This window comes from Homalodisca vitripennis, chromosome 2, assembly GCF_021130785.1.
Source record: "Homalodisca vitripennis isolate AUS2020 chromosome 2, UT_GWSS_2.1, whole genome shotgun sequence".
Taxonomy (NCBI): Eukaryota; Metazoa; Arthropoda; class Insecta; order Hemiptera; family Cicadellidae; genus Homalodisca; species Homalodisca vitripennis.
Genome location: NC_060208.1, coordinates 82,214,628 through 82,286,716, shown reverse-complemented (window position 1 = coordinate 82,286,716; position 72,089 = coordinate 82,214,628). Strand labels below are relative to the sequence as shown.

General features: G+C 33.8%; 2 protein-coding genes across 2 annotated transcripts; both read left to right on the top strand.

Moving 5' to 3' along the window:
* Positions 1-34,922: 34,922 nt before the first annotated feature.
* On the top strand, positions 34,923-35,648 carry LOC124355703. Its single transcript, XM_046806861.1, has one exon. It carries the CDS (start codon positions 34,923-34,925, stop codon positions 35,646-35,648), a length of 726 nt encoding a protein of 241 aa, XP_046662817.1.
* A 271-nt stretch (positions 35,649-35,919) lies between these two features.
* LOC124355702 lies at positions 35,920-36,777 on the top strand. The gene has a single exon (XM_046806860.1). The coding sequence runs from the start codon at positions 35,920-35,922 to the stop codon at positions 36,775-36,777; it is 858 nt and encodes a 285-aa protein (XP_046662816.1).
* The last annotated feature ends 35,312 nt before the right edge of the window (positions 36,778-72,089 follow it).

The following is a 72,089-nucleotide window of genomic DNA, read 5'->3' as shown; positions in this document are numbered from 1 at the left end:
AACTAGTCGTATTGAAATACTTCACTTGAAACTTGAGTTAACAAATATGATAGAATTCACTACCACGAGTAACATGATGAAGTGATGGGACGGGGGTTACATCACTTACTATTTTATTACCTGTAAATATGCATTGTTTCACAAATAACTGCATTTCAGTTATTCAGAAACTTTTATTCCATTGACATACTATTTTGACAGTAATTTACCGTTATGAACTTTTCCTTTATGGTTCGTAATAAGCGTATATACTCTGTGGGACAAAAAAGTGGGACAAGCTTTTAAATTGTTTTTAAACTGTGTAATATTTTATTTAAAAACAAATATTTCTACATTTCTCTTATCTGTAGCTGATTCCTCACATGTTTGCTTCAAATCTTCCCTGAAACATCTTGCTTACATTATTAATATTGCTAATCTTATCATGAGTCTAAAATTATGTCTTCCTTATCAGCTCAGAAGTGAACTTTCAACCCCTTTGTGATCATTGCCTGCCTCAGGCTGTGTGTCTATACATTACTGCAGGTCATTCCCAGGTTAGACAACAACAGAAAATACCTCTGTCACCAACAGATTGTGCCAGAGCAGTTGCTCTAGTTGATAGTGGCTTAACATTGCGAGAAGTAGAAAACATCACAGGGTTCCCTAGATCCAGCATAAGCAGAGCTGTGATTCGCTTTAGATTGACAGGAAGTTATGAAAGGAAGCAGGGATCAGGCCGTAACAGAACAACAAGTGCCAGAGATGATCGTTTTGTTGTGTCAGTAAGTTTGCAAAATCGGTTCTGAACTTCTGTTGAAGTTCGTAATGAGCTTATGAGAGCCCGTGGAATGAATTTTTCCACACGAACAATTAAAAAAAGGTTACAGGAGGTGGGACTTGGGGCTTATCGCCCAGCTACAGGTCCTAGGCTGCTCCCGCGCCACCGAAGAGTTCGTTTGGAGTTTGCTCGAACTCACGTAAATTGGACCGCAGACCAGTGGAGCCCATTGCTGTGGACCGATGAGTCTCGGTTCTCCCTGAGATCACCAGACGGTCGTGAAAGAGTGTGGAGAAGGGCTAGAGTGAGGTTTGCTCAATGTGCAATATCGCCAAGAGACAGTTTTGATGGTGGGTCCATAATGGTTTGGGGAGGAATTTCAAGAGAGGCTCACACTGAGCTTGTAATTGTTAATAGAGGAACATTAAATGCTGAAATGTATGTGGAAGAGGTTTTGTCAGAACATGTAGTGGTTTTTGCGGGATTTGTGGGTCCTAGATTCATGCTGATGCAAGATAATGCTCGTCCACACACCGCAAGGGTGGTGGTGCAAAATTACTTACGTGAAGTTGGAATCGAAGTAATGGAATGGCCCGCACACAGCCCGGATCTTAATCCATTAGAACACATCTGGGATGTCATGGGAAGAGCAATTAGAAATCGCCTAGGTGAGTTACACTCTTTGCAACAGCTTGGCCAGGCCCTGCAGGAGGAGTGGAATAACTTGGACCAGGAAGATCACGGGGCTTGATTGACAGCATCGGTCGCAGACTACAGGCAGTAATCAGAGCCCGAGGTGGGAACGCAAGATACTAAAAACGCCTTTGGACTACTCCAAGTTCAAGAAAAAATTATTCTAACCATTTAATTTCTTTCTCATTTAGAAAATTTTAATTATTTTTAGGAATTAACTTGTAATTACGAATAAATCTTTGTACATTGTTTTTCAATTTGTTGCAGAAATGTGTAAAGAACAACTTTCAATTTGGTTTTTGGTTTTACAACAATTGTAACATTAAAAGATATTGAGTGTCACACTTTTTTTGTCCCTCAGTATATGTCATCAATAATTATCCAGCTTCCAAATATTCAAGAAAGTTGAAATGTAAAACACGTATGCTTCATTTCTTAAATGGAAAAAACTTTTCCGTGAAGATCAAACATTCATAAGGGTTAAAATGTGGTTCCAACCCCTAGGAGAGCTAAATTTTGTTTTTAAACTTCTAGAAGTAATAGAAGTTGAAATTTGACACACAATTTTCGTATGTTATCAGGTAAGAAATAAAATATTGTATATAAATATCATCCACATATAATTTTTAAATGAGGTTGCAAGTCCGAGAAGAACTATTATTTTATCCTTCAACTTTTCGATGTCCTACAACATTGAAATTTCAAATACACGTGCTTTCGATAGACAGAAAAAAGTATTTTCTTCAAGATCAATCACTGACAGGGGCTGAAAAGTGTTGCAACACCTATATCTAAATTTGTTGTACTGATCATTGTCTTAGAAAGGTGAAATTTGACACATATATGTCTTACACTCTCAATATACTTCCAGCACCAGAAATAATTTAGACTGAAAATAGACATTTTTGGTCAAAGTAAATTTTTTAGACCCGCTCATTTACATATTTTGTTATTAACGGAAGAAGGCAAACTGTATTAAGGCACCGGAAATAACTTAGCCGAATGTAGATTACAGTGGGCACAATAGACACATTTTCATAGATCAAGACTTTTCAAGATATATACTTTATATAAATGTATGTATGTATATATCTAGTATTTTTTTTATGGGGGCAAAAATTAAAACGCTACTAAGCCACAGAGAATAATTTAGACCAGAAGTAGAGTAGAATGGCTGAATGTAGACTTTTTCAGCCTAAGCAGACTTTTTAGACCCATCTATTTATTATTTCCTTGATGAAAATAATGCAAATGCTACTATAGCACCGAGCATATCTTAGTACAATATAAAACTACAAGAGCTGAGAGTAGACACTTTTTACAAAATTAAGCTGCCTAGACTGAGTTTTAAGTTTATTTTTTATAGTGGCAAAAAGGCAAATTTTAATTTATAGTATGGAAATTTATTCGAACCAGAAATGCTGGTATATGCCCCAGATCTGAAAACAAACCCAGAAGCAATTATGTTTGACTTTTGAAACTCTTAATAATGAATTTTGAAGCAATAAATGCCTTAAAGATTTCTACTTCCAATTTAAAATTATATTACATCGTAAGTGCTCTCGTTAACACTTAGTATTCCTCCACTAAGGCCTAATGTGTCACTGAAATCGCTCGAGCTAGTCATTCAAATAGCATGGAATTTCGCAGTGAAATTTGTGTATTTTATTGGTACTAATGAAAACTATTTCATTCTACGACTTTAGGACCCCAAAAAATCGCTATTTAAGCTTTGATCAATTAATTGCAAAAGAATGGGTCTATGAGGTATATTTTATTTGATAGGAAATCGCATGCGAAGAAGCGGGTAGCTGCTAGTAATTAGGCAATTTGACTAGTTTACATGTAATAACTTTAATATTAAATTATTGCTTAATTAAATATTTAATATCACGTTAAATAAATCATGTAATAAAAATTGCTTGTAAGAAAAAACTCAATATTTACAGACTAAAATGTTAACGATTTGTATTAACATTATGCCGATTCAAAAATACTATAAAGATTTTCGTGAAATAGAATAAGTTTTTAACCGGTTCTTTTGATTTTTAATGTACAGCAGTACTTAATATTGATATTGTTTTCTTTTTACTTGTGGATGAAACGCCGTTTTTTGCTCGATGGTCGTAACGTTTATTATTGTATACATGTATACGTTATTCCCATATTACAATAGTACTGATCAACAAACAGGCTTTCTTGTGTAATTGGTTGTCTTTATTTGTTTTACTTTCGAGAAGTTGGTAATTTCGAGTTGTTAGTATTAATCATATTTTTTTTATTTTGACTGCAGTAAGCACAATCATTTTTTACTTTTAAATTATAGGATGAATTTGACAATTTAGTAAAATTACTTTTTATTCCAGATTTGTTTTTAATAAAGTATTATAATATTTTTTTAATATTTAAAACAATTTTGATAAATATAAATTGATTAAATCCATGAAGTGTTTGGAAATTGACTTTCATAATTTAGTAAGTTTTTATTACTGTTTAGTGATATTTTTCATTCTTTCATTTTAAGAGCTTTCTGTTTATTTCATATATTTGTTCTGTATACCTTACCAATAATTTTAGGAGTTTTAAATGTTTATGAAACGTTGTGTTTGATTTTAAAATTCTTTTCTGTGTGTAATATACAGAGTTCTTCATTAATTTTTGATGGCTCATAAAAAGTCATTTACATTTGCTAATTTTATAGTTTTTTATGGAATTTTACACAGTACATTTAAATTAATTGTGAATAGCTCCGTAAGTAAACTAACGGTGACAATATATTATCTACTTATTACATTTCAATAAAGACTGATTCATAAAGGTACTTGTTCCACCTGAACTCGAAACATGAATTTCTTACTTGCCCAGCAAATATTCTTCCACTACACTACAGGATTCTTACAGTTTACTCGTACAATCCAATTATTTAGTATTTGCAATTTCTGTCACATAAATGTTTAAATAATCAAAATAATATATCATCGGAGATCTAAATTCCTAACAAACCATATTCAACATTGAATCCTCAATATTTAACGTACACTAATTTAGTTTAAATAAAATTAATTTACCAGATTTGTTTAATTTTTGACCATGTTTTGATATTTATAAATAATTAATTGGTTGGTTGGTTATTGAATTGTTGTTTTAGTTTATTAAGTTTGCTTATTGATTTAGCTTATTGTTGTTTGACGTGATTGCAACATGTTATTGTTTTGTTCTTTATTGATACCTTTGTATTGTTTTTCTATAATTTGTATTGCCATCTTAATATCCTTATCTGTAAAATGGTGTATTACCGTTGATAAATAAATAATAATAATAATAATAAAGGATAATAACAAATATTTTTGAATCCAATTTTCGGTAAAATCAATTACACATAGAAAATACATATGTGGTAATAGTGATAATATTTGTACAACAATCTTACATAATAATTTATGTTATCATTATACTTTACTTGTTTACACTTGCAATACAATCATTTTATTGGTTGTTGTTTACAACTCCATTTTAAGTAAGGGCGTTTTAGATCACATGTTTTCCTGGTGGATCAAAGTATTTAAATATAAAATTCTTCGTCAAATGTTTTTTTGTAGAAACGAGTCAATAAACGCGTCCATATGAAAATAAATTCAATCTGTTACTGAGATACATTTGAATGATTTCTTTATACGTGAGATATTCCTTTGAAAATAAATCCAGGAGAGATGGTTGATTGATAAAGGTTAAAGGGTGTGGCGATTGGTCGAGGCCAATAGAGAATTTATTTTTACAGTGGGACGTTGACGATCCTGTTAACGATGTTTACTTTAATGATACCTCTTATTTATTTTCGGTCCAAAACATCTTTTCATACTGTATTCAATATTTCTTAGATGCCGTTAACAAAATAATAATGTAATGGTTGAGACTTTTGTTATAGAAATAAAGAAATTGTTTATGTACGAAAATATATACGGTGATGTCCGAAATTATATCGATCCACATATTATACTCGGGTAACTTGATTTTATGATAAATATTTAGGTTTAAACATGAAACATCAAATGTTTAAATTTTATGGATAAAAGTAAGGGAGAATAAGTCTCAAATTTAATTTAATCTTTCATATTTCAGTTTTTATTGACTCACAGGATACCATTTAATTATATACTCCTTGCTTTGTTATATAGAAGTAGATCAACGCCAAAGTTGAAACTAATTCTATAGTAGAATACAAGGGTGTACTAGTAATTAGCAATACAGTTTATACAGTAAAAGTTTGTGAAGTTACTTTGTCCCCGTCACGAACTGAACACAACAAACCGTTGATTGTTTGATCTCCCGCGGTGATGTTTGCTGACCAGAAAACTTTGCTTGCCTTTAATTAAGTGTAATTTGTCTCTACTAAACTAACCAACATTGTATAATTTAACGTGACAATAGCCACATAATTGTGGTAATGGACTGGAGTTTTTAAAATATGGAATTAATGGTCCCCATCATTTTTTATATTAATAAATATCGTTAAAAAGTTTTAAGGCCTTGTGAAAACAGTTTTATATGACTGAACTCACCTTCGGCTCGCTGAGGCTACGCCCCCGTAAGCCCCTAAAATAAGGTCTTGGCCAAAATCGGGGATAACCGGAACTAGCGATTGAAATTACAGTTAATCGGGTGTAATTAAGAAGGAAATTTTTCTTATAAATACGCTCTGCTTTTATAAGAGTACATTTATACCATATCAGATGCGTCATTAAACTATTTTTATACTCTTAGTAATTCAAAATAAATGTTATTGAAGTGACATTATCATTGTGTTTCTTATAGTTGTTGTCATAAATAATACATTTTATATTTTCTCTTGAAAAATTCATTTCAAATATAATATAAATAGATTTGTTACCAGTTATAAAACATATAGGTAAAACAGTTTTGCCACTGTTAAAGCCTTAATTTAGAAAATTGAAAAGTCAATTTTAAATGTTACAACCAACTTGACTGGGATACCCTCTTATAACTTCCTTCTTCGTAAATTTATTTGCCAAAGACCCTCTAGATGTAGTGTTTGATATCAGATTTGAAAGCTAAATTATAGTGCTTACGACAATTACGTTTATTTGATCGTAAGAGACAATATCATATGGAATATATCGTTATTTCGTGAATTTAACTATGTTGCAATCCATGATGTATTAACAAATAGTTATAACAATCTACTAACGACCGGAAGAAACTTTCCTGGTATTCGCGTATCGTGAGCAAGACAACAATGTTATTGGTCCAATTAATATGCAACACGAGCGTCAATATCAGCGAGATGACACTATTACTGGGGCATGCGGCGCTTGTTTTATTGTACATATAAAAACTCGTAAGAAATATAAATATATAAATCCTGACAGTTTCTCCGTTTCTTCATGGGATATACATATATACTGTATATACAGGTTGACCCATGAAGAAACGGAGAAACTGTCAGGACTTGTTCTTACGGTGAAAATAATGAAAAAAGTTCATATACACATAGGTCCAGAAACGCTTAGTTAGCGAGCTATACAGGGTGAAAGATTTCGCCCAGATTTCAGTGCCACCGTTAAAATGGAGCCTTATTAAATTATTTTGGGCGTTACCCAGGACGTAAAATTTAATGTATATTATGCAAATTGAACTGAAAAATTGAATAAAATTGGTACCAGACCTCTAGCTGCAGTAATTTTTAAGATATCTGAAGAAATATGCAAAATTCGGTGTCCAAAAACAAGTTTCATTTAGGTTTCAAGTAGATTAACTTTGTTAAATGTGTAACAAACACGTAAAATTCTTTAACAAAACTTGTAAAAGATTAATTTCTTAAGATAATGATGTAAAATGTATATATATTCATGACATACAGGGCGTTTCAATATTGTCACTACAAACTATACAATATTATTACTTAGACGAGCGAAACACTAAATGCGAGCAGTTGTATATCTATTTTAGCTTGCCGTCTGTGTGTATCTGGTTCTGTTAAAAATATTATTTTTGAAACTAATAAATCTACTTTAACCAAACTTTAAAAACCTTTTCATCTAGGCAGGACCTATCAACAAAAGATTGGCAGGAATATCAAATGAATTTCTAATTGCTGCACATTTAAAGTTATAAATTTAAATAATCTAACAATAATACTAGTTTTTTAAAAAGGTAACAAAATAAATTAATACTCAATATATTGGTAATAATGAAATGAAACTAATGTTGAAATTGGATAAAAACTGTCTTATTGAGATTGTTTTACTAATAACTTTAACGAAACTCCAATTATCTATTTATGTAGAGGGAACATATCCACAAAATATTTGGTTGCGTTTTCAATTAAAAAAATGGCACCCTTTTAAAATATTTAAATAAACATATCTAAAAATAATACTAACTTTACAAGAAGGTAACAAAATTAAATTAATGACTAACAATTTTACTAAAATTTAAATGATATCCTAATGGTAAAATTGCATAAAAAACTGATTTATTGCAAGTTTAGTCCAGTCATATATCTCCAGTCTCCCGTTCTCTACATTATGAAACAGTTCAAAAATTAATAATATATTGTTCACAGACAGAGTGGTTTTCTAACAGTCTTCTCAAGTAGACAACTCGTGAGAGTCTCCTGTAGACATTGTCTATCTGCTCATTCCACAGCAGCCTTGAGACCAAATGAAAGTCAGAAAGCATAACAGCCTCCACATTCGGTAGCTTGCTTCAGTTTAGACCACAAATCTCATCTGTGTCTTGTCAGAATTAAGGGTCAGTCCATTCGCCCGATACTACTACCCCTTGGCTCTCATAAAGATCACGTTTGGCCTTACCGCTGCATCCTCTTCAACAGTGTCGTCGACAAAAAATAGGATCTAGCAGACTGATATCATTTACTGTTATTATGAACAGCATAGAGCCTATTAACGAGCCCTGTTGGATAGCTAACTTGCTGCCGTTTCTCGTTTATTTTGTAGTGACATGTTCAAATATTGTACATTTAATTGCAATTTTCGTATTCCAATCACTCTCATTAAATTTCTAGGAAAATATCCAAACAACTTCCTTATCTCCTCCGAACATGATTCATATACTAAAAGATTCGTAGTTTAAAAACATACAAAAAACTATAAATACCTTAATTTATAGCAGAGTAAAACCAATTCTATAATATATGAGCTCTAGCCACCCTCATTCAATAAGAATTTGAACAATTTTACATGATGGTTGGAATTCGTGATATATATTGACCATTGTTCTTAAACAATGTCGACAATTTATAAAAGATTGTAAGAAACTATAAGAAAGTAAAGACAAATTTGACTTAAAAATATGTTTATATACTATTTTGTATTATTATATATATTATAATATATTAGAGTGAAATTTATGCATATTTTCCAAAATTATTTGTGTCATGGTTTTACGTGTCAAGTTTGAAAGGTACTAGTGGCCACATTACATTTTAAAAAGTAAAACACTAACATATGACAAAATTTGTGTTTTAATACTTTAATCACCATATTTAATACTTTTACCAACTTTAATCATCTTCATATTTCTTGAAAGGAAATAAATAATTAGGATAATAGTTTCAAACACAAGTCGAAACCTGTAATGGTAAAGGAAGATTCTTTAGAACCGAAGACGCATCTGTTTACAGCAAACAAAACACTTTGTCTCAAAAAAGGCGCTGTGATTTGTGGTTTTTTCCGATGGAAGATGATTGGAACTACTGAATTCGTACTACTGGTGATCGACAAATAAAAGTAGGCCATTATTACTACTATATTAGTAACTTAATACAAGTGTTTGTTTATTAATACACGTACACGCAGGGTTGTGTATGGGATAAAATGTACAGGCGATAAAAAGTCAACATTTAACTGTGGTTATATGTGGTAACAAATAGAGCATAAACTGGGAATTCTTTTAAAATAAGAAATTAATTAACCTTAGAAGTATTCCCAAATTAAACCCAACTCAATATTTATAAGTAGTAGCCAGTATTTTAAAATAGATTGCCCGAAATGCCGCAAATCAGTGCTTGTAGAAATCTGAATTTTAATCTTTAGTTTAAGTAGGATTTAATATAAAAAATCATAATTAATACGGTACCAAATAATAAATTTATAATTAATATAATTTTAAATATTACATAAATATACTAATTTTCATATATTATCTTGTTGATAAAGAATAAAATATTAATTTAGACATTATCTTAAAACGTTATCCTAAATTAAATATTGTATTAGAATAGACTGCCTACATTTCCACTTTTAAGATACAAGTCAGAAACTGGTCAACTGTTTTTAATGAAACAATAGGAATATGGCCATATTTTTACACAATTAATAGTTAAAATCGTATACTTATTTTTACTTAAAAGCAATATATTGTGCTAAATGTTGGGTTATATTTAACATTATATAAAGATTTACCATTTGATATAAAACCAAAAAATAAAGAGTAAAAGGATTACGAGAAATCGAGAACTATAGGTAAACAGCTAACAAAAAAACCTTGGTTGATTTGAGTTCACGCAGGGTGGGGTAAATACCCCTGCAAGTATCCCCATCACTGCTCGGCGCTTACTCTATATGATCAGCTGACTAATCCAGCTCAGTCGGTATCGTTCACTGATGCGACCCGTTCAGTTGAACCGGTCAGTACAGAGTTACTAAGCCTTCCCGCTAGAGCGTGTTTTACCGGTCATCGTGTTCAACAAAATGAACGACTGAACTGAATGACCAAGTGAACGAAAGTATCCGCTTGCAAAAAATAGAGGAAATAAACAACATATCTTACAGTGAATATATAGATATATAACAATAAATGTATTGTTTCAGGAATCTAGTAAATGTAAATATATATTATTATTACAACTGGTTAAAACAAATTAATTGTATGTTACTATATACATTACTAAATATTTTAAATGTTAATACTTATGAACAATGGACTTGGTTGATTGATATGCCTTTGATTTATCATAAGGTTATTTCACTACAATAAATTACTATTTGATGTTTCAATAAATTACTAAACATCAAACAGACACATTGCTCGTTTGAAAATAACTTATTTTTATAAATAACACATTTTATACATTTAACCTATTAAGTTCCCACCACTTTTAATAATACCCAGGCTGACTATAAGTTTAACGATTCATTAAAATAATATTACGCACACTACTACACAGAACGCCTCCTCTCAGATCGACCCTGTACATCGCACCTATATCGACCATGTGTTACCGCATGATTTTAAATGCTAATTGACAATCAATTTTTAACAGCACTAATGTAAATGTTTTTACACTACAACTTCAGAGTATTATTACAATTTCAATTGCCAGTCGAATAAATTTAAAACTAGGTCAAAAAAGCTAAAACCTGGATTACTTCAGATTTAGTCCAAGCTATAAGAGAAAGAAATAAATAAATAAAGTAAATTGGTGAAAAAGCAACCATTTAATGTGAAGCTTAAACCCCACTATGTAAATTACAGGAACATTTTAAGCAGAAATTTAAAGCAACTAAAAAATATTATTTTTGTGATAAATTCAACCGAGCTAATGGGGGTTTAAAAATGTTTTGGGGGGTTGTAAATAAATTGAGTGGTAGAGAGATTAACAAAGTTTCTTTTTCTTTCCAGCTAAATAAATATTTGCCAAATACCAAATTATTCAATGACAAAATTAAGCTTGAAATAGCCAACGAATTTAATGAATTCTTTACTAATGTGGGGTAGGAACTTGGCGAACTCTAATGGCTCAAATATAATAAGTTTTTCGAAGACCGATCTTATAGGACTAATTCGACCTTCAACTTATGCACTGTTACAAAAGGTTATACGTTACGTATCCAGTTTGAGAGGAAATTTCGCTCCTGGACACGATTCAATACCTGCAAGTATATTTAAAAAAAATTCACATCATAATGTGAATGTGTCAAAACACAACAATTTTTTGAAAAATAAAATCCGCAAGTACATTTTTGCCTTCACAGAATTACAAGAAGTACTCACAGATAAGGAAATTAAAGTGGCCTATTTTGCTTTCGTTCAATCCCGACTTTCATTTGGTATCAGTGGCGTAGCGAAGGGGGGGAGTCCAGGGTTGTCCAGACCCCCCCCCCCGAAATTTTAAGACATATTAAAAAATAAAGCATGGAGTTATAAAAGGAGAGTTATCATTTACTCTTGTCTACAAACATTAAATTGATTGATTTAATTGATTAAAGTGACCGTTGCTAAAAATATAATTAATTGTCCTTTCGTTTCAATCATAAAGTATCAAACGATACTTTTGGGCTCGGCCTTTCGGATAGTGTAGTGTAATCACGGTATTGCTATAGAGCGTGGTCACGTGACGTCGCAAAGTAACCCAAATTGTAACACGGCGAACATTCGACCTCCAGCGCTCGTTGTGTCAACAACTCCTGGAACAACATGAGTGACATCTTCAAGAAGATGGGACAGCGTGCCTTTGGAAGCGCCGGGCAGCCAGCTAAGAGGCCTAGCTCTCCACCTGCCAGCTCGGCGGCTAAGAAGGTCGCTGCTCCAGCAAAGGGCCTTTTTAAAGGCCACAACGTCACCGCTGCTACGGTGACATCTGACCAACCTACGGCTTCGGTTTCTACGCCCAGGATAACCTTGCTGTTCCTGGACAGTGTTCCGGACTGGCCTACCCACTCCAAGAAGTTGGAGGAGTTGGCGCAGGACGGCCTGACGACAACATTCCGCGGTGCTCACTATCGCTTGAAAGTGACCACCGTGGAGGACTTAAGGGCAGTTCAGCGGTACCTATGTTCCAAGAAACTGCCCTTCTACACTCACAACCTTGGGCGTGAAAGATCGCTTAAGGTTGTGATCAGCGGACTGCCCGACACCGATGATGTGGAGTTCTTCGATGTCTTAACTGACGAGGGCTCCGCCGTCAACGAGGATGCACGACTTCGGACAGCCAGGGGACCTACCGGGAGCTGGGTGATCACGCTGACCAGGGACAGTGAGAGAACCCTGACACCAAGCAGGCTAGCCAAATCTACAACGTGGCAAGCCTGCTCCATGTCAGGGTCTAAGTCACTGTGTGTGAAGCCGGTCGGCCCGCCGCAGTGCTACCGGTGCCAAGGTTTTGGCTACGGCTCCGGCAACTGCGGGAGGCCGAGAAAATGCGTCCGCTGTGGGGAAAATCATCTGAAGATGAACTGCCCCAAAATCTCGACGGAGAAGGGTCACTGCTGCAACTGTGGCGGCGATCACAACGCCAACTATCGTGGGTGTCCAGCCTACAAGGAGGCCAGAGCGGCAGCTGTCCATTAGGCCGCAAGTCCCGGCCAACCAAACCAGCGGCGAGGCGACCAATGCGGGACGAGTCGCCAGCGGACTCCGTATCGGAGAGTGAAGCTGAGGACGACATGCCGCAGAAGAAGAAGCGCCGGAGGAAACCCCGGAACCCAGCCAACCGACTTCCTCGCCCGCCGGCATCTGTGACTGACCTTCCGGTCACACAGAGGCCCAGGGCGACTCCCAGGCAGAAACTAAAGTGGCCACCACACCAGCCACTTGCCGCAACAAACGGAGGTGCTAGCAGCTGATGCAGCAGCAGAAGCAGCCGCCCCCGCCCAGCGTAGCCTACAAGCCGTTTTGGCCGAAATAGCTGCGCAGCTGACCGCCCTCACCCGGCTCTTCAATGAAGCAGTGGCCCTCAGTGGCACACCGACCAGCTGCTAGACTGCTGCAGGAGCAAATTGTTCCAGTTGACAAGCAAGTCATTGAGCTCAACTGCTCAGATACTGCCCACAGACCAGGAGGAGCGCCCAGAGGCCATCCTAGCGACCCGACTTGAAATTGGACAGTTTAAATTAGCGACCACTTCGTTCAAATTCGTCTTGGGGACGTAAAATGGCTGCTTAGAATTAAGTCACGACGTTGATTTTAGTGTCATTAAACTGTAGACGTGTATATAATTAACGAAAAATATATAAAAAATCACTTTCGGTCGAAAAATATACTTAAAAAGCTCTACTGATAACAAGTTCCGACTACTTTGGATTTCACTGACTGAGGTATTATTTCATTTTCCTTAGTATATTCCGATCGGAAGTGATTATTTTTGTTTTTTTTTTTCTCGATAGTTATAGGTATATTTATTAGTCGGCGTTGAATTAATACCTAAAATCAATGTCCTAACAAAATTATAAGTACCACTTTTACCTCAACCACTCAACCAGTGAAATCCAAAATCGTCAAAACATGAATCTGTAGAGAGCTTTTCTTCGGTATTTACCGACCGAAAGTGATTTTTTGTCGATAATTATATAGGTAGTCGAGTACAGTTTAATGATAACAAAAAATCGTCGTCCTAACTCAATAAAAATACCACGTTTACCTCAATAACTAAAGTCCGAAGTAGTTGAAGTTCTAATCATTAGTTTTTCAAGTGTATTTTATTTCCGACCTAAAGTGATTTTTGTATTTTTTTCGATAATTATGTACTCGTCTACAGTGTAATGATACAAAAAATCGTCATTATAACTCATTCATAAATACCTCAATCAGTGAAATCCAAAGTAGCCGAACTTCTAATCAGTAGAGTTTTCCGGTGCATTTTCCGACCGTTAGTTTGATCTGTACCCGAGCAACGCTCGAAAATTGCCTTCCTTTTCCAAAGGGTTTTCGGCCGTCAGTGGCCCAATGTTCCCGAAGGGGTATTTCATTTTTTCCGCAGAATATAGTTGTGTCAATTATACGCTTGAGTGAAGCTCTGTATTGTTCTTTTTCTTTCTTATCCAGTGAATCCAACATCACTTTGATGCCTTATACTCGGCCAGAATCGAACTTCGTAAAGTTTCTGTAGCTATACAAGAAAATTTGTGGTATTAGAGTTGCTGTGAGAGTTGAATTTGCCTATTACATCTTTCCACTTTCTATAAGGCGTAGTTACTAAAGCCCATATTTTTGGTATTTACCTTTTACCAGTGAACTCATTGGTAAATAACACACAAAACGTCCCCCGGATCCCCCGGTTTTGGACCCGCCCCGAACGAAATTTCTGGCAACGATACTGTTTGGTATTATAGTCTATGGCGCTGCTTTCAAAACTATTCTTGAGCCATTAATTATGAACAGAAAACGATACTAAGATTTATGTTCTTTAAGAGTACAACTTATTCTTCAGAATTACTTTTCTTCGAGGCAAAACTAATGTTTATAAGATATTTGATTATCAAAACAATTCTTATTTACTTATACTCTAATGTTCATACTCTTTTTGCGTTGACAACTTATACTCATAACATACGAAACTTGCATCAAGTCGGCATTACAGTTTCTATATTAAAATAAACACATTCAGCGTAGCAAATTTGTATTATATTTTGCGTATCATGTTTTGCACCGTAACGTGTATTTCAGTTACAACTTCGCTTATGTGTTTCAATTACCTAATCTGTTACTGGTTTAAAAAACGCGGGAAGGATTGGTTACTATCGTTAGATGGCGAAGAAGTATATAGACTTGTTGTCCCTTATTATAGCTGAACTTCTAACCCTTCCTCACTATTTATTGTTATTCGGTTTGTCCTTCACTATAATTACCATAACTAATACTTCATACGACAGTGCAGCAAAACTAGATTTATACCCGGTTACGTATCATTATCAATGTGACTCGTCACTTTTGTCATTGCCATCCAGCCGGATTAAAAATAAATTCTATAACCATTTAATAATCTCAAAAATGACAAAACTACTATTTTTTTACTTATAATATCATTTGTTCTATTATTAGTTTTGAGTTCCAATATTCACGACCAGAGCCTACGCACAGGCCCTAGGCCCATGTATGCTCTTCCCAGTTACACTACTCTTCTTTTTTCAAATTTTAATTGAATTAAATAGAATTACTACAAGGTTTATTAAATAAGAAATAACTAACTACGTATAAGTACCGTATTGCTACACTCTGATACGTGGTTTCAGACATTGTATGGATGTGCATACGCTTGTTGCAATACGTGTATATGTAAATGTGTTTTATTGTACTATTTTTGGGGAAATAAGCCATTTTCATTTCATTTCATATACCTGATTTGGAAAAAGGTATCAAATTTATTCAGTTGCCAGGAAAAATTGAACAAAACTTTCATAGTGAACGGGTCTTTTGAAACACTCTGATCCGGATCACTCGTTCACCTGACTGACCAGTTCGAATTGAACGACACATCTCTACTGGCCCCTACCACTGCACGGCTAACCTCAAAACAAAATGCAACCTTCCTGGATACATCTATGGCTACATTAATCTGTTTAATTAATATTTTACGCTAAGCCTTCGACACTTTTATATGTAGCCTATACTTTTTTATGCATACACAAAAAATATATAGTTATAGAACAGGTAAAGTAACTGCAGTGTAAACAAAACTGTGAGAGCGAGACACGATCCACACAGCTGATAAACAGATACAAGAAGGTGCTGGTCCCACTCCCCACCCCAACTTCCCGCCGGTGGGGGCCCCTCCTGCGCGGTACTGATCAGAAATTTTGCTTCTGCGCAGGTTTCTTTAATAGCGGTTGACCTATAGGTTTGAATTGTGAAATTATTGGAAATGTATGACATTTATTTATTTATTTATTACAATGAACAGCAATACCCCTTTTTACAATATTTGGTTTCTTGATGACTAACATTTGCTCTTTACATCAATAATTCAACAAAATTACATCCACATCATAACTATAAATTAATCAGATCAACAAAACAGCTAAAACAATAACAAATTAACAGTAAACAACAAGAACAACAATGATCAATTAATATTAAATATGTAATATTATTAAGGAAAAACGTAAGTAGACTATGTATAAATGTAACAATAATATCACATCTGAACATTATTATCTGACCTTATTTTATGGCACTCCTTTGTAGTTATTTTCATCAATACATAAAAAAGTGACGGAAGACTTACGCAAATTTCATAGCCATGTATTTATTGGATAACTTCATTATCAGAATCCTCCTTGAAACCACGATATTAACTTGACGTCAAAGTTCTCACGGATTACTTTTCATAAACACCTCCGTTTCTACACACTAAACCGCTTTTGTCAACTCCACACAAAGACCAGCATTGTCTGCAAAGTAAAGAGTTCCCAAGTCACTAAGTACCAACAAAACTTTGGTCATATGTTTCTGAAAATCTCCACAATGAATAGTCTGTAAGCACAGAGAAAGTTTTTCTTCCTTGTAAGTTACCTGTATTTGAACATAAATTGAGCATTAGTTCTTGAACACAAACACGGTAAACAGTACAAGTGTGCTAGAATTAATGAGCGCGGGCCGTCGGCCTACATCAAACGTTTTAGGATGTAGAAAAACGTTTCTTCTTTCTCCCTTTTGTTACGAAGTTCGTGTTCCACAGCAGGCGCGAGTATTTCATTTCAATTTTATACAGGACATAAACAGTAAAACTGTTATGGACAAAAAACATTGCAAAAAGAACAAAAACTTTTAACGAATTAAATAATATTTTTTGTACAATCTATTCTCATCATTACTCATGCATATTACACACACATGAATCCTTTTTTTATCATTTATATACACAATTAAAGAGTTCAATATAAGATGTTTTTAACTGCTGAACGTAATTGATAGAGTGTAATTATTTTAGATAGTCATATCAAATAACGTATAATTCTACTGAATATAAAGGATTTTATCGTGAAATTATGTTCAGTAAAAATAATAAACCATTTCCATTTCCATTCCAATAAAAATTTTTAATTTTTATTGAGATTATATAAAAAAAACCAATTATATTGTATTCACTTTTTGATAATATGGATTTATAATGATTAGAGTTGACACGTCTTAGATTACAATTAGTAACTCCTATATGCCCTACTGGTTTTTATATCTTTTACAAGATTAATACAAAGTTTTCCGTTGCTAATTTATAGATTTTCACTACAAGGTTCAAATTTAACTCGCAATGTTATAAACTCGTAAAACGTCAATGAAATAGTGCCAAGGCCTCATCGAGAGTTTCTGAGCTTTAAAAGTAAAGAGGCACTTTCAGTTATTAAAGATTCCCTTTCTTTCAATTCTTTTTACGTCGAATTAACATGGAGCAAAAGTGATTTTTTCCGCTTTCATTAAAAGGATACTTGTTTATATTTGGAGTTTCAATAATATATCTAATTAAAATAGCTCCTTGTTCCCAATAGGCTATATAAAATTAAAAGTATATTATCATTACAATTAATTTAACACTTTATTTTCTATAAACATTTAGGGTTTGTTGTAATTCAATATGAAAGAAATTGTTTAGAAGATATTCACATTTATAAATAATCAAAACACAATCCAAATTTTGTAAATTAAGACCTTATTTCCCACTGCAAAAAATATACCCCACTGGAAAATGCAATAGTTAATCACAAAATAATGTTAAATATTTACAATTTTAGATGATGTATACATTTTTGTTTGAAAATTGGTAACCATTTTTCTACAAATAAGTTCAATACAATACAAAGAGTTCTTATAATATTGAGAATACTTTTAAATGTTGAATGTAAAGTTTATTAAGTATATATATATATATATATATATATATATATATATATATATATATATATATAAATAAATAAAATAATATATATAAATATATATTTATAAATTAAATTTGTATAAATGTAAATAGCCGAATTTAATTTAAATAAACATCAAATCACAAAAAGTACTTGCTCCACTAGAACCGAACCGGATCTCTCACTTGCCGAGAATGTGCTACCATTACACCACAGGTCCCATACCTTTTACGATTCAATTATTTTGTATTTGACCGTGTCTGTTACATGTGCGTCTAAATAACCAACGTAACATAATATGGTCGAAAATAAGTTCATTTATCAAGCCTGCTAAACGGAGAAACACTTTAGAAGAATAGGCTTGCTTAGATTTATTGCTCTTATCAGTATCTGCGAAGAGGACTATCAAATCTCCGTGAGGGTAAAAGAATATGTTCCGTGCCTCGGAGTCTATTCCATGCGGTCGCCAGCCTCTTGCCAGAAGGTTAAGCAGGTGGTCCTGAATTTGTGCTTTCTGTCACATCTCCGTTAAATTCTTCTCACATTCGGTAAGTTGTAGCATTTCAAGTTTTCCTAGCCTCAACTTGAATATAATTTAGCATAGATCTTAAATATTAAATAAGCAGTTAATTAATACATAATAAACTTGGGTATAATTATAATCAATCCGTGTAGTGCTACAGGTTTATATCTCGATTTTATAAGGGGCATGATTGTTCCATGAAATTAGTATCTTCCAATGGAGATAAATATTTTCGGAGGTTATGAAGTTAAAGTTAAGTTGTGACGGCCCATTAAGAAAGCCCCTGACCATTTGACACTGTGAGGTCAATATTATTATTGACCAGTGAAGTACTACAGTATTTATATTGTAGTATTACCAACCAACGATTCTTCATTGTTCCTAACAGTAAAATGTAAGTACTATTACTTACAAAATATCTACCGTCACCTAAATTATTAAAAGGAAATAAGGAACAGTGATTATTATATATTTATTTAGTAAGATATAAGTCCAAGTAATAGTTGCTCGGAATATTCTAGTTGATCTCAACTGAGTTGTTAAGCGGAAGTAGCCCGATACCCGTGGCAGCTTTAGCTGCAGCTGGCTGAGGAATTTGCTGATTCTGCTGACTCCAGCCTGTGTCTGGCCAAGTTGTGTCGTTTCTAGACTCTGTTACGCCCAAGTAAATCGTTTGGGAGCAGCACCGTACGGAGTCTAGTCCGCCATTTTAACAAAAATTTGTAGCGAAAAAGTACGTGCGTGGGGTGAGTTGATCGCCGGTACTCGCACGTAACGCGTCGCTCCGTGTTTGCCCTTCCCTCTAAAATCTTAAATTCGTAACCTACTGTTTCGCTGATGAGTGATTAATATATTTTAAAATTACAGTTTAGGGAATGTGAATAGTATTGTAATAATTATTAATGTGAAAGGTTAAATTAAAATCAGATTTTTGCGGCCAACAGTTTTCTGATTATCTAATTCCCAAGTCCCGTCTCGTCCGTTACAAGTGGTGTCAGGTGTGAAGGTGCGGTTCAAAAGTCCGTGATTGAATTGTTTCCACGTTTCTGCGAGTCCTACGGAGCTGAGAAACCCTGTGGAGATGGGACTGCGGATCATCAGCGATTCCAGTAAGTAAAAATAATCTATTACGCTTAACCTAAGCTAGCAATAATAATCAGCTAGCAGATTAATTAATAGTTCTTCTATTCAAAATTTATTTTGTATATTTTTAGAGGAAGGGCACAGATATTAATCAATTAGTTGAAATTTGAAAATAATCTGGTAATATATTATCGATTTAAATTAAAGCATATTTGGAAGACGTATTTAAATTTAATAGTGATGCATTGATCTAGGCATCAGTTCAGGCTATCATAAAGGCAGTGAAGCCTAACAGTCCACGTTAACTGCTACTTATTCTTAGTTAACAGTATTCTAATTATAACTTAACCTGTTTAACATACAATAGAAGCTTTTAAACTAACCTAGTATTAGTATAAACTAATATTAGAATAACCATACCTAGTGTGTTAAAGTGCGTTGGAAGCCGTCTGGGCGTCATTGAAAATGGCTGATAATTAATTATAATTGATTGATTGAATTTAATGTCAAATTAAAATAAATAGAATAATAATAACTTGAGACATCGACTCTGAAAAATATAGAGTCGCATTGTGGCTAATTTTCCATGTCAGGTCAAAAGACGCCAGCGCATTTGACATACTATAAAAATTAACTAATTATTGATTATTTATTATTATTATTGATTGATAGTATGAACTTACAACATAAGTAGTAGAATCAAAGCAAAATTAGAATTGAACGGTTACCGATTCAATAAGTGATAACTAGCTATTCTATGATAATTTCGGGATTTAATTCGATATTTTGAGCTAAGGACTTAGTCGAAATTTTTGGACTTTACTGATTACGGTAGGGTGCCTATGGCGGTGTGAGGAATAGCTTAGTGACTAATTCAATATTAAAACTTGTTATTGACTAAAAAGTTTATTCATAAATCAGGAACTAAATTTATCGACTTTTAAATTAAAAATATTAAACGCTACGTGGACTTAGGCGTATAACTGTGATGATTAGTTAGACATTTGAAGAGATATTGCGTGAGGGTATGATTTAATGACGAGTAATTAAAAAAAAAATTAATTGATTAATTGAACGTGACAATTTTTGAAATTATTTGAAGAGTTGAGTTAGTGTATGGAATTTTCATTTCCCCTTTGGAATTTAGTATTGGCATACACTATGAACGCGTATCTCTTGAAAAAGGAAGAGAATCAATATGAATTGAAAATCCGAGGACAGCCTACTTCCGGTACGGCTGAGGATTTAAGAAAACGGCTGACGAAGTGTGTTAAGGCAGGTACGCCTATTGATCAGGCTGTCTTAGCTTCCTTAAATGTAGATGAGGAACTGGAGGCCTGTGAAGATAAATATAAGTCATTGGCTGCCTCCGCGAATGAATATGAGGGGGACTATACAGACACTGAAGGTCAGCGTCTTCAAGCCAGGATGTGGCATAACTATTTAAGGGCGGGACGTATACCAATAGGCGCATTGGGTGACAAAAGTATCGCAAAACGTCATGAGGTGTTAATGGATAAGACCAAAGAACTGTGTGACGCGGCCGAAGCCAAGAAAGACGCGGCAAACGCCGAAGCTGAAAATTCAGCAGCCGAGCAGACCCCGCGGCCCAAAAATGCGGATGTGCACTCGCCTCCAGAGGCAACAAGCCACATCACTGTCGGTGCACTTGCTCGACAAATAGATTCAACCATCGCGATCACACCGCAACAAAATTTTAACTTAACGTCATCCGCACATAGTAGAGGAGTGCCTGTGTATAAATGGGGCTTACAATTTGACGGCCAATCACAGAGCGTAGGGGCGTTTCTGCAGAGAGCAGAAGAACTGCGCAGAGCTCGAGGGGTCACCACAACCGAACTGTTTGATTCGGCAGTGGATTTGTTCACGGGACCTGCCCTAACGTGGTATCGATCCACGATAGGCCGTCTCAAGAACTGGGAACAGCTGTGTAGGGATATGGAACTGGTCTTCCAACATCCTGACCATGACATATACCTACAGCAAGAGATATTCAATCGAGTTCAAGCCGAAACGGAACCCATTGACTTATTTATCGCTGCGATGGAGGGGTTGTACAGTCGCCTGTCAACACCCGTAGTGGAAGAAGTAAAGCTTAGGCAAATATTGCATAACTTACATCCCCAGCTGCAAGACCGGCTTGCTCTTTTTGATGTTACCTCTCTTGAACAACTGAGAGTGATGGGTAGAAAGGCAGAAGCGGGACGCTTGAGGTCCGTCACCACGCGTGCGGTAACATCTAACGTGGGTGTACTCGAGCCAGACTTAGCATATCCTCCTCCTCCTCGCGGGCCGACTCGGGGCAATGCCCGTCCCACGCCTGAACGCAAGGTGTTCCAGGCAGCCAATACCTCAGATATTACATGTTTTAATTGTCATATGAAAGGCCACATCTCTCGGGACTGCAGGAATAAAAGAGAGGACCGCTCTAGTCGAATAACGTGCTGGCGTTGCAACAAGGCAGGCCACATACAGAAAGATTGTAGAGTTCGACTAGACTCTAAAAGACCTCATTCGGGAAACGGGAGCGGGGTAAGTGGATCCACCGACACGAAGCCCCGGAATTAAAGGAAGCTGTTTCGCAGCTACCTACTAAGGTGAACCTAAATATGTGTACGACTCGTAAGAACTGCACTACTGAGAAGCAGGTCAGGACCGTCCCCGAGATTCGAGATGTGGTAGATGAACTTGTAGCCATCGGTAAGATAGAAGATGCAGAGGGAAAGGTCCTAATTGACACTGGAGCGCAGGTTTCCCTCGTAAAAAGAGGAGCCTCATCCGCTGAGCTCACCAAACCAGACGTAATTTTGAAAGGTATTTCTGGTAGGACATTGAAAACTTACGGGCGACAAGAGTTGACTTTAAAAATGAAACCGGGCGTTGAAGTGGTAGGAAATTTTGTGGTTGGGAACCTCCCTAAGGGATACCTAGCCGTACTTGGTTGCGATATTTTGGGCAAAGGAAACGGAGAAATAAATGTTGAACATGGTCTACTTCGGTTGTATGGTGGAGACATTTGGTTAAATCGGATAAAGAAAGGGGAGGCCGTGCCGGATCCTAACCGTCCCTCAGCTAGCTGTGCACCTCCAAAACAGCAACGTTATGTGTACTGCTGTAGCGATGTGAAAATTCCGCCCCGGTGTGAAAAGATTATCCAAGTGAAGACTAACCGATGTGCCACCGGTTCCGACGACTTAGAAGGAAAGGACGTTGTGATTGAACCCCCTGACTTTATCATGCACGGTGTTTATCTTGCTCGAACCCTGACAAAGGTAAAAGGAAACCGCTGTTGGGTCAAGACCGTAAACGCAAGTGCTGAGGAGTTAACTCTACCCAAGAACTTGAAGTTAGGAACGCTCGACAGAGATTTCAACCCAGTGGAGGGAGGAAATCCTGTGCGACAAAAACTACTAGTTTTAGCAGACAGTCATGGTCGTGGACTCCAGGAAATACTATCCGAAAGACTACCTAGAAATTTTGATGTAGAAGTCTTTTTCATGCCCAATGGAAAACTAAAACAAGTAACCTCGAAATTTGGTAGTACTATTGATACATTGACCGAGAACGACACGGTGATCTTGATAGGGGGAACAAACGATGTTGACAAGTGTGCGCCTTACCCGTTAACCCTGAAACAAGCATTTGAAAATTTTCCGGTGAAGTGGAAAGCGAGAGTAACTGTTCTGTCGATATTTGACCGCTATGATCAAGACCTCAAATCCGAACTTGGAGATGCCAACGGAATTCTTAAATCCATCATTCAAAATTTAGCTAAAAATAGAGATAAAATTCAACAGGGTAGGATTGAATTTCTAGACCTCAAAGGAAAATTGAGCCATAACATGTACACAAAGCACGGGTTGCATCTGAACCAACAGGGTAAAGTGAAATTGGCCACTGTTGTGCGCGACATAGCACTTCATAGCTACAAAAGGCCACAGGCAAGAGTAGGCATGGTGAGTCGTTCTGACGAGTCCGACTTAGAGGCGTGCTTGGACGAGAAGCTTAGGCATCTGCCAAGTCACGAGCGAGACCTTGTGAAGTCCACTCTCATGGGATTCAAAAATGTTCTTGCTCACAGTGAAGACCAACCTCTGGGTTGTACTTCGGCAGTGACACATGTCATACGAACCGGGAATGCAGCCCCTATTTACAAAAAAGCGTATCGCGTACCATACCATCAGAAGGCCACACTTGACGAATTAGTTAAAGATCAACTAAACAAAGGTATCATTGTTCCTAGTCAGAGCGAGTGGGCATCGCCTGTAGTACTTGTGCCTAAGAAATCTCCCGACGGTACCCCTAAATTAAGGTTTTGTGTCGACTACAGAGGACTTAATGCGGTGACCACCCCTGACGTGTACCCCCTCCCGAACATCACAGAAACACTTGACTCACTTGGCGGGTGCCAGATGTTCACGACGTTAGATCTCCGGTCTGGGTATCACCAGATTCGAGTTGACGAAGATAGCCGACCAAAAACAGCATTCAATGTCCCCGGCGGACATTATGAGTATCAGCGTATGCCATTTGGACTAAACACGGCTCCGGCCACTTTCCAAAGACTAATGGACTCAGTGTTAATGGGCTTGAAAGGTGAGAAATGCCTTGTCTACTTGGATGACATAATTTTGTTTTCCAGGGACTTGCCTTCACACCTGGAAGCCCTTCGTGAAGTGCTATCGAAATTACAAAATGTGAACCTGACAGTACAACTTAGTAAATGTAATTTTGTGGTCAATGAAGTCAGCTATCTTGGTCATGTAATCACTAAGAAAGGTGTTGAACCAGATCCTGGAAAGGTATCGGCTGTAAGGGACTTCCCTGTGCCCACTACGGTGAAGGACGTGCGCTCTTTCCTAGGTTTGGCTGGCTATTATCGGCGTTTCATTGACGGTTTTGCCACCATTGGACGTCCACTATTCGAGTTGACCAAACAGGATAGCGAATTTGTGTGGACACCAGAATGTCAGGAGGCTTTTGATCTCTTAAAGACAAAACTAATATCTGCCCCTGTGTTGATATACCCTGACTTTACCAAGCCGTTCATATTAGCGACAGACGCGAGTACTGTTGCCTTAGGAGCAGTCCTCTCACAGGAGATAGATGGCCGGGAACACCCCGTAGCGTACTGTTCTAGAACATTATTCCCAGCCGAGAAGAACTACTCGACAACCGAGCGCGAATTACTTAGTCTAGTCTGGAGTACAAAATATTTCAGATGCTACTTGTTGGGGCGTCCTTTCAAAGTAATCACCGATCACTCCGCTCTAAAGTGGATGATGTCGCTGAAGGACCCTAGCAGTAGGCTGATGAGATGGTCGTTGCGACTAGCTGAGTTTGATTTCACGGTAGAACATAAAGCCGGAAAAAAACACACTAACGCGGATGGGCTAAGTCGCGCAGTGCGAGCGGTTAAACAGGAAGTGCTCCCTGTCGTTGACCTTGAGTTAATTAGAACACGTCAACGCGAAGATCCCGTAGTTCAGGGTCTGAGACAAGCCAAGAACTTCCGGATGAGCCCGGAGAAGGTCCTGTACCGTTTGAGCTCGGGTGAAAAGAAAATTGTAGTACCAACTTCCTTAGTCCAGGAGATAATTAGGATCAATCATGATTTGCCCACAGCTGGACACGCCGCAGTGGCAAAAACACTAGACCGGGTGAAACAGAAGTTCTGGTGGAGAGGTATGGAAAGAGACGTTATGAATTACGTCAGGACATGTCGTAGCTGTAACCAACGAACGAATTACGGTAAAGCGAAAGCGCCCCTGGGTGACGTCTTCAACGAACCCCAGGAGCCCTTCGAAGTGATAGCGGCAGATATAGTTGGTCCTCTGCCCATTAGCGAATCCCGCAACGTTTATATTCTCAGTGTTATGGATCACTTTTCCAGATACTGTGAGTTTGTTCCACTGCCAGATCAGACCACCGAAAGTGTTGCTCGAGCACTAGTGCAGAGGGTGATAACCAAGTTTGGCGTGCCAAAGGCCTTAGTTACCGATCAAGGAGCTAACTTTACATCCGGCTTAATTAAAGACTTATGCAAATTTCTGCACGTTCGAAAAATCCAAACTACTGGTTTTCATCCTCAGAGTAATGGCAGACTGGAGCGGGTCCATTCCACTGTGATGAGAATGTTGAGTCATTTTGTTAACCGGAACCAGACCAATTGGGATGAATACTTGCCTTATGTCACCATGGCCTATAACTCCCAATCTCATGAGAGTACTGGGTATTCTCCGTATGAGTTAATCTTTGGTCGGAAAATGGAGGTTCCTATGGAAGCGGATCTGAAGATTACGGATGAGACAGATATATATGACAATCATATCGAAGCACTCCGGGAGAAACTACAGGAAGCTTACAAGGAAACTGCAGTGCTTAAAGCCAGAGCCCGAGGCCGTAATGAAAGTCAGTATGATAAGAAAGCTAAATCAACCGAATTCCGCGAAGGGCAGTTTGTATTATTGCATGTACCCAGTATAGGACGGCATCGTGTAAAGAAATTATCAAAACTATGGAAAGGACCATATCCCATAGTTAGAGTGGTATCACCTCTAAATGTTGTTCTTCGAATACGAAAGCGAGAGGTCGTCGTGCACGTGAACCGTATCAAACCTTATAAGGAACGTCCGCGTCCTTCGACCGCGCAGAAAGAAAAGCAAAACGAGAATAGTTCCAGTGATGAAGAGGTAGATGATAGTGGTCTGCAGAACTTAAACGGAGATGTAAAGGGTGACGATGAAACCCAAGCCCCGGTAGCAGTAGCCGGGCCTGCAAGTATCGGACGCCCAAAACGGAGTAAGAAAGAACCCGCGAGATGGGGTGACTTTGTTAGACTTTTGAAGAGCTTTGGAATAGTTGGGGAGTAGTGCTCGCTACATAGCCTGGGAAAAGGTGGATATCGAATTTGATCGTGTCACATGAAATCATAGATGTTCTGTTGTAGGCCTTTTAGGCGTTTTGTTGATCCTGGAAGGTGTCCTCTGCTTCCACCAGGGTGTCATATTCGAGAAAGAAGGGGACGTTTTACTTACAGACAGCTACTGGACTGTGGTGCTCCAGTACAACCTGACAGGAGTGGAAGAGGAAAACAGAAATCTAAGTATAATCTTGGTAAAGGTAAGAGGTCAGTATGATGAGTTTTTCCAAAATCTTCTCTCGCAAAACAACAGCTTACATACCATAGTGCATGACCTTGAAACCAGTTTCAGATACGAATATTATGGACTACAAAAGATGGTGACCGACTACGTTGGCAAAACGAGTGACTTGGTCACTCTGCTGCCGCGTACCCAAAAGAAGCGCGGTCTGTTTGATGCCGGTGGTCATGTACTAAAATTCTTGTTTGGAACTGTAATCGATAGCGATTTGGAAGTTATGAATAGTAAGATAGATGAGGCCAATATAAGGAATGACGAAATGTATCACGACACGACAGATCAATTAACTGTCTTAGATAACATGCACTCAGAAATTTTAAACCATTCGAGGGTAATAAATAAAATGATTTACATCTTGAAAGCGTATCACCAAGTGATGCATGACAACATGGCTCAAAACTCCAGAACAGAATCCGTTTTCTCAAGTTTGTTTAATACTCTTTTCCAATACTTAAAATTAAGTTGTGCCTTGTCAGAAATTAAAGATGCCATTAACCTTGCTGTACAAAGAATGAATCAACTTCACCAAGCTGTAGAGGACTTGGCTGCAAATAGGATGACTAGCAACCTATTACCCCCTCATCAGTTCCTAGAGGTCCTGAAATCTGTAAAACAGGTTATACCACCACCTGCAAAATTATTCTTAGACGTTAAGTTAGAAAACCTCCATAGCTTCTATAAATTTGCAATAATCAAATCGTATGCTACGGAAACACAGCTTAGAGTACTCATTAAGCTCCCATTGAAAAATGATAACCAAGTGTATGAAGTTTTCAATGTAATAACTTATCCTGTTTTTGACCCTTCTCTGAAAAGATGGGTGAAGTGGGAAGTAGACGACCAAAAATTAATAGTTAGCAAGGACAGACAAACCTATACCGTTTATTCATCTGACCATTACCGAAGTGAGTGTAGTTTCGGCCCTTTAACAGTGTGTCCTCTGTCGGAAGTATTATTTAATGTACACCAACGACCAAATTGTCCAATTGAACTTTTGCTGAAAGAGAAAATTACGTTGTGCACTAGAAAGTTGATATCCGGCCTGAAATCCCCAGTCCTAATTAGAACTCCAACCCGATGGATCTATACTACCTCGGGTGAAGCCAAAGTAGTATTGAATTGCTTTAGACGGGATGCTGGTCTAAACGTTAGTACAACCATTCTGAAAGGGGTGGGTGAAATTCCGAATCGGGATCGATGTGACCTGATTGCAGACGGGTACAGGATGCCTGCCCGATTCTTCGGCAGCTCCTGGCACTCGAGCGATTTTGGAAAGATAACTTTTCCTGAAATAGATGGGATATATAGTAAAGAAGAAACCGAACTGTTGAATCAGGACGTGAATGATACTTTGAAGGTCCTCCAAGCATTGGATGACCAACTTGGCACTCTAAGCGTAAAGGAGTATTCTTTAGAGAGTACTTTCCAGCACCTCAGAGTCAATCGTTTTAAGCATCGTATAGTTAAGCAGGTCATATTGAGTGGATCTACGATTACTGTGTTATTAATTGTTGTTTTTATCTGTTTGAGATATCGAGTACGAGTTGCCAATCTGCTCCGTGCCAGCCTGAGAGGTAGCCGACGGCACCCCGAAGCTACCCGGACCGATGCGGAACTCAGAGACCTTGGGAAGTCGATTGTCCCAGATGAGCAGACCGTTAGAGAGAGTAACCAACCAGAACGAGAGTGCGTGCCAGGAGGATCTGGTATTATCGCATAACCGAAATCCAAGCTTGGTGTGTACTAGCCGTTACGTATGTGTCAGACGTATGAGGATCCTACGAACGTAAGTGAATTCTAATATTGTGTTGAGCTCAACCTGAATGAGGAACTTTCGACAGTGTTTCGAGATTGATGTGTCTCCGTGTGAACTTACAAGGGTCGACCCATGGTGCACTTATCATAGGCCTTGAACAGGAAAATCGAATTTTTCTAATATTGGGACCATTTACAGGGGTTTAGTTAGTAAGTAACAAGATTTTGCCATGTTTCGTCATAGTATAAATTTGTAACATTGTAAAAATTTAACGTTGTATTATTAATGTGTAACGAGTAGTCGTAGGGTTTCGTTGGAGGCTGGTAAGGGAGAATTTTTCATAAATTAATATTATGATCAATATCCAATGAGTGATATCTGGTGTCCACAGAAAGGTAAAGCCGGCACCCCCTTCCCCTTATACCCATTCCCATCGCTTCCCAATACTGGACTGTGGATGCCTAAAGAAAATAAATAAATTATTAAATTATTAATACATGATGAGCACACAGCAATTAAGACTGTGGTAAATGCCTTGCTGTGGGATCTCCCGGGCCCCATCAGCAAGACAACTGCTGTACCGTTGCCAGCCCTACCAAAATGTTACGCAAGCACTTTTAATATTATTTTAAACTAGCTCACGAATAATACTCAAACGCCAATAGTATATAGATGATTGTTTAAGGAAACTATAGGTTGTAATTCGTGAATTTTTGCTGTTCAAGTGAACTAAATAGTACTTGCTGTTTTAATGTGTTGCTATGTTAATCGTATGCATGCCTCTAAATTTAGTTTTCAAAATGCTAGATTAAGAAAATATCAAGTGAACACTGTTTGGCACTACTAGGTGTATGGCAATGCCAACGACTTTAGGTTCTGTTGTAAGGATTTTAGTTGCCTCGTTTTGGCTATTACTGGCAGTGTATATGTCAATTTGTATATTGGTATTTTTTAACTTAAAATGTATTCTCGTTTTAGTAGTAAGACCTTGTGACTTAACAACTGTTTCAATTTTAAAGGGGTGACTGACCTACGGCGGCCCCGAGTGAAAGCCCATGCGGCTTCACCTATACTGGGCAAGTAGCGGTTAAAATTTCCTAATCGACACACTTAAATACCTTTTTTTGTAATAATTGGACCTTAACAATCCACTGTGGTGGAAAAAAAAAAAAGAAAAAAAAGGGGTAGGAAACTAAAATTAACAATCTCCTCCTTCTCCATAATCCCGCAAATAGTTGTTGTGTCACTAAGGGTTGTTGTTTAAAACATGTTTGGTTGCCTAGTGTTAGAGTGTCTTTCTTGTTGTGAGCGTATTAATTATAGATGTCACTATTCAACAACCATGTTACTTTAATTATTTATGTTAAATTTTATTTCGTTTCCTGAAACGAAATTTGTTATTGCTGAGTATGTTAGTCAACCTTGAATTTTGAAGTTTATTTTTGAATTAATGAAGCTTTTGTTTTATTGACTTTCTGTGAAGGGAGAGGCACACCCGAGCGACGTATGTTTGCAAGTTTCCATCGATTTTTAGCAAGATATGTTAGTACAAATTTAACTTCGAAAGAGAGTCCAGATAAGGACATCCAACATTTTTTTTCTTTTTTTCTATTTCAATATCTAAATACCAGTTGAGATTAGCTGAAACAAATTCCTGAATCAATTAAAAAAAAAAAAAAACAAAAAAACAAGGGACACCTGTAGAACATTGGACTTACCGTTTTATGTTACCTCATGCTGAGGACAGCATGGTCTAAGGGTGAGGGGTGTGTGACGGCCCATTAAGAAAGCCCCTGACCATTTGACACTGTGAGGTCAATATTATTATTGACCAGTGAAGTACTACAGTATTTATATTGTAGTATTACCAACCAACGATTCTTCATTGTTCCTAACAGTAAAATGTAAGTACTATTACTTACAAAATATCTACCGTCACCTAAATTATTAAAAGGAAATAAGGAACAGTGATTATTATATATTTATTTAGTAAGATATAAGTCCAAGTAATAGTTGCTCGGAATATTCTAGTTGATCTCAACTGAGTTGTTAAGCGGAAGTAGCCCGATACCCGTGGCAGCTTTAGCTGCAGCTGGCTGAGGAATTTGCTGATTCTGCTGACTCCAGCCTGTGTCTGGCCAAGTTGTGTCGTTTCTAGACTCTGTTACGCCCAAGTAAATCGTTTGGGAGCAGCACCGTACGGAGTCTAGTCCGCCATTTTAACAAAAATTTGTAGCGAAAAAGTACGTGCGTGGGGTGAGTTGATCGCCGGTACTCGCACGTAACGCGTCGCTCCGTGTTTGCCCTTCCCTCTAAAATCTTAAATTCGTAACCTACTGTTTCGCTGATGAGTGATTAATATATTTTAAAATTACAGTTTAGGGAATGTGAATAGTATTGTAATAATTATTAATGTGAAAGGTTAAATTAAAATCAGATTTTTGCGGCCAACAGTTTTCTGATTATCTAATTCCCAAGTCCCGTCTCGTCCGTTACAAAGTGGCATCTCCAGTAACGAACGCGATTTATTTCTCACAGAATAAATTGAGAACGGTCACCAAAAATCTCTTTAATTTTAAAATGCATTATTATTTATGAGGATTTATAATAGCATATATATTTCACAATAAAAAACTATCAAAAACTTTTAAAATCTCTCTAAAAATCAAAATGAAACATTTTCTTCCTGAAAAACTGTATTAATCAAATACACTCGGCATCAGGGGCCTCCCAATTTAGCCACACAGAGTTTTTTACTATTAAAATGTTATATCTTTTGTATGTGATTGTTAAAATTAGTAACTATGGTTATTAAACATTCTGAAAAATTCCATTCGAAATTCTACAAGTGTTAGCGTGAATTGTAAGTAGCGGCCTGGACGTCATTCGAAGGGCCAAAAATTCTACATCAACAAAACATTTTCACCAGCAGTAACACGTTAAATCCCAGTCATCCTGGCCTTGACGTCATTCAAAGGGCCAGAAATTCTCCGGCGACAAACGACATTTGTTAACGTATAATTAGTGTGTTTTAAAAGTAAGTAAAACTATCAAATTATTTATATTCTGGCCAATGGACAAGTAAGTAATGAAATAGTGTAAAGACACTTAATACCCCATATAAGTAAATATAATCAAACATAAATATATGTAAAAAATAAACAGAAACCACACTGATCAAAGAAACCCTTCTTAGGTAGGCTGGCGGTGGAACAAGTTTTGTGTGTATGTGTGTGGGGGTTTATTGAATATGATTGGTTGGTTAAAAAATTGGAGTTCAATTTGATTTATATTGTACAAGACCAATATTCAGCTGTGATCAACTATTCTACCCTAACATAAACTGCTTTTTGTGAGTTCTCACAACTTTGAAAGTATGTACACCTGAAGTTGAGAGATCATTTTCGTCATTTAACAGGATAAAAACGTACCTTAAAAATTCTATTGAAGATGGTTGACTCACGAGATTAGCTTTACTATCAGTGCACTACCCAATTCACATAAAAGCAGTTTGAGGTACTTGATGAGATGGAAAGATCAGAGATGAGATGAATTTTGTTGCAAAATTATTTTAGAAGCTTAATTAAAATTTTGGAACCAAATTGCCATTCTAATTTGAATAAGAGTTGATTTTAAAGTTTCGGTTTATTCAGTATTAACATTGAATTAATAAAGGGGTTTCATACAATAAATTCTTGCCTAAAAGTACTGTGCAACCATTATTCTTTTTCATCTTTCTGAGGAAGAACGCCCGGACCCTCCTTTTACTGGTGGTTATAACGTCCTAAACTCCTGTTAAGCCCCTCCTCCCTCCTGAAATAATGTATTGGCTACGCCACTGTCCACATGATATGTCATTGAACACCACTTTTTTTCGCTCAAGATGGCTGACCAGGAAGTTGGTTGTGAATAGTGATCTCGCTATACTTCGTTATTTACCTGAATTAATGATCCATTGGACTCTAGTTGCATTCAATTACTCTCATCTTTGTCAGTGAGTTAAATGTGTCACTGTGTCTCACCCCTAAATAAATGTTTTGTAAATTTTGATGTTTGTTATTCACATTGAATATCCTGATTAAAATGTTTCATATCTGTCATCTGTCACTCACAAGTCACAATTTAATGTCAACTCAACTAAACAAATAAGAGTATACCTGCGACACTTTTTTGCAACTGCCAGCTAGATTTCGTCAGTGCTTTTTGGTTCTGTACTGTACTTAAGTAATTCGGCGTCTGTTCTTTTATATTGTTGATTCACTGGCTTGGGGTGGATCGAGTAGCTCCAGGTTGGTGGTCATCATTATATTATATAAACCTTTTGATCTGTTTAAAAAACTCAATTCTAATAATTGCCAAGAATGCCCCCGAAAGCCAAACCACAGAGTCATATTTGCTCTGTTTGCGTCCAATATTTTCTTGATGGGGAGGATGGTATAATATGCGACGCTAATTGCAATAGATTGTTTCATCCTGATTGTGTCAAACTTGACCGAGATGAATTTAAAAAACTTTCTGTTGACAGGAAGAGGAAGTGGTTCTGCAATAGAACAGATTGTGAAGATAATGATTATTCTAATAATGATATAAACCCTATTACTTCCCTTTCCATCAAAATGGCTTCGATGATGGACAAGTTAAATAGTTTAGCAACGAAAGATGAGATTGCCAATGTTACCTCTGGTATTAACGACATAAAGGCTGATCTGCATAAATTGTCTAACAAAATTGAAGAACTTGAGCCTCGATTGAAGACTGTTGAAGAGAGACTGGATGAAATGGAGCAGGAAGTTAGGGGAAAAACTCATGCAAGTAATGCAATAATGCCAGAAGATATTATTAGAGAAATTAATGATCGCTCAATGCGGGCTCGTAATATAATGGTTTATAATGTGGTAGAGAGTCGTAGCACTGTCATTGATTCCAAGATCGCACATGACAAGGAATTGGTGAGAAAACTAATCTAACTAATTTTGTACCTAATCTGGAGCACCAAGATGTGAAAGTATTTCGAGTAGGAAAACCGAAACCAGACTCAGCTAGACCAATGAAAGTAGTTTTCCAAAAGGATTACGAAGCTCGCCAATTCCTCGAGTCATTTTCTGGAGATGCTGTTAAGGACATTGATAGCTAATTTGGTAATATCAGTATATCAAGAGATAGAACTGCTAAAGCAAGAGTACACATTTCTAACCTGAAGATTGAGCTGGAAGAAAGAAAGGAGAAAAGGGATTGACAATACAATTTCGTAATGGCATCCCAGCCATTATCAAACAACTTCCAAAAAACTACTAAATGGCAATACACCTTCGCAAATCTCAGTTTATTATCAAAATGTCAATGGTCTCAGAACGAAACTGTGTATGTTGAAAGAATCAGTCAATATATGCTTGCATAAAATACTTGTGTTTATCGAAACAAACCTTACACCAGACATTCTTACTTCTGAATTAGGGACGCACAACTTCACAACATTTAGATGCGACCGCTCATCATCAACCAGTATTAAAGAATCAGGAGGTGGAATCATGATTGCTGTTCATAATGATTTCCTTGCTTCTGAGGTCAAGACCTCTATCATCAACGTAGAGCATGTGTTCGTATCAATTAAACTTCCAGGACTAAACTTACTGATTGGTGCAGTTTATTTGCCCCCTAGCTCCCCTTCTAGCTTGTATACTAGTTTCTGCGATGCAGCTGAAGAGGCAAACTTGTCAACTGGAAAGAATGATCTTACTATCATAGCTGGTGACTTCAACCTTCCCTCTGCAAATTGGAGCAATGCCGCATGTACCCCCCCTTCTTCAGCTTTACGTCACTTACTGGATACTACACAATTCCTGCAAATGAAGCAAATTAACAATATTTCAAATGCCAGAGGCGTTATCCTTGATTTAGTGTTCTCATCAATGCATGACATTGAAGTAATGAACTGTGAAGATTCCTTGTTACATCAGGAATGCACTCACCCTGCTCTAGTCTTTGAACTTCCTGCTGGCCCCCAAACTAAGAGAAAGTGTCGGAATTTAATTTATAATCTCCGGAAATGTAACTTGACTGAAGTATTCAATTGGGTGCAAAGACAAACATACCCATCATTTTCTCCTTTAGATGATGTGGAAGATAACTTTATTGACTTCTGCAATAATTTTAGGGAGACAATTATTAATAATTGCCCTTTGAAGATAGAGGAACCGGATCTCTTCCCTAAATGGTTTTCCAAAGAACTGAAAGAACTTATCGTCCAGAAGTTATCGTAAAGAAGATACTTCACAAGGACTATAAGAACTCTTTAAATGGGGCTACTTATGCTATGTTCAGTAAGGTTCGAAACGATTGTAAAAGATTGGCCAGAGCTAACCACCAAAATTACCTTGCCGAAACTGATGACAGTCTAAGAAGTAACCCTAAAAGGTTTTGGAGTCTCTTACGTGAAGTCAGATCATCAACTTCTAGTCCAATAAGTCTTAGGTGTGAGGATGAACAAGCTGAAGAACCTCAAGCTATAGCGGATCTTTTTGCGGACTTCTTTTCATCTGCGTATAGGAAGGAGACCGTACCAGCGCCTGTCTACACATTTGGGGAGACCATTCATCTTTCCTCTATGCACATATCTGCTAATGAAGTCGAATTAAAACTTAAATCCTTGAATATCTCGAAGAGTCCCGGTCCAGATGAAATTCCTGCTGCTGCTCTAAAGTTTTTCAGTGAAGTACTAGCGCCTCATCTGTTTATCTATTTGAACTATCTGCTTGCCGGAGGAGTCTTTCATTCAAATTTGAAAGCTGGATACCTCATACCAATACATAAGTCGGACGACAAATCATTAGCAAAGAATTATAGGCCTGTTGTTTTTCAGTCTAGTTTAGCTAAGGTGTTCGAAAGCCTGGTTCTTGATAAACTTGCCTTCAGCTTCAGGAATGTCATTACTCCGCAACAACATGGTTTCCAGAAGGGCAGATCAACATCCACTAACTTAGTTGTCTTCATGAATAACATTCTAAACGCTTTTAAAAACCGGACGCAACTGGACATTTAGGGCAACTAAATTTTTAGGACGCAACTAGGCCATTTACCTAGACTTTTCAAAGGCCTTCGATAGAATCAGCCATGCCCACTTGGTCAGGAAAGTCGAAGCTCTTGGGATCTCTGGATCTTTGTTATCCTGGTTTCACAATTATCTTATAGGCCGCACTCTCCGAGTAAAATATGCGTCTGTCTTATCGAGGGAAATTGTAGTACCTTCTGGTGTCCCTCAAGGGTCCCATCTAGGACCATTCCTCTTTACTTTATTTGTGAACGATATTGGCATGAATCTTGAAGGAGATTTCCTTTTGTTTGCTGACGATGTAAAACTATTCGGGGAAGTTGCATCATATCAACAACTGGTTCGTCTACAAGAGGATCTCATGAAGATTGAGGAATGGTGCGTACTCAATGGCATGGACTTAAACACTACTAAATGTCTGGTGATAACATTTTCAAAATCCAGACAGACTCATCAATTTAACTATATACTTCGAAATGTCACATTAAGAAGAGTTACGGAGGTTAAAGATCTGGGCATTCTTCTGACTGCAAATCTGGATTTTGGAGCTCATATATCTAATGTATGTAGAAAAGCTCTTAAAACACTTGAGCTTGTCAATAGAATTTGTAGGCAGGGACTGTCTGCCTCTTCTCTAAAGACTCTTTATGTTGCTCTGGTCCGACCAATAATGGAGTATTCAGTTGTTGTATGGTCTCCTCATCAGATTGGACATTGTTCATCCTTGGATGCTGTGCAGAGACGATTTATTAGGATGATTGGAATCAAGCTCGGATACAGATACATAGAGGTTGACATTCAAGCAATGGAGCGTTGTCTAAATTTACCAACTCTTTCATCAAGAATAACGCTCATTGACTTGATGTTCCTTTACAAAATTCTTAATAACACCATTGATTGTTCCGAGATACTTCAAATGATTGATTTCCACGTTCCTCGGTCGGCGAGACATTTCCAGCTGTTTACCATCGATCATCTCTCGACAAACTACCTTTACCACAGCGCTATTCCAAGATTGATGAGGATTGGAAATGCAGTCTCTGCAAATCTGGATTTTTTTGGGATGCCCCTGTCATCATTTAAGAGGAGGGCAGCCACTATACTGCATGAGCTTGATTAGTTTATTGTTCCATAGCCATATTTCACTGTTATAGTAAAATTATTCTTGTTACTTCTATTATTGTTACATTTATACATAGTCTACTTACGTTTTCCCTTAAGAATATTATATATTTAATTGATCATTGTTGCTCTTGTTGTTTACTGTTAATTTGTTATTGTTTTAGATGTTTTGTTGATCTGATTAATTTATAGTTATGATGTGGATGTAATTTTGTTGAATTTATTGATGTAAAGAGCAAATGGTAGTCATCAAGAAACCAAATATTGTAAAAAGGTGTATTGCCGTTCATTGTAATAAATAAATAAATAAACACCGTTAAAACATTAACCAACTTCTGCGTCTTTGTTTCTTGTTCTTTTCTTAGAATCACCTCGTCAATAATTGAAGAAAGAGCGTAATGTTAACTCCACAATCTCGTAGCTCCAAGTTTTGAAGTATCTGTAATGTATAGTGTACACTAAATTTTATTTTAGTTTATTTTTCCCCAACGGCCATTCTTTTGTAGCTTGAACTTAAGAATACAGCGGATTCCTCTACAAGACCAAATAGGTTTTCTGCTTAAAGTAGGTTCACTATTGTATCGGAAACAACTAAATTCTAAATATAGCCCATACAATTTGTACAGATAAGATTGTTGTCTTGTTGTAAATGAGCTTGAGGACCACTGTAAGGTCAATTCATGTTATTGGCTCCGTCGAATAAAAGGGTAACAATGTTGATGCAGAAATGCCCCACTTGTCGATTTCTAGTTTTATACTCTCACAGACAGTTAGTCAAGTAGAATTGTCTTACCACGCTCAACTTAAAAACACTTTCATAAATGTTACCCTGGGTGACATATCGCACGCAAATTGCTAATTAGTCCATCACGGTAATATCTTGTGTGCTATCCATTATTAGGCTAGATTTTACACTATATTGCAGGTCCCTTAACATTATCCCCGGCCAATGGAAGCAATAGTGACTATCACTTTATGAAGGCTTTCGCAAAAATGTCACTAGAGAACTGCAACCAAATTGGTCCTTTGTTGATTTTCCAGAGCATTCCATCTTTCTTATAGTTTTAGGTTTCTGTAATTTGCTGTCTTCTATGGATTCCTTGATATGGTTTTGCAATATCACGTCATAATTTGCAGCCAACTTTAGCATTTCCAGAAAATGTCCTTGTTTTTACATGCAATCCAGAGGGTGAGCACCCTCAGCGATCTTGCCTCTACATGATATTCCTTTATGGCCGAGAAATAGGACATTGTCAGTTAATCTCTTAACAACTAATCTTTTAGAATAATTTTAGTTTACCTTTTTTGCTTGATTTTTTGTTATAAACTTTTATGTCAGAACTATATTTTATATGCTGCGCAAAGCCGCTATTGCTGCAAAATAATGATAAAGAGATTGTTCGTGGGTCTCAACAGATTTGTATATATGCTTAGGAGAAACGTATTGCCCGGTAATAAATAATGAATCTCTATGATCTTTGCTTGTAAAAGCCATGCAGCTTGAAAAAAACACTTTGTTCAGCTGAATAGAATAGGATAACCATTTTTTACCATTTTTCACGCCGTTTGGTAATGATTGGTAGTAAAGTGTAATGGGTTCCCTTTTCTTTCCGTTACTTGTATGGGATGCTCCTCCATAAATGCTCTTTTTGTTTCTAAGTCTAAAATAGTAGCTAGATGATTGGACGACTCTTGGTTGTTATCTTCTTTCTCACTTTCTGAGTCACAACTTCAACTTTCCGATAATGATTGCTCGTTGAAATGTATATGCATTGTTGGAACGTCACTTGGCAATACCTCCATTTCAATTGTTGTTTGGGCCCCTTATCAAGTTGATGATACAGATCGATTAGAGAAGATCCAGAGACACTTTTTGCGGATAATAGGAGTTAGGCTGGGCTATGATTATATGGCAGCACCTGTTGACACAATAGCAGAGTCTCTTGGGCTGTTGTCCCTTTCTGTGCGAAGACAACTTGCTGATGCTGTCTTCCTGCGTAAACTTCTCACCGGGCAGGTTGACTGTGATGATCTTCTTTCAAGGATTAGTTTCCGCATCCCTGGATCAACCAGATCTCGAGACATGTTTTTTCGTCACCAGTATTCCACATCCTACGCCTATCATAGTTGTCTGCCTAGACTCCAAAGAAGAGGAAATGTACTGTCTTCGGGGCTGGGATATGACTTCTTCTTTGATTCTGAATCAGCATTAAGAAGACTTTTTAAGTTATAAACTACTTACTAATATTTATTCTTACTTGTTATTGTGTACCAATTAGTCTTGATCATATGTTTACCATATCATGCACTTATTAACATTATTTATTGCGTCCAGTTCACATCTAAGTTTGTGATTTGTAGATTAATTGGTCATTGTTGTTGCTTATATAGTTATTATTAAATATTGTCATATGTTATGTTATTGTTTAAATTATTTATATTGTTGTTAACTTATTTATTTTTATCACTGTTAAATTTATCACACACATCAAATTATTGAATTTTTATCTATTTATTATTGTTAAAATATTATTATTGTTATTATTATTATTATTGTTATTGTTTCTAACTTATTTATTTATACATTGTTAAATTTGATGCTTTTTTTCTGTTAGTGTAACAACATAAGTAGATTGGTTGAGCAGTGTATATTGTTAGTTGCTTTTTGTTATTATTTAATTTAATCGTTATTGTTATGGATTTTAGTTGTTTTTGATATTCTTATCAATGTATCTGTCACTTATTTAGACTATCTTGATAAATTCTCATTGATATAATATAATTAATAAGTAAGTAGTCAAGTATTCTTGAGTCTATAATTTGTTATTGAATGGAAATGGTGTAACCGTTGATACAATAAATAAATAAAATCAGAGAAAGCTACTTCTATTTCTTCATGAGGTGAACAGCAAGGTGTAGACTTATTGGAGCACTTCTTTCAATGGTACAGCCTTGTTTTTTTTGAAAATTGTTAATTCTGGAAACGAGAACCTTACAAGTGTTCCTTACAATGGACGTTTAAAACAACACGTACTACTTTGTAATAAACATTTAAATACAAACAACAAATTCAAATTTGTAATAAAAATCAACAAACACAAGTTTCAAGTTTTGTTGGTAGAATATTATACAACTAACAAGTTGGGAGTAAATAAATCGTCACAGCTTGATGCCACTTTTTCAACCTTCACCACTTTTCATTTAACTTTGTCCATTAAAAAGAAACATAAATCAAACGACATTTTCTCTGCTACAAGATTAATGAATTCCTTTGGTATTGTACAGTATTAGTCAAATTGAGCTCCAATTTTTCAATCCTACCAAAGTAGGATTTGTTTAATATCAAGACATAGCAGTAATTTGTATGCTGGTGCCACCTTTTTTGAAATACTTTAAAATTTACCAAAATCTTGCTGAGGATAATCATTGTAGTTATTTACATATTGAGATTGAAAATGAAAACACTGTAGGCCTGAAAATAAATTGCTTATTAATGTTGCTGGTAAAGAAATAAATTAAGCAAATAGAAACATGTTGCTGAGGTAAACATGGTGTAAGAGCTACCATGATGGTAATTTTACTATAGTATTGATTTGTAAAAATGAGAGCAATACAGTTCATATGGCAATAAGTAGAGTATGTTACCGTAAACTTAGATTCATCTATATTATCCCGTATCAACCCAGATAATAAAGTGAGATGTACATACTCTGTGTGAGTATGTTATATTACTGAGAAAATGGCTACACTAGGTTATTTTGGGTTAATATCCTTTGTTGCCCTTTTCGATTTACATGGTTACGAATAGTACTATGTGGGTCTCTTATATTAACTTACTTTAATCTCATAATTAGACAGTTTGACAATTTTATATTTTATTGAAAATTTTGTTTGTTTATGAACATACTTAACCGATTAAACTGAACTTGAAAATATAGATGCCAAAATATAATAACAGATTTTAGTAGGTAAAGATTTTAGGGTTAACTATTAGGATAATTTTGCCTATGAGATTCAAGCACGTTAACATATAAAATTATGTAGTTGGGCCTTGCAGTTTTTTGTTCACACCTACAGGATTGTCAGTAGATCTTCTCTATATGAGAAGCCTCATCTTCGCCCCTTTGGGTTAGCTATGGTGTCCCATAAGGTTCGGTAATTGGCACTGTGCTGCTCAAACAACACTAGGTTAGATCAGTGTACTGGGCGATATACTTTTCGCCAACAGCACTACCATCTTTTATAAGAGTAAAACGACAGATTATGCAGCGGAAAGGGCTAACAAAATCTTTTTGAGCCATTAGGGGTGATTTCAGATGAACAGACTGAGGCATAATTCGGAAAAACAAATACTATGATTTGTAATACATAAAGGCGCAAGCTAACGAATGAGAAATCTAATCACTACATGCTTGATTTTTTGATGAGCTATGGCGTTAGTTCTATCGTAATGAATAAGACATCTGCGTATAAACTAAAATCTGGAGGATAATGTTTTAATTATGTGTTAGCATTTTAATTAAGACTTATGAATATTGCAAAATAAAAATACTCTTTGTTATTAGTATTCTAATTAGCCTAAAGAATGAAAAGCAACGTTATAAATGTTATGTAAAAATAATAAAGAAGGCTAACAAATCAATCCTCATTTTCAAATACAATCAAGTATAGCTATTGATTATACTTCACGATTAAGCACGATCAAAGCTATCACAAAAGTAGTTACAAGGCACAAACCATACGAGTATGTTCCGATTTGTTATAAAATAGTTTTATTTTATCTAAATATTGGTTACTGATAATCGAACCTTTTTTATACAATACTAGCGGGCCCGGCGCGCTTTGCTGCGCATTTCAATAATTTTTTGCAAAAGTTGCCCGCGGCTTCGCACGCAATTTCCCGTTGAAAACAGTACACTATATTCACTTATTCTTTTTCTATCACATTCTAAACATTGCTGAGATAATTGATAGTCGTTCCATCGTGAGCCTCTTGGGCGTATTATGAAGGTATGTACCATATTCCTGCCTCTATCTAGCTGTTACCCACGGCTTCGCACGCAAATCTTAAGAACCGAAGTCCTTATATTACTTAGTAAATTTTTTTTTACTATAATAAATTTTAGATTAAATTAGTTATATCTCCGATGCCACGATTGAGCTTGCTTTGTTGTCTCGATCGAGAGAATATGTACACACGGAGTTTTGAGAACCATACTTCTGTCAAAAAAAACAACTAAGGTTGATTTTATAACATTCTTTATATTTGTAGCCAACGTAAGATAGTAATTATGATATCTGCATTACTCTTCTGATCAAGCATGAGCATGGTTTATATTAAATAAATATTGCAGTTAAAGGTGAATTTTTATTTGAATATATTTGAATTATCAAATTTGAATTGTATTTTCTGGATAGTAAAGTCTATGTTTAACAGTGATTGCAGAAACAGTTTAAACAAAATTTGTCGTTTCTCTTAAGCTTACTCTATGCTTTAAAACTATAAGTGTAATATATGTTTACAAAGAACAGCTGATTAAAAATTTGAAAAGACGTTAACATATGTTTGCTGCAATGCATTTCTTATGGGTATTTCTGTAACCAGTGGGGCGGAATCCTGAATCGGGAAAGGGATGGGCATAGCTTATAAACCTTCTCCGTGGAAAAATACATATACGTACAAATTTTCATCATGATCGGTCCAATAGTTCACGATTCCATAAAGGACAAACATACAAACATTCATTTTTATATATATAGATTTAAACCATAGTGTATCATATGTCTGCTTATCCAAGTCCATACATAATATTAAAGAACTCATTCAAGTAGAGTAACAAAAATACAAGGAAAAACTCTCATGAATATTGGGTGTTTTAATATATCTCCAATAGTTTAAAATACATTAATTTTTCAGATTATCATTTCTCAGAAATCCCTTAGAAGAACAGTAAGTTGGTACTCATTGAATTGTAAACAGATCAAGCCAATTAAACATACTTCCCAAATGTCACAATTCTAGGTAATTGAGAAGAGCTCTAAACTTTTTGTTGTTGTGTCGGCTTTCTTTAGTAAATACATATATTGATTATTATTACTATATTTTTAATTTATATTTGCTTTATTTATGTCAGATAAATGCATTTTAATGAAAGTTGCTTTGTGTGAAGACATTAACTACTATAAACACGATTCATTAAGACAAGATTCTAAAAGGTCTACAGTTTAAATATTTTACAGTTTTCATTATATTATGAATATCCTAATTTCATTTACATAAAGATTATTGCATTTGTCTGAATATTAAATAAGTAAGTAATCCGTGTTGCATAACATATGAGCGCTGGCAATGGAAGCAATATCAGTGATGTTTGGTGACATCTGTCAATAGTGTAACACAGTCTAATCCCGTCTGCTTTGACACAAACTGTATTTGCACTCTGCATGTTGATGTCCGGAAAGACAATTTCCTTTTCGCCTTCTAGTCACTTTATAACTTGAGGCAAACTTAGTGAAATGTGTCGAACACAGGCTGATAAAGTTCAAAGGTAGAATGGATTTGTCTCACTCAGTTCATTTTTATGTAATTTTCCTTTACTTGGCCTTGATTTGACATTACATATTCTATTCATAGATATAAACAGTATGCTAATAATAACAATACCTATTGCTACAAATAATATTTTATGTTGACATACATAATTTTCAGAATCGATTTCGGTCTCAAAATAAATCTCAAGAATTAAGTGGAAATATTAGACTAAAAAATTATATGTTGAAGGGTTTATGTTATTCTTATTACCTATTATTTTAAGGGTAAACCAAAATTAAACTCTCTGAGATAACTAAGTAATGCTTCCAGAAAATAATTTGCATTATATTGATTCTTTTAATGACTCCATTACCTGCAACATAAACCGACATAGTTAAGATAAATTATAATATGGGTCCTGCAATATTAAGAAATCAATGATTCCATCTCATGCAATGACTGTAATTTAAAAAAGCTTTGGATTCTGTCCACAAAGATAAATTATTAGTTGTTGGAGGCAATAGGGGCTCGTGGCAGGGCCCTCGTATCTGAATAATAGGCAACAGTATGTGAGCTACGGCGTAGTATAAGGCAGTACTCTGGGCCCAATTTTATTTTTAATATATATATATATATTAACAACTTCTCTAAATTGAACTACTAAATGAGTAAAATTTTCTTATTTACAGATGACACTCTACTATTTTTTCGTTCAAAAACATGGGAAGAAACTTAAATAAAAGCTTTCAAATACCTCCATATGCTAAAAAAATAGTTTGATCAAAATCTTCTTTCTTTAAACATTCAGAAAACTAAATTTATTCCGCTCTCAATGTCTGAGAAATTAGATTACTTTCTCCAAGATCTTGTTATCCACAGCTGTGAAAATTATCTCGACACTACATGTGGATGTAGATCTATAGAAAATGTGAGTAGGTACAAGTACCTGGGTGTCACATTTGACCGCCGAGTAAAACGGACAGAGCACATAGAACTACTAAAAAAGAACCTCCGTTTGCATTTCATCAGCTGAGTGATGTTCTAGGTGGATGCAAGGTAAGATTGGCGTACGTATGTGCTGCACTCTTTTGGAGTAACCTCTTTTCTCCAGTTTCATATTTACATAATACCCGCTATTCCAATAGTAGCGGAATTCGATCTCTGAAAGTGAATACATCGATCTCAACTACTAATCGCTACTACACCTCCCAAATTTTATATCGAAATCTTTCTTCAAATTTAAACAACACTAATATTTTCTGTGCGTTCAGTTTTGATTAAAAAAAAACACATAAATAACATATTTTTTTATTTAACTGTATCGGAGAGGCCGAGTCACTGATAGCGACAAACTAAGAACGGCTATGACCGCTACCTCTCCGCATCCCCCTCTCTTCCTCCCTTCGGATACACTCCTTCACGTTGACTAAAGTTATACTAGTTAAAACTCATTGTTGCAATTATATTCTTTATCTTGAGCATCTCGGGTTACCCACAGACCTCATTGCCTATGTAGACCCATTTCCTTAGAGCAAGCTATCCTCAGACAGATAATATTTTAATTTGTTATAAGAAACCTGTTTAGTTACTTTTATTTGTTCCTTTAGATTATATTATTATTATTATTATTATAGATAATTACTACGTGTATCTTTTCTGTTTTTGTGTATATTGTAAAATCTTTATGAAAACAAACTAATTCATTCATTCATTCAAATTACTCACAAAATCTGATTATTAATACAAGTTAATATATTTTTATCTCTTATTCTGGACCTGATTTAATATTTGACTTTCTAGGTTGGTTGGATTCTTTTCTTTTATTCTTTCTTATTTTTTTGTAACAGTAATAATTACACTGAAACCAACCTATTATTGTAAAGCTTTATTACAATTATTTTGAAACTAGTTATGTTCCTCCCACAAGTTTGATTAAAAACCACCAAAAGCTTTTACTGTGTATACTGTTTTGAAAGACATGAATTATTACAGAACAAGTTGGAGCAATTTTGTAACAGCTGCGGAATACTTTACAGCGCGACTTGAGCTCTTGGCCAATACTTTGTTCCTGCATTGTTTTTACTGCTACTTTAGTTACCAAGTGGTGGTAAACAACAAAATATTACAATTCGTACGAAAAATGTAATCACATACTGACCGATCACATCTCTCCCTAATTGTTTAGAGCCATTTAAAAACGGATTTAAAACATTTGGCCTTGATTTTAACGTCAAAAAAACATTGTTAAACTTCTAATTTACGTTCGTATCTTTTTAGCACTATAATTTAAAATTTAAGTATGGGCATGCATGAGTTTTAATTTGTGTAATTTGGTTATTCATTTTAGATATTCATATATTTGAAAATAAAAACTAAACAGTGAGTTTAAAAAGTAGAAACAAATGATGGAGATAAATTGCAATACAGATTAATCCTAATAATATTATAAATGGGAAAGTCTCTTTGTTTGTTTTGCTTTCACTTTTAAACTATTCAATGGATTGTACTTAAATTTTACATGGACATTTGTAGGATGAACATAGGCCTATTGTTATTTCGAAAGTACTTCCGGTGTACGCTGCACTAGTCTTTAATGCAGCAAAAATTCACTTCTTGGTCGGTAAATGTAAATTCAAAAAGCCAGTTAAGTTATTTCACTGTTATGTGTAAAAATTGCATTTTGACAGCACGCCCATATTTTTAACTATTTTAGCCAATATTTGTTTACATTTATAGAGTGAAAGCATAATAAAAGAAACAACACTTCTTATTTTAACATTGTAGGCAAACCAGTTTATTTATATTCTGGGTCACATTTAATACACTAAATGTAACTTTTTGACAGAAAGTCGTCGATGTGTCGTCGCATCCATTTTTCACTGATGAGGTATATGATACTGATTAGGTACATAAATACTGAAATAATTCCTTGACTGGACCGAGGAAATAGTACGATACTGCAAACACGGGTTGAGAAGCAAGAACTTTGCTGTATCATCTATTATCTTTACATTAGTGTTGGCGATTTTTGTTTGAATTTTCAATAATAATATCTACATCCATAAAATTTAGATACACTGAATTATTATAAAATTATATTATACATCGTCAAAAATATAACTAGAAGTGGAAAACCTGAAATAAGAATTACTCACACTTTTAATTTACTTCTGACTCTCTTTATCATGAACACCGTAAAATGGGTACCTGATATATGTTATATGACTAATTCCACTTTAAAATATCCTCTAAATTTAAACATTTCCTCTACATTGATCTAAAATAGTTTTGATCTAAAAAATTTTACTCAATTTGTGGGAGCTATTCAAACAAATACACGGAATTTTGCGTATATATTGCGGGAAAAGCCGCGGGTATGTGCTAGTAATAATATAATAATGAATTAGAATTTTCCATGAGATGTTTTAAGTTTATATCTAATTTCAGGCATAGTAATTTTATATGTACTACTATTACATAGCTATGTATACTTACTATGTTTACTTCATTAGGCAACCTCTAACTGTATCTTTATTTATACATTTACAATAACAATAAAATGACATTTGAAGAGGCAAGATATTCTGAGGCGTCTCACTGGTACAGAGGGGAAATGTCTCGCTAAATTGTTATAAAAAATTAAGTCATTAAATGTCATAGAAACTGTTCATTGACGATTAGCACACGTTATCAAGGTGTAGGAGAAATGTGCCCTGTGTGTTATAATGAAATATTTAAATTAAACTAAACCGATTCAAAGTATTTTTTAGTTTTTATTTGTCTTATTTTTGGACTGTTGTGTTATTGTGACCGGACATTTGTGACAGAATTAAATTTGCAAAATGTGAATTTTTATCCAATTTCAAAATTTAGACTGTCATTTAATTACTATACGAAATTTTTCTCGTTAATTTATTATGGTAAAAGTTTAGTTGACTAGAACTGTTTAAAAAACATTAAATTTTAAATGGGTGCCATTTTAATTTTACTTGACATTTCGACCAATTTTAGTATTGGCAGATCCTGCTTACGTAAATAAGGTTTCATTAAAATAGGTTTTTACTTTTAAAAATATTATAGTATGAATATACGTAATCTATATTTCATTTGACATATTATATATATATATATATATATATATATATATATATATATATATATATATATATATATGTATAAAAGAAAACAAAACATGTTTCTTCAACTTGAAAAGCTTAATATTTCGTTACTTTTCAGTAACATTATCAAAAGCATGTATACAATAAAATATAAACAAATATAAAAATGAAGGTTATATAAACATTGGAAACAACAAAACAAAACATATGGTATCAAAGAAGAAAATTAAACATGTAACCTTTCCTAAACACAGAGATAGATAGAAAGTTTGAATAATAAATTTAAATTAGCTGTGTCTCAAATTTAATCCAACTGGTGATTTTGATTGAAGAGCCATTATGTTTGCTTGCTCATATCTTCTCAGTAATAATTTTGTGTATTCTTTATTGTCATAATTTTGAAACTTCTTGATGCCAATTAGAGAGAAACAATTTTCAAAGGTTTTGTTGTGTTGGACAGCGTGTGCAGATACGGGTCTAAGTAAATTTTGATGTCGAACATCGGCACGATGATTGTTCATCCTCAGCCTAAGTGACGTAGATGTTTCTCCAATGTAGTCTTTAGGGCAATGTTGACAGGATAATTTATAGACTACATTTTCACTGTTACATGTGATATCTTCTGCAATAGAATATTTTTTGTGCGTAACGCAACTTTTGTAACAGTTTGTAGATTGCATCATATTGCATATTCCACAGCGTGGTTTATTGCATGGATGGCATTTGTGTTTGAAATTTTGACTGTTGTCTTTATCTTTAATGTATTTTGGATGAACTAATAGATTTTTCAGATTTGGTGGTCTTTTGAAAATAATTCTAGGAGGTCTATTAAAGAGATCCTTTGTTTCTGGAGATTGTTCCAATATTTTGTAGGCGGTCTTCATAATTCCATTTACTTTGTATAATCCAGGATGGTACTGAGTTACAAATTTGGCATCTTTTTCCACAACACCTAAAACATGGTTTGTGTTTTTAGGCTTAGCTATTTCACTGTTAATTAATTTTGCAGGGTATCCTCTGTTGATTAATGAATTTGATAATGTTGTTACATAATTTTGGAAGTCAGTGTCATCTGTACATAGATTCTTAGCTCTTAGAGCAAGACCCTTGGGTATAGATTTCTTTACATACTGTGGATGGCAGCTATCATAATGTAAATATTGCATACTATTTGTGTCCTTGACATGAATTTTAGTTTTAAAACGACCGCTGTTTAATAAAACGTCTACATCAAGGAAGGTCACAGAATTTGGCGATGTTTTCCAGGTGAAATTTAGTGATGAAAAATCGTTTAATTCTTCTAGGAATTGTTTCAAATGTTCCATTCCATTATTCCAAACAAGAAATATATCATCAATATAACGAAACCAAGCCAAGGGTTGAAATTTTTGGGTTGATAAAAAGTTTTTCTCGAGTAACCCCATAAAAAGATTGGCGTATGAAGGAGCCATTTTTGTCCCCATCGCTGTGCCCTTTATTTGAAGAAAGTTTTTGTCTAGAAACTTAAAATTGTTCATAGTCAAGATCATAGTAATTAAATGAGTGATAAAATTAGAAGTGGGTAAAGTGTTTTTCGGTCTTTCATCTAAAAATTTCCCAATTGCTTCGACGCCCTCATCATGTGGAATATTGGTGTAGAGTGATTCTACGTCAACTGTAGCTAATATTATTTCACCAGATAATGGTTGAGGAATTTCCGATAGTCTTTCTAAGAAATGATTGGTATTTTTGATATAGGAGGGCAACTCTCTAACAAAAGGTTGTAGAATGTCATCTACGTAAGCAGAAATTTTTTCTGTAGGAGCTCCAATACTTGCAACAATAGGCCGGCCTGGAGGAGGTCTTACTAGTTTGTGTGTTTTAGGTAACATGTAGAATACAGGTGACTTTGGTTGTGTTGGGATTAAAGTTTTAAGTATATTATCAGAAATATTTTGCTTGGGGCCATTTTCTAAGAGATATTCTTTGATTTCTGCACTAAAATCGTTAGTAGGGTCTTTTTCCAGAGTCATGTACACAGTAGAATCTTGTAATTGCCTGTTAGCCTCATTAATATAATCACTCCTATTCAAGATTACTGTAGAATTCCCCTTATCGGAAGGTAAAATTACGATATTTTTGTTATATTTTAAAGACTTAATGGCTTTTTCTTCCTTAGAAATATATATATATATATATATATATATATATATATATATATATACAATAAAGCAAGCACCACATGCCTTGATGATAGTGTCAACTCGGTGATATGACGCTCGTGTTGCATATTAATTGGACCAATAACATTGTTGTCTCGCTCACGATGCACCAATACAAAAAGATGTTTGTTCTGCTCGATAGTAGCTCGATAGTTATAACAATTCAGTGCACAAAATGTGGATATGTAGACATGATATTATTTGTTATGTTAAAATGAATGTGATTTATTTCGAAGGCTCCATCATCTAACTTTCAAATTTGCTATCACATTTGAAGAGTCTAAGGCAAATAAATTTACTGAAAAATATAAAATTGCCTGTAAAATTTGTTATTTAAATAACATTTACTTTATGCTTTAGCAACGGCAAAACTTCTATATTTTTATCCATGTATACAGTTAATGGTTTACGTCTGATATTACTTTTTCAAGAGAAAGAATGAAAATGTATAAATACTTACAGAAAACGTTTTTAATTAAATTTATTTTTAACTACTGTACGTAGAGTATTAAAATACTGTCATTAAACTTATTTACTAAAATAATTCAATATAGTAAACACATTTCTTAATTTTATAAGGAAAATAAAAAATAGTGAATAAAGTTAAACGCCTTAACCATTATCTTACATTAGATTAAATCCATCAGGAAGCTTAGTTTGTAAAAGCATCTGATGAACTAATTCTAAATGAACAATTTTATGTGAATTTTAAATATAGTTAATAGTTTTAAAGTGAAACATTTAACGAGTTTGTAATTAATTCCATGGGCCAAAATAGGTTTAGTTGTAGTAATTATATTTATATTGCTGCTAATTTTTAATCCTAATATTCTAATTTTTCACCCCCTAGAGTCATAGGCTTCACTGATGCTTAGCCAATTAGCCTGAGAAAACGGTCAGAACCTAAATTATATAGTTTAACAGAGACATACGTTTCAACCGTGAAATCTGTCCGTATTCTTTAAAGTATTGCATGGCAAAGAACATAATTTTCATTCCTGAGACGACAAAGAACCAGATGTGGTGAAACTTCTAAAAATATTAAACTTCAAACACTCTCACACCCTTTGGATTTATAGAAATTGTCTCACTTAAAAAAATTGTACAAACTTTTCCAAATAATGATTTTTAATACTTTTCAACTGATTTTGTTTTAACCATTTTATTGAATAGTGAATAATACATTTATTTGCATAGTTAAACATATAATACAAAACAATATAAAAACTATACAATTACCTGATCACTTTTCAAAGTAATTATGATCGAGGATATCCTGCCTGGGTACGTATTAGTCAGGTGTCTAAAACGAGTCTGTTACATTTTATAACCGAAAGGCATAACATGTTTGTTTTTTTTTTTTACATTTTCTTATGAGACTAAAACAAAGATGGCTGACAATACAGGCGGCTTTTAACTGACCCAATTAAATACAAAACTGTTTACAAACCTTGAAAATATCCTTCCAGTTTTAATCCGGAAATGTCGAAAATTAAACACTGGATTTTTCACATTAATATTTAAAATCTAAGATCCAAATGATATTAACTCTGATGGTTAACGATTCAAGCATTTATTTCGTGAGTTAAATAGTCTTGATCAGTCAAGTGTACGTCGCAGGATTAATGTGTATAGAGACTTATTATCTTCTGTTTTACTCATAAGATATATTCATTTTCAGTTTCTTGCTCCATAAACTCAGATTTTTTATTTCCTACTGTCTGGCAACCACAAAAATGTCATTTGGAGAACGAATTCTCTTCTTCAAGAGGTTTTTCCCGTTTTACACTGTTTTGTAATACCGGTATAATGTTTTTCTTTATTCGTGTGTGAATTCTTCGTGTTTTTGTACCAGCTCACTGATTCTAGCAATGTTGTTTTATAGATATTCAATCGTATACAATCTCTTTTTACCAGGCTTTAAAACTTATTTAATAATATTATTTAACTTAAAAATATTTAGTAATATAAAATAACTATGGGTACGTTAACTTCAATCCATTATACAATTCTGTGGCTATTAAAAACGTTAAATTAAACAGTATAGATTAGTTTAGTAGAGACAAATTACACTTAATTAGCACCAAGCAAATTTTTTTGGTCAGCAAACATCGCCGCGGGAGATCAAACAATTAACGCTTTGTTGTGTTCAGTTCGTGACGGGGACAAAGTAACTTCACAAACTTTTACTGTATAAACTGTATTGTTAAATACTAGTACACCCTTGTATCCTACTATAGAATTAATTTCAACTTTAGCGTTGATCTACTTCTGTACAACAAAGTTTATAATTAGGAAAGTTTAATTAATTAGGCTTTAACTGAATGCTCTTTTATGAATGGTCTTTGCGATTCAATAAAAACTCTCTTAAATATGTCACATAAAACAACGATTTGATTGATGTTAAATAACTTATTTCCTACACAAAATAATTACTTGAATATATTTTATGGATCTATTTAATTAAGGCTATTACCGTTAATATATTTATGAATAAACAATTTCTATAATTCTTAAAAACCTTAACTATTACATTATTATTTTGTTAAAAACGCCCAAATAATATTGAATTGAGAACGAAAAGTTTCTTTGGACCGAATTGAAATAAGAGGTATCATTAAAACAACATAATAGAATACAAAGATAAGTAATGGGCATCGTCTCACTATTTAAATAAATTCTTTATTCACCTCGTCCAACCACTGATCACATCAAGGTTTATCAATCAACCAGCTCACCTGGCTTTCTTTTCAAAGTAATAACTTTCGTAGAAAGAAATCACTCAAATGTCTCTTTGTAACAGATTGGATTTCTTTTCATGTTAATGCCACATTTATTGACACGTTTCCACCAAATACATTCAACTAAGAATTTGACTTTTAAATACTTTAAAAGCTACCAAATTCCACCGAACATTCGAAGAATTTAATTTGTTAATACATTGATCTATAACAAAAAATATGCATTATAGAATCTGCCTACTTAAATAGTATTTTAATTAACAACCAAAAAATTGTTTTATTATTCAAACAAGTTAAACTATATATATATATATATATATATATATATATATATATATATATATAGGCTATATATATATATAGGCAGATTCTATATTCCGTTTTGTACTATATATATATATATATCATTTATTATTAAAATATATATATATATATAGTACAAAACGGAATGTTGAAATCAAACAGAGGAAGCTTCATAACAATTCAAAAATATTGTATAAATAATAAATATATATATACATAAATAGCTTACTAATTCTTATTATTTTTTTAATAAAGGAATGAAAAAATACTCTTAAATCGTAATCAAATGTTACGAAATTATGAAAGTCTATGAAATCAAACAGAAATAATTAAAATGTGACATTTTAGGAAAAATAGTTCTTGAAATCATGTAATTTTATTCAATTTTTAAACTTCACCATACATAAATGAAGTGTAAATGTTCTTATTACAATCAAGACATTAAAAAAACTATAATCGTTACTAAAACTAGATGAAAAGTCTTGAAAATAAAACAAATTAAAGACAATGAGTTTAATTATATTAAAAAGTGGGGAAAATCCAAGTTTATAACTATGGAATACCAAATGCAGAAAAGCTGAAAAGAAATGTTCCAATATCATAAGAGCGATCTGTCTTTAAATATTGAAGAATCGGAAGCTTTGATTTTGAAAGACAGTTCAAAATCATCCCAACCGTCAATGATTTAAGAAAGATTAGATATATTCAAGATTTATTACTTAAAAATTGTTTTTTTTTATCTCAAGCAGAATTGATTTATAAATTATAAAAATACATCTTGTTTTAGCCAGCCGTCACGATTACCATTTTGCTAGTCCCTCTGGTCAGTCGTAGGTGGTTAGTAGACGAGCGAAGACGTATTGTGACCTGTATTCCGTAGTTTAGTTTTAATGATTAGTGTTTGGTATAGTTTTGTATTAAGTGCATGTCTTTAGAGTTAGTGAAGTTGACAAACAACATGTAGGTTGTGATTCCTGACTTAGGCGTGCCACAACGCTTTAGTAAGATTTGTTTATTTTAACCTAGTTTGTAATTATGTATTAGGTTAGTTCTTCACCTGAAGAAGAGATCAGATTGCATATCTCTAAACGTAGTGTTACTGTTTTCTTGTTTCACTGAACGATGGCAAATGTCCGGAAAAATCCTGTTTCCTTCACAATCCTTCCATCGTCAAAAATAACCTTCAAACAAAGAATTAAAAAGAAAATATTATAGAGTTTCTTAAAGTATCATATATCAAAGTGTATTCTAAAGAATTAAATCTATTTAATTCAAATGAAACAATTGTTAATATTTTTCCATATTTAAAATCTCAAACCGACGGATTAAAAAAAAAACTGAAATAATAATGTTAAAAATGAATTAAATGATAATAAAAATATCAAAAGTAATTTATGGTTAGAAGAAACAAATTAAGTAAAAAAATTATGTTTAGAAGGTGAATAAGTTAGACATTGGAACATAATGCTATTTTAACTCGAAAGATGTGTATTCAATTGACATATTGTTACGACAGTGTGGGAAAATGTTCCAGATAAAATCCCGATACAAATGGATAATAGATGAATATCATTGTTGGAGAGAGAGTGACCCCACGGGTGGGGGGAGTTTCTTCATCTCACCCGTGACCGCCCCTCCTTACATGAGTGGTGGGGTGGGCACTCAGACCCTTCTCCACTGGTCTAGTAATTTCTGGAATTTGAATGTTCTTAGTTGTAGCGAGGCGACGAATTAAGTTGTGCTCCAGTTGAGCTGAACTTGTGAAGTGATAATACTCGTGATATATGGATTTGTGTTAATATTTATTTACTGTGTTAGTGTTAAAGAGACTCGTGTGTAAATAGATACACATTTTATTTAATAGTGGATTGTAGAAAATCACATTAGTTACAGTTATTGAGTTTTTAAACAAGTACTTTATTTAAAGCCAGTGTGGTTTTCAGTTTGCAGATATATTTATACTTATTTATTAGATAAATAAATGTTTAGTGGATTCAATATTCATCGAATGTTCATTTAAACAAACCCATGACAATATTAATGTATTTTTAATCGTGATGATTTTTTTGGCACAAGTTTCGAAAAATGATCATTTGCTGATTAAATAACAGACTTAATGCACGATACGGATGAATTAAAAAAACTCAAACTAATTTAAACATATGTTTCATCATATGTTAGTTTGCTTATGTGACAGATACGGCCAAATACAAAATAATTGAATCGGAAAAAGTAAGCGCTCTGTGGTGTAATGGTAGCACATTCACCCGGCAAATGAGAGATCCGGGTTCGACTCCCGGCGGAGCAAGTACTTTTTGTGATTCATTGTTTATTGAAATTATATGTATATATATATATATATATATATATATATATATATATATATATATATATATATATAATTTTAAAACTGTAACACTTCAAAACATTATATATACTTAAGGTATTTTCCAATTTTATGCATGTGCGAGTGTCATTTTTCGTAGTTTTTGTGTTATTTTGCGTAATAAATTAACTTTTTTCAAACTCTTTAAACTGCTTTCACCTTCATTAATTAGGTCTAAAATTAGTTACTAGTTTTTGCATAATTTAGTTTATATGACCAAGACTAATTTAATTCAACATGAAACTTCAGGTCGATTAAATTCTTTGTTAATGAGACTGTTAATGTAAATCATTAAGTTATACTTTTAATTAACGCTATTATCTTACAAAAAAATATTACAAACGTTAGACTCAATCATTGATGCCATGCAGTGTTTCCAAGTAGATCTAAAAGTTTAAGAGATTAAAGCACATGTGAGAAAGTTTTAAAACTATTTAGTTTCTGGTTGCATATAAGTTACTTACTAGTTAGTTTATTGTAATGATAGATACTTCGTAATAATTATAAGCTGGTCTTGAGCGATTGAAAATGAAGCAAACAGCATGAGGATCTACTAGATATAGTAAAATATTATTTGAATTAATACCATTTAAACTAAACTTTCAGTAATATTTTTCTAAAATTAAAATTAATTTATCGTTGGTCGAGTAGCACAAATTACACGGTCCACGGAATCCACCCGTTTTACAAGACAGACATGTAGTCCATTTCTCAGAAATACTCTCTTATAAACTCGGTGAAAGCAAAGTGGACATAGTTTCGAAGAGCTTACTCTGAACAACATACGGCTCAATGGAGGGAGCTTTATGTGGAAGTTTATAATGTCCACGGCGAACTGATGGAAGCTCTCATGTTTTCTTTCTTTGACAGACATTTAACTCTCAGCCTTTAGGCCGCTGATTTGCTTTTCTTGTGTATTCCCACAGATTTTCTGCTTGCAATTTATATTTTTCAGCATTGGATCATGTCGGTCATATCGTTTTATACATAAGGGAGACATGCAAAATTAATTAGAAATAAGATATGCCTAAACATGTAATTGGGGTGAATGTATGAGTAGTAGTTTTTATCACCGGCTGCATAATTGAATGTTCCTACTCTACAGCAAACTAAATTAAAATGTATAACTTTTTTAAATTTTTATTACGTAATAACTGAACATGGTTATGCTGTAATGCACTGTCAAACTACACAGTAAAGCACTACTATTTAAATTTTAATTTACTATCTATAATAGAGTCAGTATTTCTACTAATGTTATTATTCTTTATTTCGTTAGGCTTTTTGGATAGTATACATTTTATCTTATAATTTTTAACATTTTCAGCTTCTATGTCATTTAACTGTGAAATATCTAATAAATCTTCATTTATTTTATCCATTTCTATTGCTACCCTAGAATTTTCAACATTTGAACCTCATTGTCCAATACTAATAATCCTAGAGGATCCAGTCAACTTTCTTACTATAGAGTCGTAAATACTTACACAACACTCGATAAACACCATCTTGTATATTATTGTAAATAGAAAAGGTCACCATCTCCTTCAGTTAACATGATTGCTGAACATTTCTAAACGTACGGTTTGGTAGCTATCAGGCCTTTCAAGTATGCAACGTTTTTTTGGAACAGAACACGACTAAACTTGCCAACCTAACCTTAAAAGGTAATTACACACATCTGGTTGGTCAGTATTGTTGTACATGGGTGTATTGGAATACAATAATAAACGTGTGGGCTATCGGCCAAAAACGGAAAGTGCTTGGCAGTAGCTACTGCAATTAAGTAAGCTAATAAATTGTTACTAATGTTGGTCACTCATCCCATTGTTTTAGTAGAACATGGAAACATACATTTACATGAAGTTGTGATTTGGTAAAGTGTTCTTTCGATTGTGATAATTTTAATATAACCTTTAAATATTGATTTACCGGATTTTAAAAATGTATTTTCTCTCGCAAACGCTTTTATTTCAAGTGTTTGAGTAGATTGTAAAGTATAATTTTTATAATACAGGAATAAAACAGGCCTTAATTTATCATAAGGAATTTGACATAAATATAAAAATTTTCAACTTATTCAACAATTTCTCGTATTTAATGTGCTAATATTCAAATAATAACAATAATTTCCTTACAATACAACAATATTAGAAGGAAATAACAGATTAAAAGACATGTCGTGAGTATTAATTTAATGATTTATCGGTAAAATGATAGGAAATACTGCATCTAATATCTGCAATATTATTTTCCGTAAACTTATTTATATCAGTAAACCAGAGCATAAAGTATAAACATTGTTGCAATATTGAAGTACGGTATTTATAATTATAATTTAATATCAGATGTTTGAAACTGCTGTAATTTCTCTCTGGTTCGATAGAGAGAAATTATTTTGCAATTTTTTTTAATAAAAAGGAGAGGCCGATCCCCTTTTAAGCATTATTCTGTCCGTCCTCATAGGCCACTGGCCTGTGCGAGGATCTTATCAAACAGAACAAGGGGGAGAGTCGATACAGTACAAGGTTGAAGGTGCAACGGCCACAGACAGGATTTGAACCTGCGCTATCTCTAACTCAGACTCAAAGTCCAACGTCTTAGACCACTCGGCCATCGGCACTCCCCAACAACAACGACGTTTCATTCATATCAATAACGTAGAATGTAACTGAATATAAATTATTGAAACGTCAAATTCTCTTCTGTAAACAGATAACCAAAATTCAAATTTCAAACCGTTTATACTTGTATATATGTATAACTCCTCTCCTGGTTGTTGAAAAGAAAACCGTAATACCTGCTAGAACAAGAAATTCTTTTATTTATTTTACCAAGCAGTTCATCATTATTCAAGCCGGGCAGCAGGTTTAATAAACAAAAAATACGTTATAATTATATTACTCTTACTTAACAATATTTAGAAAACAAAATATATTGTAAAACTATCAAACTAAAATAAACAATAAGAACGTATGTCATACTTTTTAAATGTAACCAGGGTTAGAATATCGTGTCAATGTCGTTTTCTCACCATTAACTCTTATGTAAAGGGTCATAGAGGCTAAATATGTGGTTCATACATTCCTCTTGGTTAAAGGAAGCATATTGGTTTTGAAGCAAAAAGGACAAAGAAAAGTTATTTATTCACAAAAAACGTCAAATACGAGCTATTTTTTAGAATAATATCTTTACGCAAACTGAATATACTGCGAAAGTTACTCAGTTTATATGTATGTGTGTATATTTTCTGCACCAGAACAAGGCAAACCCAACACTATGGTACTGGATATATTTTAAACCAAAAGTAGATTATAAGATCAGGAAGTATAAGCTTTTGACCAAAGTAAATTTTATACAGCTGCATATGTGTGTATTTTTTGACCGGTTTAATAAGGTAAACTTTGAACCGGAAATGCTCCAATACGTGAAAAACATAAATAAGAGTGGTTAAACTCTGATCATATTACATTTTTCAGTTTGCTACCAACACAAGTGTTGAAGTTATTTTATTTATGGAAAATTTAAACTGATTCTGCAATGTCGACTTAGTTTCAATGTAAACAGTAAAATGCTCTATTTTTTACTGTGGGCTTTCGTAACATTCCTTCGGGTCCTTGGATATTTCTTGTATTTTTTTTATTGTTAATTATTCTTTGATAGTTATGGGTGCACGGACATTAAGTAGGTAGCCTATAAATATTTTGAAGTTTTGAATGTTTTTAAAGTTACATGTATGAAGTTACTTAAGACGGCAGCTACTTTAAGCCTGTACAAATTGACAACATGTGGTGTTGAAAACCAGGAAACACCGAAGATACTAGTTTTATGACAATAAACAAGGACGTAGCCCCTGTAAAGCAAACAGTAGATATTGCGGAGAAAGCTTCAGCTGAATATTCAGGTGCGCTAATTGTCCCTAATCTTCTGTCCTTGTCTACTTGTAGACCTAGGTTGATTTTGCATTACTACATGCGAGATAACCTTAAAACTAATTGAAACTAGTACAATCACTTTATGTAATAGATTAGTTAAAAGTAAAAGTAATACACTTATAATACTAACTAACAAACCTACAAGTTACCAATCTCACTCAAATTTACATATTCGGTATTATCTACAGAACTGCTCATTCTGTCGAAGAAAGAAGTAAAATTTCCCATTGATAGAATTTTTAGAAATGTACTGTAATTTAATAAATATATCATATTAATGTAACAACAACGTAATAATAAAAAATATACCTCTATTTAAAAAAATTGTATACCTCTTAATGTCATAAGCTATCATTGTTGTTTCTCAATTTGTTCTGTTTGTCCTTCTGTTTGCCACACACAGTGAAGGAAATATTAACTTGTATGAAACTGAATATATATAAAAAGTAAGTAGTTGATCCTTGCAAGTAAATTCCATGTATATCTGCAAAATTATTTCAAAATTATTCACGTTTATTTAAGGCCTATCTCAATCTAAATGGTAAATATTTCATTTAATGTAAAAGTGTAAACGATGAATTGTTTAATTTAGCACAGTTGTTTGCAACAGATGTTGCGGATTTTTATTTTGATTTGTAATAAATTGTATTTATAGTAATGTAGGCATGCTCTAGCTTTATAGTGTTTTGTAAAAAATACTGAACTCATGTTGGCCATATACTAGTAACAGGCCAACATTATTTCCATTTATTACATGTATTTTAATATTTACCTTATTTATATGGAAATAAATCATTTATTCATAATTATTATTAATGAAATGTAAAAAAACCATGCATTAATAAAATTGATTTATTATTATTTAGTTTGATTCAAAACACGATGAAAACACTGGATCATTAAATATTGTTGTACATTATTCAGATTTCACCGGCTGGAAAGATCAAAGTAATATTATCGTAATGTATTCGTTTATACAGACATTCGATGATTACTAATAAAATGAAGCTATTGCCATTCAAATGTAATAAACAATTTAATACACATTCTTTCCTTAAAGAAAGTATTATTAATGTTGCAAAGCTTACTGATAGATATTTTCAGATCCTTCTCGATTTTCTGGTTCTTCTACAAAAATGGTAAAAGCCCATTGCCCGATAACTGACTATGTGAGAATCGCATGATGATTACATTTTAGATCTCTTCCTGTTTAACGGTATGCATTATTAGTGTAAAAACTGTTTTAATTGAATAATTTCATATAAGGAGTTGAAAACTACATAGAATTCTCAACAACCAGCCAGGTTATAAACCTGATGAATTTATTTCACATTATAAAAAAGCTTCTGGATTGTATTTGTAATAGTTATATAATAACTCACCTAAAAGATCCTTGATTTAGTTTTTTGACACCAGTTTCGATTTAAATTAAATCGTCTTCTGTCAAAGATGACATTTAGGTAGGATAATATTAGTTGGATATTACCCGTTTTGGAACAGTTGGTTGATATAAAATGTACAAAACAATGATCACATACCTGAACCATCACTTATTTACGAAAAAAGCTAATCAAATAACCTAAGTGCTACTTTATGATAGTCAACGATCCTAGTCTCCAACGAAACATTCTGTACGCGCAGGAAACTTTATGGAACTTAACAGGCACTAAGGGAACGTATTATAACGTACGTAGATAACGTAGGTGCGTAGGTGTTCGCTATGAAACTTATCACACTTAACTATTCTGTATTTTTAAAACCATACAATTTTTAATAAAAGTTTTACGTCATGGAAAATGACCACCATATACAGCACACTTTAACTATATACTGTACGTGTTGACAACTTTTCGTCTGCTTTCATGAGATATTTTAGATATCAATTAATTTATTCTGAAATAATTTGCATCAGAAGATTACATATTACCTTGGTGAATATAAACAGCACACTATATACAAATTTTCTGAAAAAAGCCAGGACGTGCTTTAAATAAAACTTTTTCTCTTTAGTACCAGAGCCATAAATGTTTATATAAATCAATTACAATAATTATTGTATTATAACCTTTTACTTGACTTCAATCCCTTTCTTTTTTAATAAAACTGACTTTAAAAACTTCATATACGTCTAGTTTTAAGTTTTCTTTTTAATTTTTGTTGTAAAACTATTGTATACGTTAAAACATATTATATTACAATATAATACAATACAAATAATCAAAGATTGTGTACATACTGAATTTACGATGATTAGATTTGACATGCCTAAGATTTTTTCGGAAACTCCTTTATGCCTTACTGGTTTTTATAACTTGGCACACTAATAATTTGCATGCAGCTTAATACAAGATTTTCCGGCACTAACTATTAGATTCACACTTGAAATGTTTCCAATTTAACGTTATTCACAGTTGTTATAAACTCATTTTGATCGAGAAACGTCAATGAAAAAGTTCTAATGCCCCATTGAGTGTTCCTGGGCTTTTAAAATAAAGAGGCACTTTCAGTTATTAAAGATCTCTCGCCTTTCAATTCTATCTGCTGCCAATTATTACAGAAAAGTGGTAATGTTCAACATTCTTTAAAAGATTGCTTGTTTTAAATTTTGTTTAGTCAATATCACTAATTAAAAAGGTTCAAACACTTGATAGGTTATGTAAAATTTAAAAAACAATATATCAGCATAGCACTGAATTGAACACTTCATTTTCTATACACATTTATGAGTTTTAAAAATAAATATATAAACGATTTTTGACATATATACAACTATTAACAATCAAAAAATATTTCAAATTTCGTACACTTAGACGTCATTTCCTACTGCTAAAGTCATGTCGCAGAAACATTCAATATTTAAAATCAGCATAATGTAAAAATTCTCCAATCTTTTAATTTTACATTATGCATAAATTATGTATATACATCTTCTTCTTATAAATAAAAATGAATCGACAAATGTGTTGGTAAGCGCTAATCTAGAGAACGGCTGGACCGATTCGGTTAATTCTTTTTGTAAAATGTCCATGGAAGTCCGAGGAAGGTTTGTATGAAGAAAAAGTTAAGAAAAGTTACCTGGAATATTTTGGAATTCAGAAAAAAATTATAGTTTTTTACGTTTTATAATTCAAATTAAACTGGCACTAAACAGCTGTTTACAGCTGTAGTTCGACAACTTTCTGAAACATCTGTTTACATTTTATCAATAATAAGTAAACAGTAAGTAATAAGTAAGTGTTTGATCGGTAGTGTAATGCAGATATTAAATAAAAAATAATATATACATTTTACTCCATATAGCGCCAGTGACGAATTAAAATCATCTAATGCATTAAATACTGTTATAAAACTAACCTTAATGAACAAAGTTATGAATGTTTTCACATAAGTTACTTTAAACTGGTGGGCTTCCTTGACCTTATGATATTACCAACGAATGGATATTACATTTTAACAATGGCTTATGGAAAAACAGAGAAATGAATACTAACATGCCTCAACGATTCATCCATTCCCTGGCTACAGTCCACAAAACAGGTGTAACGCAAAACTTTAATAACGATTATTTTGGAATATTCACCTTAATAAGGATTTTTATCTTATACCGAAAGTACATAAGAAGTAGTTAGCACTCCCCCCTAGGTCGTAATATGGATTTTCAGTCCTACTTATGTGTGTATTTCCTTCATCAGGACAAGGCAAACTCAACTATATCAACACAATTTTGACCAAAATAGATATCCGAAAACTAGATAATCGAAACTTTTATAGCATTTTGATCGAGGCAATAAGGCAAGCTAAATTGTGACCTAGTAGGTAAGTGAATTTAAACGTTCTTAAGTAGGCACTTTTTAACCAAAGTAGGCATCTCGGTCCTACGTAAGTATTTTTTTCTTCGTCACAACAACAAGGAAAACTCTACTATGGTACTGGAAATATCTTAGACCTGAAATATATTACAAGGACTGGAAATATACGCTTTTTGACCGAAGTAAGTTTCCGAGACCTCTGTGATTTGAGTTTTCTCGAGGCAGATTCAGCTGTGACGTTACGTATATAATTAATTAGAACTAGGAAATGCTCCTACACGTGCCAAACATGATATAATAATTAAGTTAAACTCTGATACTACTTACCATGAGCTTAAATAATATCTACCTGATGCATGCCTACTTACGATTAAAAATTGTATAGGACTCTCATCATATTACATTATAATTGCTTTTACTAATTAATATAAGGTCTTCGGTACTAAACATTGCATGCGTAGCCGCGGGTAACAGCTAGTTCATTCATAAATGTATTTACTACATTAAGTCACATTACTATTGGAACAGGACGGTTTACAGTGGGTAACAGCTAGTTTTTTATTAAAAAAAAAAACAAAAGATTCATGTATTGGAGCAACTGACACATTGATAAAAAACAAGGTGTAAAATTGGTGAGCAAAATACTCGTATGTAAATGTACAATCAGGCAAACACCGTGCTGGATCCATTTGTTCTGTGCAGTTAAAAGCACATATGGAAACATTAGTAAATCCCTAGATTAGTGATCATGTAAACACAAATCATACATCACAAACACTCGAATTCATGTTCAGTAATAATTCCCTTCGTAGATCTGATTTAAAGCGATAACAGGATTACGGACATTTATCGCCATTGTGTTTTACCAAAAATTTCCTTTCAACAGTTGTTTTCTGCTCTCATCTTCAAATCTGTAGTTCTAAAACCTAAAGTTGAACACGGAAAAAGGTTTAAATACTTTGTAATAAGTACAGCAAGGTTGACAATAAAGTATGCTTGTACACCAAAAAAATAAGTGCTCGTATATATATATATATATATTGCTGGCAGCAATATTTTTTGTCTAATAAAAACGTTTAGCTTTTGTGTATTCCGTAAAGCAAGATTATAAGTAAAATACTTTTATGAGCTAACAGATTATTTAATTATAATTATTTTTTATTTAATCAGCCTAGTATGTAAAATATTGATTTTCAGCAAAAAATCTAGACAAAAACAGGTCACTCAACAAAATAAATGAGGATTTTAAAAGCTTATTGTGGGAAACGCAATAAGAAATGCACGCCTAAGTACACAGGATATGGTATGAATAAACCATTCACTTCCCATCCTCAATAAACCGTATACTGGCACAACGTATTCTCGCTGCTAGTGTTTTTAATCTGCATACGGTTTTAATATATTCCTTCAATACAATGCGTATTTAAAGCAGTTGCGTGAAATTAAACTTGTATTAGGCCTTCTTGATCATTAATGATGAGTTCTTGATCATCTTGATCGTTGTATGATTTGTCTAATCAGCTGTCAATAATGGGTGAATAATCAATACATTTACATTGTGATTAATATGAAGCTTTAAATGAGATACCTTCATCCAATTTTTTTACCATAATGCGTTGTCTACGTTTCAGCATGAGAAAACGCCATGCCTAAACCTGTATTCGATCCCGGGCTCCAGTGACAAGGCGGAAAGTTAACAGCTCAGCTGCCAGGGACCACAGGCAGATGAAGACAATTCCGTCAAGTTCATATTCGTTTAGGAAATCGTTTATATTCAGTTATAGAGGAATTCATTTTAAGTTCAATTCAGTTCAAGTTTATTTTAATACATCCAAAAAGACCTTTTAGTTTTTCATATATTATTGGGAATTATTAAACACAAACCATTTTAATGTTTTTAACCTCAAACGACAAATTATAAAACAGTATATAAGAGGGATAAAATATTCAAATCAAATTTTTGAAATATTTTTTAAATTTTCAAACAGTTTGGAGGGGGTCGATTCAGTACAGTAAGCTTTAAACCCATTATACTTTTTGGAATATTTTTGTAAATTTCATTTAGTTTGTAAGCTTTACATATGCATCTTGTATATCTTATATTTTCTAAATACTTACAAGGCTAAGAACATACATTTTTTAAACGACTTTTAACTGCAAATTTCATAATTGAAATCACAAAATTAAATATTTTTAAAAATGATATTCTACATGCACAAATTTACTAGTACCTGTCGATTTATTTTTACTTTAGATTTGTCACTACTTACCTACGTACCAACAACGAAATAGTATTTAGCCCCGTTCTCGGGCTTATAAAATATATTTACTAACCATTATTTTTTATCGGTTCGGGGAATTAATATTATAAAAATGTATTGCTACTATAAGTGTCACATAATTAGACTATATTTTAAAGCTGCAACACTACAACGTACATATTATTTCTAAATTATTATTTTAAAATAATAATATGTACTATAAAAATAACAAAAAAAGTATTTTTGCTATTGGTAATTCTTTTGGATGCTTTTTGCAAGGAATACGTTAAAAATTAGAACAATCATGGTTCTACAAAACAAATTCTTTTCTATAAATTACAATGAAAATAATTATAAATAAATAATAATAATATAATTATAATAAATATTATTATTATATTCATTTAAGTATTATTAAGTATTCTATATAAGTATTATTATCGTGGCTGCACTATGGCCGTTGGCGATGGTCTCATATTTCAGCGCTCTACTCTATTCACTCTAAACTTAACAAAAAGCCGAGTAATTTTATAAAACGTTCATATTATTAAGTTTTATGTTCACCGGTACAGGGACTGCTCCCCACTGGCCTCAAAGGTTTTAATAGCAAGTACTGAAATAATACCAGCGTAATCATATTTCATAACTCTTTAAATAGACAACAGATTTATATTTGTATGTTGTTACATTAGAAATGGTTTTTCTATCTAGTTCAGAACCTCAAATTAGTAGTCCTAGCACTATCTACATCAAACTACATCAAAACATTAAAGATTCGGAAACGTTTTACTGAAATTATGATATCTTCCATTGATATGTATCTACCTCAAGAACTCCCGCACAAGCGTACCTTAAGACACGACATTTATTCCAACTTAGGATTTTAAAAGTTGATTGGAGCTCACAAAAGGCAGAACTACCAGCATCGTGGCAGATTGTTCTACACATAACTTCAGTTTTTATATGTACAGTATAATGAAGTTCTTATTTACAAGATTGAATTACGCCACACACGTGACGAGGAGCAGACGTCAGTAAGGCTGCTTGCAAAATTTCATACGTATGTCTCATTTAATCTTCGAGGTACGCTATAGACAGATAGGCAGACAGATAATCGTACAGAATCCAGAACATACAGAATGATAGCTTTACATCCCCGGCAGATAGGTGAGAAATGGAAGCTCAGCCAAATGCCATGTTTGGTGGGCAAACGCCATCATGGATTTCATTTTTCTCATATAATATTAACTCTGCGGGTGAAATATTTCTCGATATATCTGCTACATGGTACATTTACAATTCTGTTCATTATGTTAGGTTTTATGGATGTTTTCCAACAATAAAAGATCTGGTGAGGTAGAGAGGGTTCTACACCGCAAGAGCGTGATGAAATAAAATATTATCACCGAATTGTAACATTTACTTTGTACTCTATTGCTTTTTTCATTCTGTGATACAAATTTCACATGTTAAAGTCTCATAAGATTTTACTCGGTTTGTTTAAAAATATATTTATTTTTCTATATTCTCGTTACAAATTGGTTAGTAATAAGAACAATGCAAACACATTTCCTAACGACCTGCAAATTCCCAAGGAATGAAATGCACTACCACAGAACTAAGCGTGTACAAAAATGAAGGTTCATATACACTTTTATGTCTATAATCTATAAGTCTACTCGTGTTTAATATTATGTACGGACATACTGACAGATAGATACACAGACGGAAATGAATTTTTCTAGCCTCAAGAGTGTTAAGCTTCACTAATGCTCTGTTAATTAAAATACTTTTTCTCTAATTATTAAATATACTAATCTATATTTTGTTGTAAATTTTAATTGTTTTCAATAGTTAAGTTATTTAATTTAAGTTCTATTAAATCACTTTAAATTTAAAGATAACATTTAACTCAACTTCTTATGCCTCTTTATTATTACTACTATTTAATAAGGTCAGATAGAATTTCTGATAACGGTTTAATTCGTTTAAGTTAATTCATTAAAAATAAACTCAGTGAGGGCTAACAGTATGGCTGAAACCACTTTCGTTAGGATATTACGAGTTTAAATGAGCAAGTGTAAACTTCAGTAAGACGTGACGTTACCTAACTAAAGCACTCAAGAGACAGAATCGACAGAACGCTGTGATAATTGACAGTGAACGCGGGCTATTAAGTTAAGAGACGGGGATTAACAGTGTTATGAATCGTGACGACACCAGATATATAATTAAAGCTCTCATCTGATAGAATAAACGTTATGTTGCTGTTGACGGAGAAAGCTGGATATTATCATTTTATACGTGGCAAAAATTTGATTTATCCATTTTTACAAAACCTAATTATCTTTTATTATCGCGGGCGCCGAACTGCAAAGTTGATCGTTACTGTACCTAAAACTCGTGGTACAATTTGGGAATGTGGACTTTTGTATAAATGTTTTGAAATAATACTAAATTTTTATTTTAGCAAAATAAAACTTACAAGTGATTCCCACATAATGAAAATTAAGATAGAATATGATGAAGTTTTCTGATTATAAATTAAAATAACCAACAAAGCTATATAATTTCATATACACGTCCTATTAATATTATTAATTCAAAATTTGTGAATGTTATGATATTTTATACTCAATCGCACAAAACCTAGGTGACAGGTTTGGTCGAAATTCAATATAGGAATAACATTAGGCATATTTTTATTGGCAAATACCTGCTTCAAATACTGTTAAAAGTAGTTTATAGAAAATTTATTTACTTTAAAATGTAAGCAATACATTTAACAGATGATCGAATCACTGAAAGCAAAGTGCCTCGAAGTCCTAGAAGAAACACACCAAAACAATTCGATACTTGATGTTGCGTCACAATACCGCCTCTAAACCTGCACCAATTACTGTTGTCAGTGAGAGGTGAGCAAAATGGCAACTAGTAAATCAGACAAATAGTCGTGACCATAGCTAACGTCAAAGCGGGAACAGCTATTGATCAGCAAAGATATGGCAACACCGCCTCAAATATCACTGAAATATTTGGTGCGACTGATCTTGTATTTTTATTTGTAAGCTTTATCAGCGAAACGCCTGTAGATAATATTTTTTCCGAAAGAGTGACAATTCTCACCAGGTTTACCAATTTATCAAGCAGTAATTTGTGCGGACAATTCGTTGAGTGTTTCCTGTATTAAACAATTCATACATTACCTAGGTACAGAAATTGTATTTCTTAGGGCTGGTTCAGATAAATAAAACTTCAATTCTTTAATACGGACTCAAACTTTTAAATTCACTGCCAATGCATTAAAAATGTATGAATTCTCTTATCAGTTTTAACTTTTTAATTTCAAATATTTAAAAGTTATGATTTATGATATTTTTAGTGTTTATTTTATTCTACGATATTATTTCTCTTATTTAACGGATACAAAACTATTTACGTGCACAATAAAATGCATATTTTTTTTAAATAAATTAGTAAATCAGAAACAATTAATTACCTATTTGGAGTAATAATGTAAAAGCAACATATCAGAGACTTTAGTATATTATGTGGATTGTTGGATGTGACACTTGTCAATGACGAAGTTTATCATATCATTGATGAAAGATTATGGAATCAGCGGTAGTTTGCATGTAATTTACCTTCTTGGGAACACAATTACATTTGTAATAGTAATTAAATTTCATTTTTTCCTACTATACCGAGTATTTTTTGTAATTCTACAGTACAATGTGCCAGGGAATTTGTATTCGCAACATGTGAAGACAATACGTGACCAGGGAGAAGCAGTATTCATAATAATACTTATTAATAGATAATAATTAATACATAATAATACTTCATAATAATACTAGGAGGAAGAAAATAAACAGAGTATAATATTTGAATTATTTAAATTCCGTGAACAATTCTGATAGAAATTATATAAACATAAAGTGTAAACAATAACCATTAAAATACATTGGTACTAGAAATTAAAGGCCTATTTTAACTGTTGTCATTATTATTCTATTGTGAACAGACGAGCTTGATGTTGGTATGATATATACTTCAGCACTCCTAGTTATGTGCAGTACTTTGATCCTAGCTTACTTTTTAGGTAGGTAAGTAATATATTAAGTAATATTAGAGCGATTTGGCTTCCCATTCTTTATATTCGATGACTTTCTTTTTTTTTAATGTAGGATATTTTAGTTGTTTCATATTTTATTCAGGTAAAACATTGGTAAATAAACCCCGAAACAGATTCATCTGCTTTTAAAATATTGTACGAGTACGACACACAAGGTGTCACGTAAAAGGCTTCGATTAGGTTGCATGCACAATCTCCAGTTTATATATGCCATTTCATTCCTCAGCTCTCCTGCTGACAGATAGAACGGCAGACAGTTAGACAAACTAGAAATGATTACAGCATTCAGGCAGATAGAAGAAAAATTATGCTTTAAGAGAAATTACTGAATGACTTGATTGACTCCTGACCAAACTCATGGATGGACATGAACCATCGTCGTGAAGTTTCATGAAACATTTAACGGCTACAGATGATACCTTTCTAGAAATATCTTGCAGGTAGTCATGTTACATGTCAAAATGTCATATACGATTGTACCCAGTTTGCTTTGATAATTATTTACTCTGAGAATTTCTAATGGTTATGCATAAGACCAATGTTCGCAAATGCTCAGCCAAATCTTACGTAGTGATCTACACCATCATAAATCTGTTACTTATATAGAAACAGCTGCATGCGAAACCAAGTGTACGGGTCAGTTCTTTCTCGATATACCGTGCTGACAGATCGAGAGAATGAAATTTTCAAGCCAACAGGGATAGGCTCGCATACATTTAATCAATTAAATTCGGAACGTATGGTTTCAAATTATTCTCCAGGAAGAAGATTTAGCAAAGAAATCATATAATATTCATTCAGCTTTTGTTTCACAGATCATTTTAAAATTAGAGAGAAAAATATAACTTGGAGCTATTAATATTGTATAAGTATAAGTAAAACCGTAAATAGCGTCTTACTCAAAATATCACTAAAAGCGTAAAGCTGCTAAAATATATCCTGAAAAATGTCCTCAGCGTTGTGGGCTTATTACTTTAAAAAATATATATTACAAATCGACTTTTTGTTACAATATCTCATTTTTTGTCAAATCAGAGAACGGTCAAACAGAAGTCCGAAACATATTTTAAATGGTGGAGTACTGCATGAAATTAAAGGGGTGTAATAGAAAACAAAGGAGAAAATCCGATTTCAAATAAAACATAAACATAAACTATACATGGTGGTGGTGGTGGTTTAAATTCAAAAACGAAAGATTATTGAACATTCCTTTGTTGTATTCTTTTAATTAGTTCCAATAGTAAAACCCCGATAATCGATACCTTATATAAGGGACAGTATAACCCACCAGTATAGACCACCATACTACTTTGCAATAGACGTTTAAATCCAGATAACTAATTATATTTAGTAATAATAAATTGTAAAAATTGAAAAGCACAAGTTCCACATTTTTCGGTAGAGTATTATACGACCAACAAGTTGGAAGTAAATAAATCGTGAAGCCTTGCTGCCACTTTTTCAACCTTCACCGCTTTTCACTTAACTTTGTTTATTAAAAAGAAACATAAATCAAGTCACCTTTTCTTTGCTACAAGATTAATGAATGCTGTTGACCTTGTACAAACGAAGTCAAATTGAGCTCCGATTTTTCAACCCCACCAAAATAGAATTTTTTTTAATATCTAGACACAGAAGTGATTTTTATTCTGTTGCTAGAATTTCTTAAATACTTTAACATTTACAAAACGATTGCTATGAGAATACCATAGTTATCATCATATATGTTTGTATGTATATGTTATACAATATAACGCCAGCTTGTGAATATTATAACTAAAGTAATTTTTGGGTGATTTCCTTCGCCAGTCTTAACGTTTAACCAATAACACGTTTAAAGATGGAGGTAATTCTAATTCGAGCAAATAGCTTCGGGAACTCAACTATTTATCAAAGTAATACATTGTGAAATACATCGAGCAATTATAAACAAATTTTATTCTTTTTCGATATATTGTAAGTTTTCAAGATAACGGCCGCTTGAAGTTACAGAAGCAAATAGTTTGATCGTTATAAATGAATGCGATTACGAACATAATGTTAGACTCATTATAACAAGATTTCAAGATTGTAGAGATTCTACATGTTTGAAAGTGGTACGATTATATTAACATGGCATCATTGAGAATTATAACATGTGTTCTGGAAACTAAATATCTACACCAATAATGCTTCTCCGGTTTGACATTTGAGATAAAATCCTCTTATCAAATTTATCTTTCTTCTTGACTAAGCCAAAAAAGAGAGATTATAAATTTAAAACTAATGATTTACTACAATAAATTCATGTGATAAAATATTACTTTTACGAAATTTCAATTTAATTTCATGATTTGTGAAATTTCCTTTAACATAAATTACCCTAAGTGGAACACATCTATGCGTTTTTGAACCAAACACCCTGTCCAACCTGGAAAATCAATAAGTTTTACTCTGTTAAAATTTGATATTGTTCTAAATGTTGGCTTGTTCAATTACCATATATGTGGCACATTCGATGTCGAGTTGTTATTGACATTGCAGTCGAGTTATCCAGCCCTCCCCACACCACTAGTGCTCTCAATGTCATCATATCTGACTGGGATGATCTGTTACACGTTTATGGATCTGTGGAAGCTTATCTATCTATCAGCTTTCCATCGATTGTGACCTATGACGTCCATAAAGTGTATGTACACACTGGAGTATCGTGTATATCACCATTTTACGGAATTAAAGCACAAACCTATCTCGTAGAGTTACCTGTCAATTCGATGTTGAATTTAAATTTCACAAATTACGATTGGCTTTAAATTGTGTCAGCTACATCATTGTTTATACTCAATCAGTGTAAAGAAATTATATTTATCGTTAATAGGCTATACGATATGGATATTTGCGCATACACAG

Bases quoted from the DNA above. Each gene is read 5' to 3' on its own strand.
- LOC124355702 (XM_046806860.1), top strand. From the start codon at position 35,920: ATGAATCTTGAAGGAGATTTCCTTTTGTTTGCTGACGATGTAAAACTA.
- LOC124355703 (XM_046806861.1), top strand. From the start codon at position 34,923: ATGTTCAGTAAGGTTCGAAACGATTGTAAAAGATTGGCCAGAGCTAAC.